This window comes from Anolis carolinensis, chromosome X (assembly GCF_035594765.1).
Source record: "Anolis carolinensis isolate JA03-04 chromosome X, rAnoCar3.1.pri, whole genome shotgun sequence".
NCBI classification, from domain to species: domain Eukaryota; kingdom Metazoa; phylum Chordata; class Lepidosauria; order Squamata; family Dactyloidae; genus Anolis; species Anolis carolinensis.
Genome location: NC_085847.1, coordinates 1,369,701 through 1,441,789, shown reverse-complemented (window position 1 = coordinate 1,441,789; position 72,089 = coordinate 1,369,701). Strand labels below are relative to the sequence as shown.

The 72,089-nt window shown below is 42.5% G+C and overlaps 1 protein-coding gene and 1 long non-coding RNA gene across 3 annotated transcripts in view; both read left to right on the top strand.

The window, feature by feature from the left end:
• Positions 1-2,987, top strand: part of LOC103280532 (uncharacterized) — a 7,582-nt gene extending 4,595 nt beyond the window's left edge. Inside the window, exon 2 of one of the 2 annotated variants that reach the window (XR_010000025.1) lies at positions 1-2,987. This exon is cut by the window's left edge and continues 226 nt beyond it. This is a non-coding gene — a long non-coding RNA (uncharacterized LOC103280532). The other variant, XR_507398.3, reaches the window with a different exon arrangement.
• Positions 2,988-19,689: 16,702 nt separating this feature from the next.
• On the top strand, positions 19,690-34,234 carry myl2 (myosin light chain 2). The gene is made up of 7 exons (XM_008119874.3): positions 19,690-19,795; positions 22,498-22,587; positions 25,074-25,149; positions 27,229-27,333; positions 27,679-27,754; positions 31,521-31,569; positions 33,939-34,234. The coding sequence occupies exons 1-7, from the start codon at positions 19,793-19,795 to the stop codon at positions 34,035-34,037; spliced, it is 498 nt and encodes a 165-aa protein (XP_008118081.1). The 5' UTR covers positions 19,690-19,792; the 3' UTR covers positions 34,038-34,234.
• The last annotated feature ends 37,855 nt before the right edge of the window (positions 34,235-72,089 follow it).

Sequence of the window (72,089 nt, the reverse complement as noted above, 5' to 3'; positions counted from 1 at the left end):
TGATACACTTATCTTTAACTAAATGGAGGAGGGATGCCAAATAGAAGCACATCAAGCTTGTTTTCTGCTATTTTGGAAATTAGATCCCAACCCACTGTCATCCCATCCTTTGGCTGACACAGACAGGCCCTCTTGGACTCAATGAGAGCCATTATCTCCACCAGCTTTGAAATCCCTCCCTCCAATGGTTATTAAATGATTTAACCGGGTGTTGTTGGGTTGTTGGTTTTTTTCCCATCTCTATGAATAATTGAAGGGGTTGCTTGTTAATGTCTAAACCGATTACAGCAGGTGATTTACTCCGCATCTTCTTCCGGCTCAGCTCACCTCCACAAGATTCGTCTCCCCACCCCAAGACATCTGTATCACACAGAAATAATTCAACGGTAATGTGTTGTTGAAGGCTTTCATGGCCGGAATCACTGGGTTGTTGTGAGTATTCTGGGCTGCTTGGCCATGTTACAGAAGCATTCTCTCCTGATGTTTTGGCAGGCATTCTCAGAGGTGAGGTCTGTTGGAAACTAGGCAAGGGAGGTTTGTGTATTTGTGGAATGATGGCCAGGGTGGGAGAAAGAATTCCACAGATATATAAACCTCACTTGCCTAGTTTCCAACAAATCTCACAACCTCTGAGGATGCCTGCCATAGATATGGGTGGAATGTCAGGAGAGAATGCTTCTGGAACATGGCCAGACGGCCTGGAAAACTCACAGCAACCCTAATTCAATGGTAGTTTGCCTTGACTATGACCAAACTGAGCATGCTGGGTAAAAGCGCCCCCTGGTGGCACCAGTGGAGGATTGCAGGGGCCGTGTAATATGGGGCATGGCACAAATCCGACAATCAACCCACCTCATGTGCTGAGATTAGGAGGAGTACAGAATTCCCATTAAAGTGAAAAGACACAAATAAAGAAATCGCTTTTTTTTTTTTTTGCTTGGCTAGACATTTCTAGGTCTTCCAGCACAACTCTTATGGTCAGCTTCTGCTGGAAGCTGACCACAGAATCACATTGGAGGATGCAGAGATCCCTAGAGAGGCATTTTCTGCAGAAATCTCTAGGTCCTCTAGTACAACCAGAGGAATCTGAGCAGAGGTTCCCCAAAAAATCCCAAAGAACCTAAAAATTCAAATCAGAACAATCAAATCACAAAAGTCAATAATCAGGAAGAACTACTGCATTCAAAAAGAGGGAAAGGATTGGACTTGCCTCTGGTCTGCCTTGGGTCCCGTGCTGGACAATTCTACACATAATAAAAGTGAAAATATGTATGTGTGTATGTGGCTGGGGTTTCCACTTATACAGAAAAGCTCCCACTTTCATAAATGGCTTTAGTTCCCACTACTCAGGAGACAGCAATGGCCCTCCCTCCAATGACATTGCAGGATATAGTGAGCGCCGTGAACATGTCTAAGAACCCTGCCAATGTCCACAAACACCCCATGACTTACTCAATCTACTGGAGGGGTTGGAGGGGACTGACTCACCATAGTGGGAGTTGTAGTTCACCCTACATCCAGAGAGCACACTGAACCTCACCCATGATGCATCCAGAGCAAACTTGCCCAACATCACAAACTTAAGTACTGATGGAGTTTCTCGGGGTTAACCTGGCATGATGTCAGTTGTAGTTAAACCACAACCTTGCACATTTTGTACAATCAAAACTTTTTCAAACAACCCAGGCAATGCTGGGCAGCCAAGCTAGTAGAGCATATAACTTAAATAAGTAGATATGCAATGTTGAACTGGGAGGGCTGGAGAGTTGGTAGCAATGCCACTGAGTTGGTAAGCATGATGGGAGCATCCCATTACTCCTCTCAGATCTGGGGAGTATATCATCTTGGCTTTGTGGGCCCCTCCGTTCCCCCACAATCCTTGCATCGCTTCCATTTTTGTCATCGGCATCCAGCAGATGCTAAATGTCTTTTCCCCCAGCTGTCTCTCCTTCTTTCCGCAACACCCTTCTAAACAACAATTAGCGAGTGATCTTTAATTAGTTTTGCTATTTGGCGCCTTTGATGCGCTGATCTTCTGCAGGGATTGGGTTGATGGCAACCTGTTTTAGAAAGGCTCAAGTCCAAAATCTCACTGGGGTCAGTTTCACTTAGAAACACTGGCTGCTGGAGAGATCTTTGCCAATGGGACAGGGACAAATGCATTCTCCTCATCCGCATCCTGCTTTTTGCTCTTGATCGAGACCCAAAGCATCCAATGAGCAAGCACCTATGATAAATTCCATTCTTCCTAGGCCTAGAGATGCATTTCCATTTCTCGGCGGGTCACAAAGGAAGATATGCAAATAACTCCACTCTCTTTATTTATTGCAGGAGGCGATCTATTCCTTTGCATGAAAATGAAATTCAATCAGGCATGGCTGTTAAATTAAGTCTGCCTCGACCCCTCAGGTACAAACACTCGTCTACCTCTACACACGCTCACACAAATATTCACCTAGGAATCCCAATGGTAGTCATGGAGGAAAAGGCAAGATGGTGGCGGGAGAAGGGGCCTTTGTGAATGGGGCTTGCTGACACTCTTATGGGCCACAGTAATGCAATAGGTTAAACCCTTGCACTGCTGACCTGAAGGTTGGCAGTTCAAATCCGCGAGACAGGGTGAGCTCCCATCTGTCAGCCCTAGCTCCTGCCAACCTAACAGTTCAAAAACATACAAATGTGAGTAGCTAAATAGGTACCGCTTCAGCAGGAAAAGGCAAAGAGACACTCCAAGCAGTCTTGCCGGCCACATGACCAGGAGGTGACAGCACAGGCTCCTTGGCTTGAAAATGGAGATGAGCCAGAGATGAGCACTGCCTCCAGAAGCCAGAAATGAAAGGAGAAGCCTTGCCTTTGTTTGTGTTTGTGTGTCGCATGTGATTGTAAAAGCATTAAATGTTTGCCTATGTATGTAAAATGCTATAATCCACTCTGAGTCCCCTAGGGGAGGAGGGCGGAATATAAATAAAGTGTATTATTAATTATTATTATAAAGTGTATTTGTGCGTGGTCAGAGAGCAGGTGTGGCCTAGGAATAGCTCCAGGCACCTTTGCTTAGTTTTTCATTATTCTTCCTAAACCTACTCAGAGCTTTGAAATATTGCTTTATTTATGCTACAGCTAGAATGGGATTCTGGGAGTAGTAGCTCAAGATCCGAATCCTATTGGATCCATCGACTCACTTGCTGTGTAGAGCAAGTCAAAATCCAGGGCTTCTTGGGTGAAGTCGATTATCTTGATCCCTCACAGTCTGGTTTTAGGCCTGGTCACGGAACGGGGACAGCTTTGGTCGCCTTGGTGGATGACCTGTGGGGTTCTGCAAGGTTCCATTCTTTCTCCCATGCTTTTCAATATCTGCATGAAACCGCTGGGTGAGGTCATCCGGAGTTTAGGAGTTGGGTGCCATCTTTACGCAAATGACACACAACTCTACAACTCCTTTCCACCTAATTCCAAGGAAGCTCCCCAGATTCTGGACCAGTGTCTGACAGCTTGGATGAGGGCCAACAAGCTGAGACTAAATCCAGACAAAACACAGGCCTTCCTGATCAGTTGGGAGGGGTCAGGGTATAGGGTGGCAACCTGTGCTCGACAGGATCACACTTCCCCTGAGGAATTATTATTATTATAGGGTTCAAAAGAGGGGAAAATCTCCAAGCACACGTCTCTCCTGACACACAGGCAGAAAGAGATCTCAATACACACAGCACACACCAAGATGTAAAAGTAGAAGTCAACAGCAAACCATTCTACGTAACCAATCAGAGTGACAGCAGTAACAGAGGAGAGAAAAAATAAATCTATATATATATATATATAAGGGTAATGAAATTTCGGCCTAGGACAAAACAACAAAACTACACATCCCAGAAACATTAAACTTGGCAGCACAATCCCTCACCCATGCCTCTACGTTCATACAACAAAAAGAAAAGAAAAATAAAGTCCTAATTAGAGGGAGAGGAATAATTGTTTTTATCCCATTGCTGCCAGTTAGAAGGCTAAGCTCCGCCCACTTGGTCTCCTAGCAACCCACTCAGCCCAGGGAACAGGCAGAGTTAGGCCTCAGGCCTCTTCCACACTGCCTATAAAATACAGATGATCTGATTTTAACTGGATTATATGGCAGTGTAGACTCAAGGTCCTTCCACAACCCATTTATAATGGACTTAATGTCAGGGGAAAACCTTTACCCTTTACCTTAACTACCACCAATTCCTCAAGACTTTATTTCCCATACCACCATACTTCACCACAGCAATGCGTGGCCAGGCACAGCTAGTACATTCTAATTGTCATTCAGAAGACGGGGGAAAGGATTTCCCTCCGCCTATTCTAAGCTAACTACTCCTCATTGAGGACTGCAGACTTGGGCGGTGTGGGGTTGAATCCCAACACTACTAAAGATGCATCTCTACACTATAAGATTGATGCAATTTGACCCCACTTTAGCTGCCATGGCGTAATGCTATGGGATCCTAGGAGTTGTAGTTTGATGAGACACCAACATTATTCAACAGAGAAAACTATGATTCCCAGGATTCTGCAGCACTGAGCAAGGCAGTTGAAGTGGTCTCAAACTACATGAATTATAGTATTGGTGCACCCAATTTGGACTCTTCCAAGCCCTAGAAAGAGGATACTTATTGTATCCATTTCATTTTTTTGCTAATGAGAAGAGATTTGAACAGAAGACAGAGTCTATTTTTGGCAATCCTTGGGTCCCACAGAAGCAAGATTTCCAGACCAAATAGAGCTTTCTCCACAGAAATTTGAATTCCTAGCTGCTGTGCCAGAGGAGAGCCCGCCCTTTTGTGTCCCAATACCTTTTTAAAAGAGGAATAATCATTACCAATAAACAAACCTACCAGCTAATGTACATAAGCAAGCAGATTAAGGCGCTGCATGAATTTGTCATCTCCCCCTCAGCCAGGCTCGGCGCGGCGTTTGCGTAACGATCGATTCCTGCAAACATATATTATTTTACACTGTAAGTACGAGCGGTCTGTCGTCGTGAATATATGATAGTTAAATTTAAAACGCGTTAGTTTAATAAAAATGCATAAAGTCGAACAGGCCTGCATTAGTTTCCGCGCAAAAATTCAATTTCATAAATATTAGCTCATGTTAAAATGCATTGATTTCCTCGGAGATTGGATTGGTCAGAGGGAATTTATACTTGGCTGGAACGGGAAGGTATCCGTTTCCTATGCAGAAATGCATCGGGAGGGGAAAAAAAACCACCATTAACTTAGTAGAAGACATTCACCCACGGTTCTCATGCATTCATCCATTACGTATGCAAAATGGGAGTTGTAGTTAAGGTCTTGAGTGCAGGTGCCTCTCCAAATGACAGGTCCTAGGATCCCGTAGCTTTGAGCCATGGCAGCTCAAGTGCAGTCAAACTGCATTCATTTGACAGTGTAGACGCCCTCAAGGAGGAGAAATCTCGGAGTGAGAGCACTGCCATAAAAAACAACAACAATTGGACAGAATGAGATCCCAGGGCAGTGTGCAAGTAAAAGACATACAAAGTGATTCAAGTGAAAAAGACTTTTGAACGTGTTTGATATCCTTTAGGAGCCTCCCAGAAATCCGAGGTCCGTTGGTCCCATTCCCGGCTCCATCCTTTTCGATTCCGTGAGATTTCCGCAGATGAAGATCCAGATGGAGACAGCAGCCGTGTTCCAACATGGTGCGGCAGGCCAAAAGCAGTTCACTATATAATGGTTGGCCACGAAGGATCTGGGATGTGTCGTTTTTCAGGGCAAGGCAACTCTGTCTGTTCCAAAGAAGGACACTGCAAGAATATAAGCCAAGACCTTCTTTGCTACGGGCATTCCAATGCAGTACTTTTGTCAAGGTCTGGGCCATGGTGGTTTCCCTGTGAGCAGAGCAATGAATGCATCTACACTAGAATCAATGCAGTCTGACACCACAGTAACAGCCATGGCTCAATGGGAGTTGGAATTTTGCAAAGTTCAGGGAGACGGGAGGGTGGGGAAAAGGACAGGGACAGTTGAAATTGGCACGGGTAATCGGGACAAAGGTGAATGCAGAAGAAATGGGGCAAAGGTTAGGTTTGGGTCCCTAGATGTTTTGGCCTTCAACTCCAAAAAATCCTAACAGCTGGTAAAATGGCTGGGATTTCTGGGAGTTGTCGGCCAAAACACCTGGGGACCCACAGGTTGAGAACCACTGGGTTAGGTGAATGCAGGGAAATGGAAAGGAGAGTTCTGCTCCCTGGGCCGCGAGGACCATGTGGCTCAAGAGGAAGAAAAGCTGAAGGAAAAAACTCAAAAAACAAAAGGAGATACAAAGAAACAAATATAGAAGGTAACACACTAAGGTGCACGTTTATATAGGGCTTGGGCAACAATATAACTAATAAAAAGGTAAGATTGTATCGGAAAGCATCGCAGGCACCAGTAGCTGCTACAAAGCTTCTCCAGACCTTTGAACATCTGCAAAATCTGAATTTAAAAATAAAAAATGAAAAGGTTCCCGCTATATGTGGAACTTTCCGCCGCAGTACCAAGCTTATTAACCCTTGCAGACCGAAAGGTCCCAGGTTCAAATCCCGGGAGTGGAATGAGCGCCCACTGTTAGCCCCAGCTCCTGCCAACCTAACAGTTCGAAAACATGCCAATGTGAGTAGATCAATAGGTACCGCTCCGGTGGGAAGGTAACAGCACTCCATGCAGTCATGCCTATGGCCACATGACCTGGAGATGTCTATGGACAACGCTGGCTCTTCGGCTTAGAAATGGAGATGAGCACCAACCCCCAGAGTCGGTCACGACTGGACTTAACATCAGGGGAAACCTTTACCTTTTTACCAAGCTTATCAAATTAATATTTAGACCCGGGGATGGGGTCTGTCTTTGACAACACTTGGAGGCAGAGAACTTTTAATGGGACAGTCTTGGAGGCCATGATCAAGCATGCCTGTGACTCAAAATCACCCATGGCATTTCCAAACCAGGCAGGCCACCCACCCTGCAGGAGTGGCCTATAACCGAGCGGCTGTAACAGCAGGCACATCAAGTATCGCCTGGCCTTATCGGCAACGGAGGCCGTGTTTTACATGAAAAAAGGCTTTCTAATTAATAGGCCGGGCCCTCTCACATTGGAGAAAAATCAGAGAGAAGAAAAGATGTGATTAACCCACATTCTTCTTCTTCTTCTCTCTGTCTCTCCCCCCCTTTCAATTTGCTTGTTCCGCCAGAGCAAGGCACAGAAGGGAAGGTTTGTTCTTCCAGGTGAGAGCTGATAACATTATTCCCCATTGCAAAAAACAAAACAGAAAATAGAAAAAATTAAAAAGGGGGGGAAAGGTGCGATTCATCCTCTCCGCTGTAAAGGAGTGGGAATTCAGCAGCGGAATCGCACACCAGCAAGGTTAATGAGCTCGCTTGATGGCATGTTAATTGACTCGCATGAAACGCACCACACCGAGAGGACAAGGAGGCCTGGGTTTCCCTTTTCTTTAAAGCAAAGAGGAGGCGGCACCCTAATATTTACCCCCAGCATCTCTCTTCTGAAGTCCCTCACTCCTTGGGAGATTTAGTTTGGAAGATTTAGTTTGCGAGGAGTGTTGTAAATGTGTCCCCTGGACTAGATGGCCTTGGCAAGAATTTCCACTTCTTAAGACGGAGGATTCTCTGTTGGGAAGATGGGATTTGTCTGTCCCTGGCTCACAGTAAAGTACACATTCTTCAATACACAAGACGTCCTGCTTTCTATATCGGATCTTTTATTTTCGACATCCATTCTTTAATGTGTCATCGAAGGCTTTCATAGCCAGAATCACTGGGTTGCTGTGACGATTCCAGCCTATATGGCCATGTTCCAGAAGCATTCTCTCCTGACTTTTTGCCCACATCTATGGCAGGCACCCTCAGAGATTGTGAGGTCAGTTAGAAACTGGGCAAGTGGGTTTTATATATCTGTGGAATGTCCAGGGTGGGAGAAAAAACTCTTGTCTGTTGGAGGCCTTTGGCCTTCAGTGATTAGCACTGAATGGCCTTGCAGCTTCAAAGCCTGGCTGCTTCCTGCCTGGGGGAACCCTTTGTTGGGAGGTGTCAGCATGTGGACAATTTCAACAGAAAGGAGGAAACCATGAAAAGGAACAAAATCTGGTTCTCAGTACAGTAGAGTCTCACTTATCCAAGATAAATGGGCCGGCAGAACGTTGGATAAGCAAATATGTTGGGGGTTTTTTTCAGTGTCAGGAGCAACCGGAGTTGCTTCTGGAGTGAGAGAATTGGCCATCTGCAAGGACGTTGCCCAGGGGACGCCTGGATGTTTTTGGGTTTTTTTATGTTTTACCATAATAATAATAATAATAATTATTATTATTATTATTATTATTATTATTATTATTATTATTATTTTATTTTTATTCCCTGCCTCCATCTCCCAAGAGGGACTTGGGGCGGCTTACAGATATAAAACAAGCATACAATGTTATCAAACACAGAAAAACACACAAATAAAATTAAAAGGCATAAAATAAAATCACAATCATTGTGATGAAATCACAGTGATGAAATCATAAGATGAACCATCCTTGTGGGAGGCTTCTCTCATGTTACCACGTGGTGCTGGAGCTGATAGAGGGAGCTCATCCGCACTCTCCCCGGGTGGGATTCGAACCTGGCAGTTTTCAGGTCAGCAACCCAACCTTCAAATCACGAGGCTTTTATCCCCTAGGCCACCGGAGGCTCCTATATGTTGGATGATAAGGAGGGATTAAGGAATAGCCTATTACACATCAAATTAGGTTATGATTTTATAAATTAAGCACCAAAACATCATGTTATACAACAAATTTGACTGAAAAAGTAGTTCAACACACAGTAATGCTATGTAGTAATTACTGTATTTACGAATTTAGCACCAAAATATCACAATGTATTGAAAACATTGACTACAAAAACATTGACTACTAAAAGACAGACTCCGTTGGATAATCCAGAACGTTGGATAAGCGAGTGTTGGATAAGTGAGACTCTACTGTATTTAAAAACTCTAAAATCAGGACAGTAAATAAGTAGCAACATTCAGAAAACAAGGGAATTCCAGACAGGAAACTATCAGGGCCAGCTAACACCTCCCAACAAAGGATTCCCCCAGGCAGGAAGCAGCCAGGCTTTGAAGCAGTAAGGCTATTTCTGTTGAAAGTGGGTCTGGCCTTGCGGTTTTTGCCCCATGATAAGGTAGGCACCTTTTGTGGCAGAAGAGGCAGTGGCAAAGACCTGGGCTGGCCTTCTGCAAGCCTTCCATTCCTCCGCTCCCTGGAAAAATTTCTTGCCTCTGCTGCCCTGTGTCCGCCAGACTCGAGATGCTTTGGATTGTGCCTGACAACCATGAAATGAGCAAGGGAGCAGATGCAGTGTCGGCCAAATTACCCAGGAATTATCCCTCGCCATCTGGATCCCAATGCCAGCCAGAATGTATTTTTAGGGATGGCGGGGAAGTACCCTGTGTCTCAGCTCTCCATATGCTATCATACGGCAGCAGCACGCCTGCCATCCCATCCCAAAAGCAGAAAAGAAGTGCATCCCAAAGGGCTCTTTAATTTAATTATTAGATGTATTATTTTACTCTATTATTATTAAAAGGATACATAAGCACATTTACATTGAAGAAGATGAGAATAATGATTTAATCAGAGTTAGACAGTCTTATATTCGGGTCGGCTTATACTCGAGTATATACGGTAGTTCTCTGGGGATCTCCTCAAGCCTCACTGCTTGCCATGCTGTTCTCTTGGCATTTCACTACTAGTGTTGTCAAACACGGACCCACCCCCCCAAACCGGTCAAAATATTAAATTGATACACTTGGTACCTCAGCAGCGAGTTCCACAGGTAGTGGGAACCTGGAATTCCGTGAATTGGCTTGCAGATGCATGAAGAAGCCCAGCAGCAGCTACCAGTGCACAGGAAACTATCCGACCATAGCCTTCCCCTTTTTAAAGGGAGAGAAAAGACAATGTAATCCAATCATAAAATGATGTTTTCTTTGTCTAAAGGTTCCATCCGCATTGGAAGTGAGGGACATTCTGTAATTGGGCGGCAGGTGCCGCAATCCCGCCTTTGCAGGGAATTCTCCCTCAGCTGTTCATGACATCAACAAGGCTCAGCCAATCATGTGAAGCTGGCTCCAGCTGGGACGGGAGCGGGAATTTCAAAGGAATGTACTGTAAAAAAAATGTCTGTTTTTCACTGTTATGGCATCTCAGCTTATTTTGGTGGATTACCGCGAGCTGGCATCACTTCAGCTGACTTGAATAAAATATCTTGGTGACTTCTTCTTCAACTTGGTGAGATGTATTGATTGGGAAATATCAGGCTATAGCTTCTTCATCTTTCCAGGCCCACGGATCCATGGGCCTGGAAGATCTGCTTATCTGTGCTTCAGGTTTTGCTATCTGCGGCCCAGATCTCACTATCCGCAGCCGTTTTAAACTGCTCTATTTCACTGGCACCCAGTTCAAAAGTAGAGCAGAGGGGACCCAGTGGTAGCTTATATGACAACTCACATTAAGCAGCGGCCTGTAACTTGCTGACTTTTATAGATTTTTGCCTAATGCTGGAAATTAAGGTAATTACACCCGGGGCCAATTAATTCCTCTGAACTTTGGAGGGGCGAAGAAGAGAGGAGGAGTCGCCGATGCTTGATTGCAAGTGAAGGCTTGGGCGCTGATGGTCTCTGGATGTTTTGCTGATTTCCTCCCACTTTATCCCAATGATCCAGGAAAGAGGCAGGAAGCCAAACCATCCCCTAGCCTTGCTCTTTGCCTAGATTCACCAAGACCACACTATGCCATGACGCATTGCAACAACTTCCCAAAATGATGCAAACGAGGCATATTTGAAACTGCTGTCTTGAGTTTTATAATTCAGAGAAGTCAGATGGGGATCTGGACTACTCAAGTCTAGATGTAGTTACACATATAATAGTTAGATTGAGGGAATCCTTTCCCTGTTTCCAAAGTATGCCTAGACAGGCTTTACTGTGTTTTCACTCTATCTTGTTTACGTCACATCTCTTACTTTAAAGTTAGTAGAAATGTGAATCTCTAGGGACACCAACTTCTCATTGGTCAGAATGTTTTATGGCCCCAATAAACTGGACCATGAGGTTGGAACCATTTTGGTTCACTCTTCTCCCTTTGTTCTTCTAGCTAACAAGAAGCATCTTGCTGTCTCTCCTGGCAAGATGTAACTATTTAGACGTTTGTTATTTTTCCTTTCTTATTTTTCCTTAGAAACCAGTCTAGAGTAGACTAGACAGCTCCCAAGCCTTTCTATATACAATGGAGTTCTTTTTACCTGAATAAATACTTTTTGAACTTTTACTGAGACTCTGCACTCCATTGCCATCCTAAGTTGAAAGGCTTCTCCAAAGGCCTTTGGAGAGACAGCTATTGGATGACCAGCCTCATTATAATTCTATTCTGAATGTTATTAGAATATTTTAATCTAATGATTTTATCTTATTTTGCTGCTATAGTCCCCCCCCCCCCCCACCTTTGAAGTTGACAGATTTGCGTTGGTGGTTGTTTGATAATATTACTGTTGTATAAACCTTTGTTTTAACTTCTGTTTTATCATCTTCTTGTGTTTTAAACTGTGTATATTGTTTAATGTATTTGCGCTGTTACTTTTGTAACGTTGTGAGCCGCCCCGAGTCCCCATGGGGAGATGGTGGTGGGGTATAAATAAAGTTTTATTATTATTATTATTATTATTACACAGCAAACAAGATAGATATGCTGGATTTCATATCACAAAATCACAAGTCGAACATTTCCCAAGTGTCTAGGACTGTGTGTTGTATTATTATTATTATTATTATTATTATTATTATTATTATTTCTCTTGTTCGCCCGTGTGTAAGTAACTGTTGCATTTGAAAGCTTTGCTTTTGCTACTCTGCTGATTTTGGTGGAATCTCCCCCCCAGAGAGGGTTAAATTGAGTCTAACCGCTCAGAGATTACCACAACAAGATCATGCTGGGGACCCATGAGGTCTAGGAACATGTCTACACCTCACCAAGGTAATATTGTTAGCTAATTGATACTGTTCGATTCACACTTTTTTTTGGATAACAAACATAGAGGTGTGCTGTAGATTTTTCACAGTCTGAAGTCAACAGAAAGAGGAAATGATGTGAGGGTGAAAGGAAGCCATCCCCTGGATTTGGGAATGTTCACCATATCCTTAACGCAAAACTCCATGGGACCTCAAAGCTTCTTGTCAGACTGCAGGAACACCCAGTTCCCCAGTTCACAGCTCAGAAAACGCTGACCCTGTTCGATAAATGGGGACAGTCGAGCCACCTGCCTGGTTTGGCATGAACAGCCCATCCAGGAGTTTATTCTTATCCCTCTTTGTCTTCCATGCCTGGCCAACCATCTATTTAAATCCCTTTTTAAATGCCTTGGCGCTTGCTCTCAAATGTCTGACATAGTCTCCCACCCCTTTTGTTCATGCTCTCTCTCTTCCTGGGAAGGTGACACTATCTGTAGCAGACTCCAGCCCTCTGAATTTCCCAGAAGAAGGAGTGACAATTATTTGGGTCTCTTTTTCAGGGGACTCTTACCTCTGCAAATCCAGAGCCATCCCGTCTTTTCCTCCTTGACAGATTTGTGATTGGCTTGGACATTCGAGATGGAAAACCTCTCTCTTGGCTCGCTGTGCCAGTGGTTGCGCTTTTCTCCAGGTCCGCAGAAGAATGGCTGTGGGGAAAAGCAGACAAAATATGCCAGGTTAAATTAAAAGCGCTGAATAACACAAGAGTTTGTCCCTGAACCCCCAACCAAACTGTCAAAAATTAAAACAAAAGTGATATCACTTCTGGTCACGATGGCAGCACTGGTTTATTTATTTCATGCCAAAAGCATTGCATGAATAAATAAATTTAAAGGGAGCACAAGCAGTTAAATAGGTCTAGACCAGTGGCTCTCAACCTGTGGGTCCCCAGATGTTTTGGCCGGGCTGTGGTGCAGGCTGGTGAGCAGCCAGCTGCAATAAATCACTGACCATGAGGTCATGAGTTTGAGGTGAGCACCCGACAATTAAAAAAAAAATAGCCCCTGCTTGTTGCTGACCTAGCAACCAGAAAGATAGTTGCATCTATCATGTAGGATATTAAGGTACCACTTATAAAGTGGGGAGGCTAATTTAACTAATTTACGACTCCATAAAAAAAATTATCCAGCCAAAGTTGGAATGAGGAAGTGCCGTCGCGGTGGATGATGAAGCAGCTGCTCCCCCCTGTGGCCGGAATTGAGCCGGGCTGTGGTGCAGGCTGGAAAGCAAGCCAGCTGCAACAAATCAATCTGACCAAGAGGTCATGAGTTCGAGGCCAGCCCGTGCCTGAGTCTTGTCTCTGTCTCTATTCCATGTTATGACATTGAATGTTTGCCTTTATGTGTGCAATGTGATCCACCCTGAGTCCCCTTCGGGGTGAGAAGGGCGGAATATAAATGCTGTAAATAAATAAAATAAAAAAAAATACCCTCAGGAGAAGGTTAAATTGCCTCTGCGTCTGTCTCTGTCTCGGTTCTATGTGTATATGGGCATTGAATGTTTGCATTATATGTATACAATGTGATCTACCCTGAGAACCCTTCGGGGTGAGAAAGAAGGGCGGAATATAAATGCTGTAAATAAATAAATAAATAACTCCCAGAAATCCTAACAGCTGGTAAACTGGCTGGGATATATGGGAGTTGTAGGCCAAAACATCTGGGGATCCACAGATTGAAAACCACTCTTCTAGACCAAAACCGGACAACAGCGACTGCATTGTTTGTAGCTTTAAACAGTTCTTCCTCTGTGCACAAGGCAGGGCACGGTGGGCAAGTAGACAGATGCTGAGTTGTTTGTTCTGCTCCGCAATCGCACAATGTGGAGGATTCTTCTAGGTTGTCCTTTGATCAGCCCACTCCGCTTCTGAGTCTGTTCAGGAACTTCCAAGTTGCCCATTCTTGCTTTGCCCCTGGAGAAAGACCCTCGTGGGGGGACATCCAGTTGGAATTGCCTGATTTTGCTGCCCACAGGGATATTCTTGCTGTTGCTGGAGGAACATTAAGAGAAGTGGTGGTTCTCATGAAACATTTCCTTGATTTGCGTCTACGTGGAGGAGGCTGGTAGCCATACAATGGGTGGCTTTCACAACCTTATTTCCAACTTCCAATGTGGACCAATCTTTCAGGCTGAACCCTGGGACAGAGAGAGTTTTCAGCTGAGCAGGGCAAGCAACCTTCTCTTGCTTTGTCTTTGTATTTTTAGCTTGCTCGCCTTGTCCCTCAGCATCTCCTCCCCCAGGGGCTGGGAGTACAGACATACTTCGAGGCCAGGGAGGGGGCTGAAGGTGACACCCGCGGCACAAACAATACTGTCCCGGTCTTCGCCCTTGGCCGCAGCTGTCTTAGCCACGCATGACGGAAACAAATGAAGTTAACAACAGCTGCTGCGTCGGGGTAAGGTTCTTTCTTCCCCATCGCTCTGCACATGGTCGGGTGAGAGCCTAGTTTTGTCCATCAGTCACCAAGGCCAGGCGATCTCCATGAAGGCACCTCCCTCCTCCACTTGCACATGGCACGGTGTTATCTTCAAAAGGATGAGCTGATCCAAACTGAGAAGACACCCAAATCAGGCACTTGTCTCTTCCAAAGGCCACCGAGAGAAGATGGCAAAAGGGGGTGGTCCTTCAGAGTCAGGCGCTGGGTCATTGGCACCTTGAGCCTTGCACTTGCCTCTAAGGGCTGCTCTGTATCTCTTGAGGAGGAGGTCAAGATGATCTTTGGAGTTCTCACACAACCCAGAAGGCAAAAACTAGGTAGGAGGCTCTTTTGGTCAAGTGCTTCACCCCTTTTGAAGATAGGTAGCCTGTGTTTGGCAGAGTGAAGCATCCCCTAAGGAGAAGACCTGGCTCTGGCTCACGAATGGGACCCTGAAGAAGGAGACAGAAGGCCTGATCCTTGCAGCCCAGGAGCAAGCCATCAGGACAAAGGCAATTCAGGTCAAGATCGAAAAATCAGCTGACCCAAAATGCAGACTCTGCAAGGAAACCAACAAAACCATGGATCATATCCTCAGCTGCTGTAAGAAAATCGCACAGACAGACTACAAACAGAGGCACAACTATGTGGCCCAAATGATTCATTGGAACTTATGCCTCAAGTACCACCTCCCAGCAGCAAAGAACTGGTGGGATCACAAACCTGCAAAAGTATTGGAAAATGCGCACACAAAGAGACTGTGGGACTGACAGAGTTCTGGAACACAACACACCAGACATCACAGTTGTGGAAAAGAACAAGGTTTGTATCATTGATGTTGCCATCCCAGGTGAAAAACAACAGGAAAAATTCAGCCGCTATCAGGACCTCAAGATCCAACTTCAAAGACTGGCAGAAACCAGTGCAGGTGGTCCCGGTGGTGATCGGCGCATTGGGTGCCGTGCCAAAAGATCTCAGCCGGCATTTGGAAACAATAGACATTGACAAAATCACCATCTGCCAACTGCAAAAGGCCACCCTACTGGGATCTGCACGCATCATCCAAAAATACATCACACAGTCCTAGACACTTGGGAAGTGTTCGACTTGTGGTTTTGTGAAACGAAATCCAGCATATCTATCTTGTTTGCTGTGTCATACAACGCCGTTGTGTTGATAATAATAATAATAATAATAATAATAATAATAATAATAATAATAATAATAATAACTTTATTTTTATACCCCGCCCCATCTCCCCGAAGGGACTCGGGGCGGCTTACATGGGGTCTTGCCCAACACAACAATATAACAACAGCAACAAGACAATAAAACAAATATCCCAACAATAAAAACATCAGCATCAATAAAACAGTCATAAAAATCAACATACAGAATAAAATGTTAAAAACAGGAGACTAATACACGGATCTGGACCCAAGTGCAGAGTATTTCAAAATGGGGAGAGGTAGTTTCACAGCTAAAATAGTCAATAAAGTGCAATATAATAATGGCAAAGCATCATCGATGGAGCTATTGTTGAATGGGCAGATAAATCAAACCTACAATGAAAAATCATCAAAGGCCTTTTGGAAGAGCCAGGTTTTTAGGCTCTTCTGGAAGGAGAGGAGGGTAGGGGCCTGCCTGATCTCCCTGGGGAGCGAGTTCCAAAGCCGGGGGGCCACGACGGAGAAGGCCCTCTCTCTCGTCCCCACCAACCGCGACTGCGAAGGTGGTGGAAGCGAGAAGAGGGCCTCCCCCGACATTTCTTTCCCTCTGATGCCTCTTTTTCCGTCTTCCTTCCTCGGACATTCTCACTCTCTCTGAGGACCTTCTCTCTTGCTCTTGCTCTTCTTATTCCATGGGCTACATTTCCTTGGCTCAACTTGACATGCTACAGATGTGTTGGACTACAATTCCTATCAGCCCCAATGAGAGTCGGCTAGTGAGGAGCTGCCTGACTTGACAAAATCAGGCGGCTTTCTTCTTTTTTGCCTCCTCCTTTTTCTCCCAGTTACAACTGTAAATCCTCCCCTTTCTTATTTGGTTAATTTATTCTTTGATGGGGAAATGGATTCAAGAGATAAAAATGTCAAAACTTGTTTCTTTCACACCACAAATTTCTATAATGGCTCTGTGTGCGCCAAAGGCTTATCAAGCTTTTTTTTTTTCCTTCTCCAGAATGATTTCCCAGGCTGTTTTACCAGCAGCTGATCGGCTTTACATGTCTTTCTTCCGTATGTATCCACAAAGTAAAAGAGTGCTTGAGACATTTATTTATTGATATGCTGCAAAAGGAGGGTTTAATCTGCCTTCCGTTGGAATACGGTGTTCAATATCCTGACAGTAGCCGTTCGTTCTCATCTCCGTTGGTCTGGATTCCTCCATGGCCAGATGCTAATTCGCAGCGGCTTTAGAGGCCTAGTGAGCTATTCCTGATATTCTGGGGGGTGAAGCTCAGTTTAAGTTTAAATTGGAGTGGGCGGCAGGTGGCTGCAGGTGAAACCGGCCTTCCTTGCCCTCTGCCAGCAACCAAAAACCTCTCCTAGATTGGGTTTCACATGCGAATCCAGACAATGCTGGATTTATGCGCTGTACCTGGAACTGAACCACAACAACATTTCAAGTTTTATGCAAGCAATTCTTCAAACAGGAAGCACAGAACAGAATCTGAAATATCCTTTATCTTTCAGTTAGGATAAGCATGTATCCAATTTACGTAATTGTGAAGCCAACAGGAAACTAAAGGTCACCTAGGAAGGCCAAGAGCTCAAACACTGTTCCCACCCTAAATATCTCGGCATTGACTTAGATCGAACACTAACATTTAAGAAACACTGTGCGAGCACCAAGCACAAAGTAGCTGCATGCAATAACATCCTGCGGAAACTTACTGATAGTGCATGGAGTGCAGACCCAAAATTCGTAAGAACATCAGTCCTGGCCTTGTCTTACTCAACTGCTGAGTATGCTTGCTCCATCTGGCATAAATCTGTCCACTGTCCACAAATATTCAAAACATTGCCGCTTACCAGATGAAGGGTTAACTGAAACGGGAGTAAACCTGGGAACCAGTAGTAAACGGCTTATATAAACAGCTTACTTCGGCTCACAGCCAGCCACTTTAAAATAACATCTATCTGACCGGGCTTCCTGGCTGGGAACTGTAAATGACTGCAACATTTGTTACAAACTGAAGCTACAGCCAATTGACTGCATCTACATCCTGAGGAGTCCTATAGAACTACTCCAAGACTACAGAGACTTTGATTTGTTTTGACCCCAAGCCAGGTTTGAGCCAATTGATTTGATATATTTAGTTTTACAGCATATTACATGCCATTTTGAAGAGACTGAATGTACACATACTGTGTCGCTAACAAACTTTAGTTGGAGTCTTGTTGACATATGTTTGATATATGTTTTATACTGAAAACTGCTCTGTGTAGTAATTAAATCTGGATGATTGCAGTCTAAAAATCTTTATACTCTGTAAGTTACGACTGTGTGCCACTACAGCTGACAGAATTGGATCATCAGTTGTATTATTATTTGTATTATTGTTTACATTATTATGTATATGATGCTCTAATATACATATTGTGTTCTATGTTTTGAACCTTTACTGTGGTGCATATTTTTCAGATAAACCTGTCCACTCTAAAGATCCCTTGTCACCATGTACCTTGATTTCCCAGGCACAGGTTTACAGCAAAGATCATACGTTCGGGATACTGAGAGCAATATTTTTCAATAACTTTTGCTCACTTGTCCATGCATTAAGATCAGAAATTCACAACATTAAAAGCAGAAAGTCCATACTATAGAGTCAATCTTGACCATGTTCTGCTCCAGTTTTCACCTGTGAAATGTTGGAAGCTATGCGGGTCTATGGTGGTCTTTAGATATCTATTGCTCCTATATGAGACCTGACCTCTCTATAGAAACCTAGAAGACTAACCTGTGGCTATTCCACATATCAGGAGATGACATGACTAACTGGAAAAGACGACAACGCTCAGTAAAGCTGAAAGGAGCCTCCAATGGCCTAGGGGATAAAAGCCTCGTAACTTGAAGGTTGGGTTGCTGACCTGAAAGCTGCCAGGTTCGAATCCCACCCGGGGAGAGCGCGGATGAGCTCCCTCTATCAGCTCCAGCTCCATGCGGGGACATGAGAGAAGCCTTCCACAAGGATGGTAAAACATCAAAAACATCTGGGCGTCCCCTGGGCAACGTCCTTGCAGACGGCCAATTCTCTGACTCCAGAAGCAACTCCGGTTGCTCCTGACACGAAAAAAAGTAAAGTTGAAAGGAATATAAAAGAAAAAGAAGAACACATTGCAGGTGGATAGACTCCACAAAGGAAGTCATGCCTATCTAGAATCTGCAGGTCAATTGGAGGTATCTCATTCATAGGGCCATCATAAATTGAAGTCAACTTGACAGCAAATAATAACCTCAACAACAACAACATGGAAAATATGAATGTAAACATGGGGACTGGGATTTGGAAAGTTGTAATTTTTCCCCAAGTTCATTGTCTAAATCAGTGGTTCTCATTCTGTGGGTCCCCAGGTGTTTTGACCTACAACTCCCAGAAATCCCAGCCAGTTTAGAAGTGGGAGTTGAAGTCCAAAACATCTGGGGACCCAGAGGTTGAGAACCACGGGTCTAAATCCTATTGAGTGAAGACTTGTGGAATCAACACTTGTGCAAATCCTGCTGATTCATTTGGGGCTACCAACAGCAATCTGGTCAGAACTTCCATTCTCTCTGTGTGACAGCGGATCAGAATCGACCTAGGCATGGGGACATTTGTCTCCAAGCAGACACCTCAACTATCTTGGTGAAGTTGTCCCCCTTCCCCATTGCTATCACTCTGAGAGGTACACATTGAAGCCAAACTGACACACACAGGTGCTCTCAGCCAGCCACCCCGCAAAACGTGCATCAACGTCTTAAATAGAGAGGCCGCAGGGTGTGTGTGTGAGAGAGTGTGGGAGGCTTGTGGCTGGTATGTCCCTAACCTTGGAAGCTTCTGTTGTCTCACATGTCACCGCATGACAATGAGCCCTGTCATTTAAGAAGACAGAAGGGAGGTTGGGTCGGGAGGGGGCAAGTGCTCACCTTTTACAGCCAAAAGTGGACATGTGTTTATTTTTAATCTGCGATGGGCTGTATTTATTGTCTCAGCAGCCCAAGTCACAGGGGCACCCGCTGACAGTTTTCTCTGCAGACAACAATACCAGTTGGGCACCTTGGTCTTTGAGATGGTGAGTAAAAGAACCCGGAGGGATTGAAGGGTTGGCAGGTGGGAATGACGGTCACATCTTGAGAAACTATGGTCATCACAGATCTGGATCGACTGCAACTAAGAGGGAACAGAGCTCCTTGGTGAGTGTGTTCCCAAAGAAACAAGAGATGGGCAAGAGTCAATCTGTTAAGAGATGGGAAATGGAGAAGACCAACCAGGCCAAGACCCTATGTGATCAAGCATGACGTAGAAGTCCTGCAGGTGGGATTCTTCCATGGCTGCCCTGTCATCATTGTGCCACGATATCCATCTCCATGGCCATTCTGTGAATGGTGGAAAGCATGGGAGCATGCAAGAAGTAATAATAATAATAATAATAATAATAATAATAATAATAATAATAATAATAATTTATTTATACCCCAAACATGGTATAGTCAGATGTGTCTCCTATCCCTCACTGTGGAGACATTGCACAGGGAGGAAGGAAATACCAGCCTCCGCAAGCATGTGGTGGATTTACGCCAGAAAGAGGGTGCCAGCCGTGTTATTGGCATAAGAACTCGTACAAAGATTTGCTCTGGCACCCTGAGTCCAGTGCATTCCGACCGTCCCCTACAGAAGCAGCTGCAGGTTTTTGTGCATCACAGAATGCTTGCATTTTGCTCACAACTGCAGAAGTGGAGTTGCCAAAATGCTTGCATGGGTGCATGAGCAGAAAAACGGGGACCCATTCAGTCAGGGCGGCATGGAGTTGTGTGTGTTTTGTTTTGTCTTAGCCATCCTTCGTCCATTCCTTTTCTCCTGACGCAAATACAGTTAAGGAGAAAGAGATATAACAGTTCAGAGCCCAGAAATGAGTCTAGTGATTTTGTGGCACTCAATGGCATCTGTGTGATTGAGGTGATCTAGTTGTGGTCAAGAGTGGAGCGCCCAGTAAGTACTTGGTACAACGTTCACTGCCCAATAAAGCCACTTAGCAAGGCAGCCTTGCCAGTAACTGTGGTCTGTGGACCACCAGTGGTCTGCAAGAACTAAAATATGGTCTTCACCGTTACTACTACAGAGGGCAACTAAAATGATCAAGAGTCTGGAGAACAAGCCCTATGAGGAGCGGCTTAAAGAACTGGGCATGTTTAGCCTGCAGAAGAGAAGGCTGAGGGGAGACATGATAGCCATGTACAAATATGCCTTGCCAGTTGAAACTCGAACTACTTGCCTTTCGGAAAGCCTGCAAAACCTTGCTCTTCCAACAAGCTTTCAATGGGTGAAAAACCCAGGGCTATGTCTGTTTTTATTGTTGTTTTTATTGTTATTTTAAAGCTAAGTGTATTGTTTTAATCTATTTCTGTAAACCGCTCCGAGTCAAACTTGGAGTAGCGGTATACAAGTCTAATAAATAAAATAAAATAAATAAATAAACATGTGAGGGGAAGTCATAGGGAGGAGGGAGGGAGCTTGTTTTCTGCTGCCCTGCAGACTAGACGCGGAACAATGGCTTCAAACTACAGGAAAGGAGATTTCACCTGAACATCAGGAAGAACTTCCTCACTGTGAGAGCTGTTCAGTAGTGGAACTCTCTGCCTCAGAGTGTGGTGGAGGCTCCTTCTTTGGGGGCTTTTAAGCAGAGGTTGGATGGCTATCTGTCGGGGGTGCTTTGAATGCAATTTCCTGCTTCTTGGCAGAATGGGGTTGGACTGGATGGCCCCTGAGGTCTCTTCACAAACACAAGATAGTCTATGTACAAGGAAAATATGTCCAAATAACATATAATATTATTAAAGTTCCCCGTACAAAGCTCATACAGGGGTCCCAGGTATTTTTGTACCCTGTTTCAGGGAGAAAATCCCCTTCTTCAGGAGTTGGTATACTCAGCAACAATGAACTTATATATAGTGCCTAATTGCTTACACTGAGTGACTCTGCTTGTGGTCTCTTCCAACTCTACTATTCTATGATTCTACAGATAATAACACAACCCAACCAAAAAAAAATTCTTGGTGTCTTCGTTTTTAGGCCTGTTCCTGGGGTTATTTGGAGTGCTGATTCAGAAAATTGCATTGGATAGACCATATCGTTGTTTGATATTATTACTATTGATATTATTACTATTGTATAAACCTTTGTTTTAACTTCTGTTTTATCATCTTCTTGTGTTTTAAACTGTGTGTATTGTTTATGTATTTGCGCTGTTACTTTTGTAACATTGTGAGCCGCCCCGAGTCCCCACGGGGAGATGCTGGCGGGGTATAAATAAAGTTTTATTATTATTATTATATCAGCTCTAGATTACTAAATATGTTTTTCAGTGGGCGAGCAGATGGTGACTCCTGGATGGCATATGTTCTGTATCAGAAACAAGAGCTGATGTGGTCTATCCAATGCAATTTTCTGAATCAGCATCCCAAATAACCAAACTAAATCTAAAGTTGACCAAAAGCTGATTTGTAACCCTTTTGGTACTAATGTTGGAGAGTGATCCCTGGTGAAAAAAAAAGGTTGGGAACCACTGCCCTAAAGTAAGAAGCTTAGCATCAAAGCAAGGGCTTTTGACTTGAGAGGTGGCAGGACAGGACAGAGGGTTTCTCTGCTCAAAACTCCGGATGAATCATTGGAGACTCGGCTGGATGGACTATCCATTGAACTGACCAAAGGGAGGTTGGCAAGCAAAAGGTTCAAATGCCCTGGAATAACCATGCCATGTCTGGATCCTGTCCCCAGGCACCCAAGAAAGCGAAGAAGAGGGCGGAAGGGGCCAACTCCAACGTCTTTTCCATGTTTGAACAGGCACAGATCCAGGAGTTCAAAGAGGTACGTCCATGGAGTCTGGCATCAAAGCTTAGATTTTTTAAAAATATTAATGTTATTTATTTATTTATTATTGAATTCTGGATAATAAGTAAGTATTGCTCACTCTGTTAAAAAGGATATTAATACCCATGGCATTTCAGTTAAGAACTAGCATTATGATGCTCTTGAGAACTTATAGAGCAGGGGTCCCCAAACTACGGCCCACGGGCCACATGCGGCCCATTGAAGCATTTATCCGGCCCCCACGGCACAAAGGCTGAAGGGGGTTGGGCTAAATGGCCCAAGGGGTCTCTTCCAACTCTCTATTATTATTATTATTATTATTATTAATCACGTTTTATTGATTAGCCCATTGGCCGTATCAAAACAATTCTCAGCTGTGTTGCTTTGAATAGGAAAAGGGCTGTTTTGTATGTTATTTTAGGATTCTGGCCGGGCAACAAAAATGAAGTTTTAATATGTGGGTCCCAGTGTGTTTTGTGAATAATGTTCGGCCCCAGGCATTGGTCTCTCTCTTATACAATTCACAGCTGAACAGTACATGTGCAATGTCCTCCACCTCTGATGCTCCACAAATACAAAATATAATAATAATCATCATCATCATCATCACACGGTCCTGAACACTTGGGAAGAGTTCGACTTATGATTTTGTGATACGAAATCCAGCATATCTATCTTGTTTGCTGTGTCATACAATGTCGTTGTGTCAATAATAATAATAATAATTATTATTATTATTATTATTAACATGGAGGCTGGGAGGCCATCCATCAGGGGTGCTTTGCTTGTGCTTTTGGTCCACAATGGCAGAAAGGAGTTGGGCTAAATATATTATTATTATTATTATTATTATTATTATTATTATTATTATTATTATTATTATTATTGCTCAGTGGCCACCTGGCCAACTATAGTCTAGCCCTCCAATGGTCTGAGGGATCGTGAACTGGCCCCCAGTTTTAAAAGTTTGGAGACCCCTGCTATAGAGTATTGTATGACCAATCATAAAGTTGCTTGTAACTTGTTGCCGTCCTAGCTCTGTCTGAGAAATTGAAGGCAGGCTTATTGCTGTGGCAAGAGGGTGGCAGTCAAAGTGTTGTTAAAATGTGCTATAGTATAGGGTGGATGGGATGTCCTGTTCTCAAATCTCACTTCCATCCTAAATCTCCTCGGCATGGGACAGTTCCTTGAGCCTCAGTTCCACATCCAGAATTATTGAGAGGGTGGACTTGCTACACAGAACTGTCCTTGGAAACAGCTTCATGTAACATTGACATATGACATATGCCAAGGCTTGGGCAACCCAATATTCTAGAAGATTAAGGGCTCTGGAATCCAATTAAAAAGGGGCTTTGCTGGAGCTGAATCTGAAGCCAGGTCTTATCTGTGGAACCGAGTCACAGAGCCTGAGCTTAAAGACTGGAACAGTGGGTTCTTATCAAACGGACACAAGAAACACCACGGTGCTGTGGGTGGATACCCTCCTGAAATATCATCCCCACCTATTTATATAAAGCATTGTTTTTCATTGCCATCAAGTTGTCATGGACATATGGCAACTCAACAAATGAGAGACCTCTACATGACTCTGTTAGGAAGAGGTTTTGCAAATGCAGGTCAGCTGTGACTTCCATTAATATTACAGTACAGTCTCACTTATCCAAGCTAAACGGGCTGGCAGAAGCTTGGATAAGCGAATATCTTGGATAATAAGGAGGGATTAAGGAAAACCTATTAAACATCAAATTAGGTTATGATTTTACAAATTAAGCACTAAAACATCATGTTATACAACAAATTTGACAGAAGAAGTAGTTCAATACGCAGTCATGTTATGTTGTAATTACTGTATTTACGAATTTAGCATCAAAATATCACGATATATTGAAAACATTGACTACAAAAATGCCTTGAAAAATCCAGAGGCTTGGATAAGCAAGGCTTGGATAAGCGAGACTCTACTGTAACTCTCCACCAATACATTTCAGCTGAACTGATCTCTTTCCTGTTATTTTTCTTCACTGCCCATGCTTTACAGCCATACCTAGAAATGCAGTGGCATGGATCACCCTTACTTTGATATTAAAATAGCAAATTCCTATGTCTAACATGTAGTCAGGGGAGCACAGTGAAGCAGTGGGTTAAACCGCTGAGTTGCTGATGGAAGGTCAGCAGTTCAAATCCACATGATGGGGCGAGCTCCCGTTGTTAGCCCCAGCTTCTGCCACTCTAGCAGTTCAAAAACATGCAAACGTGAGTAGATCAATAAGTACGGCTTCAGTGGGAAGGTAACAGTGCTCCATGCAGTCATGCCATCCACATGACCTTGGAGGTGTCTACAGCTTAGAAATGGAGATGAGCACCATCCCACAGAGTTGGACTCAACTAGACTTAATGTCAAGGGGAAACCTTTACCTTTTTAAACATGCAGTCATACTGGACTTGGAGCACTGCCCATCTCCAATCTGTCTGTCCCATTCTAGGCCTTCACCATCATGGATCAGAACCGGGATGGCTTCATCGACAAAGCAGACCTAAGAGATACATTTGCGGCATTAGGTAAGCCAAGAAACATTGTTCATCCACAAGACATCTCTGAAAAGTAGCAAATACAGTTGGAAGAAACATTTAAAAAATTAACGTGATGCAACAGGCCCACTTCAATTATTATTGTGCTCTCCTTTCCACCTCCAAATTTCTGATTAAGACAGAATTAAATTCAGGATTTATTTATTTTGTGTCAAAAGCACTGCGTAAATAAATAAGTATAAAACTGATCAAATAAAAGGGACACAAGCAGTTAAATAATTTTAGACCAAAAATAGGCAACAGTGACTGCATTATCTGTAGCTTTATTTATTATTATTTATTTACAGTATTTATATTCTGCCCTTCTCACCCCGAAGGGGACTCAGGGCGGATCACATTATATACATATAGGGCAAACATTCAATGCCCATATACACATAGAACAGAGACAGACGCAGAGGCAATTTAACCTTCTCCTGAGGGGATGTTTGATTCTGGCCACAGGGGGGAGCAGCTGCTTGATCATCCACTGTGACGGCACTTCCTCATTCCAACATCGTAAATTAGTTAAATTTGCCTCCCCACTTTATAAGTGGTACCTTATTTCCTACTTGATAGATACAACTATCTTTCGGGTTGCTAGGTCAGCAGCAACGAGCAGGGGCTATATTTTTTTTTAATTGGCAGGTGCTCACCCCGCCACGGGCTGGCCTCGAACTCATGACCTCATGGTCAGAGTGATTTATTGCAGCAGGCTGCTCACCAGCCTGCGCCACAGCCCAGATGGGGCAGACATACTCAGCATTTGAATAAGACAAGGCCAGGGCTGATGTTCTTATTAATTTTGGGTCTGCACACCATTAGAAAGTTTCTACAGGATGTTATTGTGTGCAGCTACTTTGTGCTTGGTGTTTACACGGTGTTTCCTAAATGTTAATGTTCGGTGTAAGCCGCCCTGAGTCCCCTCGGGGAGAAGGGCGGGGTAGAAATATCGGAAATAAATGAATAAATAAATAAATCTAAGGTGACGCCAAGATATTTAGGGTGGGAACAGTGTACAAGGATGAACCATAAATGCTATGAAAAATCAGAATTGCAGAGATCTGCAGCATTATTTGCAATGAAAAGGTCGAGAATATCACCAGTTGGAAGCTGGCAGATTGATCTCATCTTGACCAGAGCCTAGACCAATGATGGGCAACCTTTTGCACTTGGTGTGTCAAAATTCACCAAAAAACCTAGCATGACTTGGGTGGTGTGTCACTTTGAGAAAAAAATCCATATTTTCACAATATATATAGTTTAAATAACAAAAAATATATAATTGTAATATATAAGTGTATTTAATAAATCAAAAACTATTTACTACCATTATTTCCATGTACAACAATCTATGGTACCTCTTGCAGTTTCCACGCTGATGTTTCTCTATTGTAGTTTCAATGTAGTCATGAATAATGAATAATATAATAATAATATAATAGTAATAATATAATAACATACTACAATAATAATAGAATAATAATAGAATGATTATATATATATATATATATATATATATATATATATATATATGCGCGCAATGTGCATAATTCCCATGGAGTAAACAACAAAACCACTGGACCAAATCACACCAAATTTGGCCACAAAAGACATAGTCATCCAATCAATCTGCATGCGGCAGCGTGTCAGCAAAAATGGCTAGGCGTGTCAGTGCTGACACGCGTGTCATAGATTGGCCATCACTGGCCTAGACAGTATTTTCTGGTTAACATCTCCCAGATTCCTATAATGAATACTGTTGCTGGCCATGCTGGCTGGAGGAAATCTGGGAGTTGTGGCCCTCTGGAGTAACTTGTCCAAGTTCTGACCTTGAGATGGAAGACACCAATCAGGCGTCCAGTGATGGTCACCGTTTCCCTCGTCCCAGGCACCAAAGCGAGATGTTCTCCAGCTTTCTGGTGGACCACAAACATGCCTGGTGGGTTGCCATTGGCCTGGTGGTAGACCTGTAATTAGAATGGCACAGGTTAATAATGGGAACCTTGTTGTTGATTTTTAGTTAACACCCCTCTGTTTCAAGCATATCGTGTCTTCCTTCTTGCCCAGGACGCCTGAATGTGAAGAACGAAGAACTGGAAGACATGATCAAAGAAGCACCCGGACCAATCAACTTCACTGTGTTCCTGACCATGTTTGGAGAGAAACTCAAAGGTGAGAAAAAAATGGGTTGGGACTTCCCATGCACTGCCGGTCTTCTTTTGCGATGAGGGTTCAGGGCAATGCCAAGAATGAGCAACTTGTTCAAACATCTGCGTTGGATTAGATGTGGCCTGAGTTGTGGCCTAGAACAGAAGCGTGCATGGCAAAGGGGTCTGAACAATGAACTAGATTTTTAGGAGACCAAGTGCCAAATCTGCTATGAAGAACCCCTGGATGACTCTGGGCAAGTCCTTCTCTCTTAACTTCTGCTAAAAAAGTCTGGCCAGAGCTGGCCTGCTTCAGGGAAACTGAGGCAATCTAATGTGTTGTCCTTAAGGTGTTCTCTCTGCCTTACAGGAGCTGATCCAGAGGAGACTATCCTGAATGCCTTCAAAGTGTTTGATCCAGAGGGCAAAGGATTAAAGGCAAACTAGTAAGTGTTCTGGGGAGACTCCTGAGCTTTGCTGCCATTGCATTGAGTCATGGGACCACCCTTGAGTCCCTGAGCTAGCCCTTGAAGCCCTAGAACAGGGGTCCTCAAACTTTTTAAGTGGAGGGCCGGTTCATGGCCCCTCAGACTATTGGCGGGATGGACTGTGATGAAATAGTCCAAAATCAGGTTTGTTGTTGTTGTGTGCCTTCAAATCATTTCAGAGTTAGGTCAACCCTAAGTCTAAAGTTTAGGACAGAGGCCAGGTCCATGGGTCTTAGTTTGGGGACCCCTGATATAAACGATCTCATAAGACCACAGGTAAGCAAAGAGATCTCCAAAGACCATCTAGGTCAGGGGTCCCCAAACTTTTAAAGTAGAGGGCAGGTTCATGATCCCTGAGACTATTGAGGGGCCGAATTACCATTTGAAAAAAAATACGAGCAAATTCCTATGCACACTGCACATGTCTTATTTGAAGTGCAAAAAAACCCCTCCCAACAACAATTATTTATTGATTTATTTACTACATTTATACCCTGCCCTCTCTCGCCCCAAAGGGGACTCAAGAGCGGCTTACAAGTTGTATATACATACAATATATTATATTAATGGCATAGCACAATATTAGCATTATATATATTACTACATTGTACTATACCACTATACTGTAATATTATTAGTAATATTACATTTAATATATAATGTATAATTAATATTATTACATTGCATTATTATTAGTATTATATTGTATGACGTTATAATATTAGTATCAATATTATATGTACATACAATATATTATATTATTACCATAGCACAATGTTAGCATTAGATATTACTATATTGTACTATACCACTATACTGTAATATTATTAGTAATATTACATTTAATATATAATGTATAATTAATCTTATTACATTGCATTATTATTAGTATTATATTGTATGACATTATAACATTAGTATCAATATTATATGTATACACAATATATTCTATTATTACCATAGCACAATATTAGTAAACGAAAGAACAATACAATATTTAAAAATAAAAACAGTTTTGACCAACATACAGTAAACCTATCAGGATTTCAATGGGAAGTGTGGGCCTGCTTGTGGCCAATGAGATAATCAAATTAAGTAGGATTGTTGTTGTTGTGTGCCTTCAAGTCATTTCAGACTTTGGGCGAGCCTAAGTCTAAAACTGAGAGCAGGGGCCAGGTAAATGATCTTGAAGGGCCGCATCCGGCCCCCAGGCCTTAGTTTGGGGACCCCTGGAATAGAGCCTTGTGGGACCATACAGGTCAGTGGCCTGAGTCCAAGAAGTCACCCCACAGCACCACCATCTGGGTCCGACCCTCCAGGAACAACCGGAACCACTGCAATGCAGTGTCCCCATCCCAGAGAGCCGATCCAGAAGGATACCATGGTCGATAGTATCGAAAGCCACTGAGAGATCCAAGAGAACCAACAGGGACACACTCCCCCTGTTTAGCTCTCTGTGGAAGTCATCCACCAAGGCGACCAAAGCCATCTCAATATAATTGGTTTCATCCAAAAATCCCTGGAACTGAGTGGCCACCACCATTAATTAAGCACCGTGCATCAAGCGGTCACCACTGTTGCTCATAGCTTATCAGTCAAACGCACTCATTTATTTTCCTCGCTGGAAATGAAGCGTCTTTACACATTGCAGCACTTGATTTCAATCAATTAACCTTTGCAAAGAGCAGCTAGTGAGAAAGCGCTCTGCTCAACTGGTGCTCTGCATGCAGCCTTTATTATTATTATTATGTTTATTTATACCTCGCTTTATCTCTCCTGAAGGAGACTCAAAGCGGCTTACATTCAAATTGAGCACTGAGCCATGGCAGTTCAAGGGGTGTCAAACAATTCCACAGTGTAGATTCATCCCAAAGAGGGCAAACTCACCAAACCACCTCTGGCAGAGGTGGCCTTGGAAAACGACAACTCCCAGGAACCCATAGCATTTAAAGTACCATATATACTCAAGTATAAGCCGACCCGAATATAAGCTGACGCGCCTAATTTTACCGGAGCCTCCGATGGCCTAGGGGATAAAAGCCTCGTGACTTGAAGGTTGGGCTGCTGACCTGAAAGCTGCCAGGTTCGAATCCCACCCAGGGAGAGCACAGATGAGCTCCCTCTATCAGCTCCAGCTCCATGCGGGGACATGAGCGAAGCCTCCCACAAGGATGGTAAAACATCAAAACATCCGGGCGTCCCCTGGGCAACGTCCTTGCAGACGGCCAATTCTCTCACTCCAGAAGCAACTCCGGTTGCTCCTGACACAAAAAAACAACAACAACATAATTTTACCACAAAACAACTGGGAAAGCATTGACTCCAGTATAAGCCGAGGGTGGTAAATTTCAGAAATAAAAATAGACACCAATAAAATTACATTAATTGAGGCATCAGTAGGTTAAATGTTTTTGAATATTTACATCAAGCTCAAATTTAAGATAAGACTGTCCAACTCTGATCAAATCATGATTCTCATCTTCTTCAATGTAAATGTGCTTATGCATCCTTTTAATAATAATAGAGTAAAATAATACATGTAATAATAATAATAGAGTAAAATAATACAAGTAATAATAAATAGAGTAAAATAATAACTCCAATAATAATAATATCAGAGTGAAATAATAAATGTATGAATAATAATATTAATAATAATATTAATAATAATATTATTATTAATAATAATAATAATAATAATAATAGAGTCATACAATAAAATTATTATTATTATTATCCTACTGGGATCTGTGCGCATCATCTGAAAATACATCACACAGTCCTAGACACTTGGGAAATGTTCGACTTGTGATTTTGTGAAACAAAATCCAGCATATCTATCTTGTTTGCTGTGTCATACAATAATAATAAAATAATAGAGTAAAATAAATGTAATAGTAGCAACAGTAATATAGAAAAATAATAAATGTAATAATACCAATAATAATAGAGAAAAATAATAAATGTACCATATATTCTCGCGTATAAGCTGACCCAAATATAAGCCAACCAGGACCCTCACCTGAGTATAAGCCGAGGGGGGCTTTTTCAGTCTTAAAAAAGAGGCTGAAAAACTAGGCTTATACTTGAGTATATACAGTATCATAAAACTGCATTCATTCTACATGCACAAAAAGGCGGGCAAACTCACCAAATCACAGGGTTGTTGTATGTTTTCCGGGCTGTTTGGCCAAGTTCCAGACAGCCCGGAAAACATACAACAACCCTGTGATCCCGGCCATGAAAGCCTTCGACAACTCTCCAAATCACATTGGGAAACTACAGCTCCCAGGATTCACTAGCACTGAACCATGGTAATTAAAAGCAAGGTCAAACTGCATTGATTTTAGACCTGCAAAGGGGAAAAAATAGTTATCTTTCTGGAAAGGGAAACTATCATCAAGCAAGAAACCACTCCTTTGGAGGCCTGGGGAAGAAAGAATAAAACCAGAACCAGAAACTGCGAATCATCAGGCATTCCAATCTAACTCCATTCCCACATCTCAAGGCTTCCCATTAGATTCTTGCAGAAGTGCCGGCTTCTCATTGGCTCAAAGTGATACGATTTCTTCAGTCTTAGTAGTACAGCAGAGGGAATGGGGACAAAGAGCTCACCGCATGCGGGGAAAGGCCACAATGGTTTCTTAGCACCGAGGGAGACAAGGCTAACACTTCTCCGAATGTTTCCTTTTGGACCTCATGTATCCCAAACTTCCTTTTCCAGCATTAAAGAGATGCTCATGACGCAAGGAGAACGGTTTTCAAAGGAGGAGGTAAGAGCACATGTTAAGCAAGATCGACGAAGCATTAACCACAAGTATATTGTTTGTATCGTCTCGCTTCGTTCCCCATTAGAACTAAAATATGTATGATGAGGATGAGTTTGATGAGGTTGGAACAAGCATGTCCTTAATGATCATTCCCACCGATTGATCAACTAACATTTGGGGACTCAGGGCGGATCACATTGTACACATATAAGGCAAACATTCAATGCCATATAACATAGAACAGAGACAGAGACAGACGCAGAGGCAATTTAAACCTTTTCCAGCTTCCAGCTTCCTGAGGGTATGCTTGATTCACAGAATCATAGAATTGTAGAGTTGAAAGAGACCTCACGGGCCATCCAGTCCAACCCCCTGTAAGAAGCAGGAAAATCTCATTCAAAGCACCCCCGAAAGATGGCCATCCAGATTCTGCTTAAAAGCCTCCAAAGAAGGAGCCTCTACCACAGGCCGGGGCAGAGAGTTCCACTGTCAAACAGCTCTCACAGTCAGGAAGTTCTTCCTGATGTTCAGGTGGAATCTCCTTCTTTTCCTGTAGTTTGAAGCCATTGTTCCGTGTCCTAGTCTCCAGGGCAGCAGAAAACAAGTTTGCTCCCTCCTGCCTATGACTTCCCCTCGAATATTTGTATATGCCACAGGGGGAGCAGCTGCTTTATCATCCACTGCAATGACAACTTCCTCATTCCAACGGCGGCTGGATGATTGTTATGGTGCCGTAAATTAGCCTCCCCACATATAAGTGGTACCTAAATTTCCTACTTGATAGATGCAACTATCTTTCAGGTTGCTTAGGTCAGCAACGAGCAGGGGCTATATTTTATTTTTAATTGTCAGGGGCTCACCCCAACGGGCTGGCCTCGAACTCATGACCTCTTGGTCAGAGTGATTTATTGCAGCTGGCTGCTAACCAGCCTGCACCACAGCCCGGCCCCAATTATACAGTTATAATGTATAGAAAAACCACAAAACAAAGTTTAAAACTTGGCATTGTATGAAATTTCCTTTGACCAGAAGCTGGCCACTTGGAGTGCCTCTGGTGTCGCTGTGAGAAGGTCCTCCATTGTGCATGTGGCAGAGCTCAGGTTGCATTGTAGTCAGTGGTCAGCTTTCGTGTGATATTATTTCTAGCACCCACTTTTTGCTTGATATTCAAGCAATGCTTCTTGTAAGTCAGAGCACAGTCCAGAGTAATTTCCAGGTATTTTGGTGAGTGCAGTGCTCCAGTGGGATTCCTTCCCAGGTCATCTTCAGAGCTCGAGATGCTTGTCTGTTTTTAAGATGAAAAGCACACGTCTGTGTTTTAGATGGATTAGGAATCAGATGGTTTTCCCTGTAATAGGCAGTAAGAGCACCTCAAGCTTCAGAGAGCTTCTGTTCAACCATTTCAAAGCTCCCTGCTTGAGCGGTGATAATAATAATAATAACAAACTTTATTTTTATATCCTGCCCCATCTCCCCGAAGGGACTCGAGTTGGCTCACAACAGGGACAAGCTCGAAACAACAACACAACATATTTGACAAAAACTTAAAACCTTCCAACGACACACAAAATAAAATAATGGACAATACATTAAAATCCAAGCAGATAAAATCAGAATAATTAAAAGCAAACCAGCGGGGACAGGTTTCATAAAGTGCTGTATCATGGAAATAAGTAACAGTGATAAAGTGCCATACGCTTTTAAAACAGAAAGAAGTACTCAACTCATGTTTTTAACACCTTATTAATATGTTGACCTTTTTATGATTGTTTTTATCAATTACTGTTGTTTTATTGTTGATTGATTTGTTTTATTGCTTTGTTTGCTTTTATACTGTTGTGTCTGGGCCTGGCCCCATGTAAGCTGCCCCGAGTCCCTTTGGGGAGATGGGGCGGGGTATAAGAATAAAGTTATTATTATTATTATTATTATTATTATTATTATTATTATTATTATTATTATTATTCTAATGACAGCTCTATTGGGCCTATTCATTTCAAATCCCGGTGGAAAATGGGCAGGGAAGGAGCTAACCTGATCTCCTTAGGGAAAGAGTTCCAGATCGTCAGCATAGATGAAACTCTCTGTCCCTTGGTCATTTGTGTAAATGTTAAACATTGATGGAGTAAGTATGCTCCCCTAAGGCAGGCTGTTCTTCTGTTTCCGCCATCTGCTTCTCTGACCCTGGAACTCAACAAAAAAAACTCCTCTTTTGTAGCAGATTTCCTATGAAGCGGGTGAGGTGATAATCCTTTGTGATATTATATATTTTTCAGGATACTGTCGCTTATTATACTGAAAAAAACTATGGCAATACAAAGTTGGCAAAACAGCAAAGAGCTCCCCTCCTCTCTGTTCCTTCCTCCCAACAGGTTGACCAAATGTTTGCCGCTTTCCCACCAGACGTGACTGGCAACCTGGATTATAAAAACTTGGTCCACATCATCACACACGGAGAAGAAAAGGATTAAAGCATTTGCCAAGATGCTCCTTAGCAGAGAGCTTTTCTCGACAGCCTTTTCTGGTTGTTCCTATCCAGGCTAGCTGGGATGTTGTTGTGTGCTTCCCAACCGTTGTACACCTTCCTGGTGTCCCAATCCCCTCATCCATCCTCTTTGTAAAAAAATAATCCAACCATTATTTGAAGAAACATATTTTTAAAACTTGATCTGTGTTGAATGATTATTCAGAAAAATCCCAGTACACCTTTGTGAATGAGATTCGACTGTGGAAGACTGAAAATGAAGGAGACCAAAGTCTTCCTCAACCCGCCACTTCATCACATTTATTTATTATTTATTTCTCACATTTATATCCCGCCCTTCTCATCCGAAGGGACTCAGGGCGGCTTACAACAGTGGCAACAATTAGATGCCCATACAAACCAATATAAAACAACACATAAAACAGTTAAAACTATTAAAATACATTATGAATTTAAAATATACATTTGCTAAATTCCACTGAGTCCTCCACTTTAAAAGTGGTAACCCACTGTGTTCATCACATTAGGTTGGGTTCAAGTGAAAGGTAGAGCATTCTTTCCGTGTCTAAAGTGTTGGGAACAGATTTCTTTTCCTATGTTTCAGGAGCTGGTTGGGAAGTGGATTTTTGAGGAATGCTCCAGATGTAAATGCAGGGGTTTGAGGGCAATTGACCTTGATTTTGGGGAGTTATAGTTCACCTGCAAGGAGCCTCCGGTGGCGCAGTGTGTTAAAGCACTGAGCTGCTGAACTTGCGGACCAAAAGGTCCCAGGTTCAAACCCGGGGAGCGGAGTGAGCGCCCGCTGTTAGCTCCAGCTTCTGCCAACCTAGCAGTCCGAAAACATGCAAATGTGAGTAGATGAATAGGTACCGCTCCAGCGGGAAGGTAACGGCGCTCCATGCAGTCATGCCTATGCCCACATGACCTTGGAGGTGTCTACGGACAATGCCGGCTCTTTGGCTTAGAAATGGAGATGAGCACCAACCCCCAGAGTCAGACATGACTGGACTTAACGTCAGGGGAAAACCTTTACTTTTTAGTTCACCTGCATCCAGAGAAACCATGACCCCCACTGACAATGGACCGGGACCAAACTAGGCACAGAGAAGCCACATGACCAACTGAATATATTGCAAGGGTTTTGGGGAAATTGACCTTAATTTTGGGGAATTATAGTTCGCCTGCATGCAGAGAGCACTGAACCCAGCTGACGTTGGGTCTGGATTAAACTTGGGTCACAGACCCAACATGACCAACTATGAATTCCTCCATACCTCACAACCTCTGAGGATGCCTGCCATAGATGTGGGCGAAACGTCAGGAGAGAATACTTCTGGAACATGGCCACACAGCCCGAAAGACATACAACAACCCCAATACAGGCACGGTTTGGGGGTGATTGACTTTGGAATATGGAAGTTATAGTTCACACTTATCCAGAGAGCCCTCTGAACCCCACCAATGACGGATCTGGACTACACTTGGCACACAGACCCAATGCGGCCAACTTTGACACCCAGTGAGGCCCCCAATTTCTCCAAAAGAAGGGATCTCATCAATACTAGCCAAACTATGTTCTACTTTGCCTAACACATAAAAAGAAACAGTGGAGAGTGCTGCCCTCTTGTGGCTTCCTCCTCACATAACCAAAGCGCAGTGGACCTCAAGAAAAACAAAAGATAGACACACTGATGATGGTGAAAGTATTCCACCACACTTCAAACAAGTCTGTCTTGAATCCTGGAAGGATGCAGAGAATCCCTTGAAACTTTAATGCTTCCACTTTACACTACGAACAAACTATTATTCCCAAAAACACACAGTATAATTACAAAGAACCAAATACTAAAGCTAAGAAACATATACAGCTGAATACCAGATAGCATAATATCAAGGAGTCAAATATTAAATCTGAATATCATACAGTATACTATACAGTTGGCCTCCATATCCACGAATTCTGTATTGGGCACCAATGTGGCCCACTATGTAATGAAATACTAAAGTAGTATCATACCAAATGGCGAAATATTCTCATCTAGCAAAGTAGCAAATGGCAAAACAACAAAGCAGAATACAATAAAGTATCAAAGCAAACAGCAAAATCCTAAATAACATATAGCATATTATCATATAGATAGATCAATATATCGTATATACTCGAGTATAAGCCGACCCGAATATAAGCTGACGCACCTAATTTTACCACAAAAAAAATGGGAAAACATTGACTCCAGTATAAGCCAAGAGTGGGAAATTTCAGAAATAAAAATAGATACCAATAAAATTATATTAATTGAGGCATCAGCAGGTTAAATGTTTTTGAATATTTACATAAAGCTCTAATTTAAGATAAGACTGTCCAACTCTGATCAAATCATTATTCTCATCTTCTTCAATGTAAATGTACTTATGTATCTTTTTAATAATAATAGAGTAATAATAATAATAATAAATACAGGAAAGTAATACATGTAACAATAGAGTAAAATAATAAATGTAATAATAATAAGATCAGAGTGAAATAATAAATATATTAATAATAATAATAAAAATAGAGTAAAATAAATGTAATACAGTAGAGTCTCACTTATCCAACACTGGCTTATCCAACGTTCTGGATTATCCAACGCATTTTTGTAGCATTTCCAAGCTAAACGGGCCAGCAGAAGCTTGGATAAGCAAATATCTTGGATAATAAGGAGGGATTAAAGAAAAGCCTATTAAACATCAAATTAGGTTATGATTTTACAAATTAATCACCAAAACATCATGTTATACAACAAATTTGACAGAAAAATTAGTTCAATACGCAGTAATGTTATGTTGTAATTACTGTATTTACGAATTTAGCTCCAAAATATCACGATATATTGAAAACATTGACTACAAAAATGCGTTGGATAATCCACAAGCTTGGATAAGCGAGGCTTGGATAAGTGAGACTCTACTGTATTTTTGTTTTGATAGCTAGCTAGAGGATGAAGGGGTGTGTGAGAAAGAGAACAAGATCACACTGTTGCATGACATAAACCTCCCAAGAGCACGGCGGTGTTTAGAAACAAGCCAAAATATCACAGACTCGTGATGAAATCCAAGTTTCTTTCTCATGTTATTATCTTTTGGCTCAGGCAAAAGCAAATTGCTGCAGCCTCTCTTTGCATGTGTGTTCCTCCTCATGGATTCATGCCTTCTTGAATTCTTGACTGTTGCTGGGTCACACGCACCCCTCTTTTCATGTACAAACCATTGTATGTTTGCCTTCCCCGGTGAATGGGGAAGATGCGAGAGGCATTAACTTTTTCAAAGAAATCAATACCTGTTCCAGGCACTTCAAGATCAAGGTGGATCTCTGCATTCGGGCATCATTTCAGGGGAAGGCTCTGTCTCTCCTGCAGCACTTTTGCTCACTCAGCAATCTTCCTGCGTCTTGGTCGGACAAGAACGGTGTCAAGAGGTACGTTTGAAATGCCTCCAAGACAAATCCCACTGCAGCGGATTCTGAAAGAGGAAAACAGGCCGCTTTGCTCTCCACTGGTGTGAGGAACCAGCATGGCATTAAAAGAGCTTCCACAAACATGGCTATTTCAAAATGCTTTTGATTGAATAGTCCGTTAGAGATGTAGCTGTCACAGCCTTCGCACCTTATCGATGTTCCTCTCTTGTTGATTTTATTTTTAAATGAGATTACTCTTCCTGATAGCCCTATATTTTATCCTGAGCCTTATGTTGGCCTGAATTGCCTTTGTTCTGATGTCTTGCTCCTGGGCTGCAAGGATCAGGCCTTCTGTCTCCTTCTTCAGGGTCCCATTTGTGAGCCAGAGCCAGGTCTTCTCCTTATCAGCTTTTCCTTCAATTTTGTCAAGGAACTTTCCATGCAATGATTTGTTGTGCCAGCTGTCAGCTCTAGTTTGTAGTGTGGTTTTCTTGTACTGGTTTTTATTATTACTATTATTATTATTATTATTATTATTATTATTATCATCATCATCATCATTATTATTATCCTCTCATTTGAAATGCCTTCCAAACGTCAGTTCCAAATTCACCAGGATTATTTTAGCACTATTATTCAGGATTCCATGCTATGTAATCCAAGGATCAATGGTTTAAGGAGAAGCATTGAGAATTCTCAGCCAGAGTGGTCCAGTGACCCACCAAATTATAAATCCATAGAACAGTTGTGTGGCAATTAAAGGAGAATAATAATGCTATAGTTCTGTAGTGTGGATGGGCCCATCAACTGGAGATTGAAAGGGAAAGAATTCTGTCCACTGCAAGCTTCCCAACTCTTCAGGCTTGACCACACTTTTGCAATAATTCAGGAGGAATCTCAAGGAAAGCACTTCCTTGAAAAGTGTGTGTATAAACTCACACTTCCTTTGCTGGTCCTTATTGTTAGGATTTTGTGTTAAGGTAAAATGCAGGATACTTATAGTTGAGCATTTAGCTCACAGCAAGCAGAGCGTGAAGTGCCATGTGGCTGTAAAGAATTTGAAGCTTTGGAGGCAACGATCCGGAGTTCAATCTTTAAGATGACAAAAGGTTTATTTACAAAAATAATAACGCCATTTCTTAATAGTTAAAAATTTGGTTCTAGATACTCTAAACTCCAACGCTTCTTCTTTTAATCTTTGTTTTAACTTGTTTTATCATCTTCTTGTGTTTTAAACTGTGTATATTGTTAATGTATTTGCGCTGTTACTTTTGTAACATTGTGAGCCGCCCCGAGTCCCCACGGGGAGATGGTGGCGGGGGATAAATAAAGTATTATTATTATTATTATTATTATTATTATTATTATTATTATTATTATTGGGTTCAAAACAGAGGGGAAAATCTCCAAGCACACTACATCTCTCCTGAAACACAAGCAGAGAGAGATCTCAATACACACAGCACACACCAAGATGTAAGAAGCAGAAGTCAAAGACAAAAGGCATTCTACATAACCAATCAGAATGAGAGCTGAAACAGAGAGAAGAAATATATAAATTCCAACTGTCAATACAAGAGTCAGAGGCAAGGGATTTCCTTCAGCCTATTCTAAGCTAACTAACTACTCCTCATTGAGGACTGCAGACTTGGGCAGTGTGGGGTTGAATCCCAACACTTATATCATCCCACTTGGGACATGTAATATGGCTAGGTCTCTCCCCTCCCGGCATCACAAGGACCCATTCCTTCATCTCTTTACTCAAAGCACTGAAAGGGACTTATTCCTGACTGCAGTTTCGCTGTTGACTGCATGGTGGCAGCCGTTCGGCAAAAATGACATCCCAGCACTTTGGCGAAGTTGGTGATTCTTTTGAAAGCAGGGCTGTTCTTATAACCATTTAAAAACTAAAAGAACACAAAACTTACCAATACCCAAGTTGAAACAATGAAACCACTCTTCTATTTACAAGAGAAAACCTTGAGTTATAAATACCAGTATACAAAAGGCACACGGATACAAGATACAAGAACACATTGGAAACATCGTAAAATAGAAACACAACAACCCCATGAAAAGCTCCAGTATTTTAAACAAAGTTATGGAGAAAACGCTCTCCTGTGATGGTGGTGGGACCAAAAGAAACACTTCCCCTAAATATCTTAAAGCTCTGCAGATTTATATAGGGCAGTGATGGCCAACCTATGACACGCGTGTCAGTACTGACACGCCTAGCCATTTTTGCTGACACGCTGCTGCATGCAGATTGATTGGATTACCATGTCTTTTGTGGCCAAATTTGGTGTGATTTGGTCCAGTGGTTTTGTTGTTTACTCCATGGGAATTATGCGCGCGCACACACACACACACATATATATCTATATATATAAAAGGGTAATGGAATCACGGCACCAGACAAAACAACTAAACTAAACGCCCCACAACCTCGAAAATTGACAGCACAACCTCTCATCCACGCCTCTACGTTCATACAACAAAAAGAAAAGAAAAATTAAGTCCTAGCCACAGCAACGCGTGGCCGGGCACAGCTAGTAATTTATATTATTCTATTATTATTGTAGTATATTATCATATTATTACTATTATATTATTATTATATTATTCATTATTCATGACTACATTGAAACTAGAATAAAGAGAAATCAGTGTGGAAACTGCAAGAAGTACCATATATTGTTGTACATGGAAATAATAGTAGTAAATAGTTTTTGATTCTTCTGTCTTCACCATCTGCTTCTCTGACTTGGAAACTCAACAAAAAAGCTCCTGCTTTGTAGCAGATTTCCTATGAAGCAGATGAGGTGGTAATTCTTTGTGATTTTATATTTTTTAAGGCTAGCATGCCAATGCCTTAAATCAAGAAACAGCTTTCTAAGATCCACGGAGATACTTGCAAGAACACCTCAGCAAGCGAGAGTCCAAAAGTGGCAGGCTAAAACCCGGAACCTCAATCGGTGACTGAGATTGGATGAGAGACTCCCTCCTGGGCACACAGAAGAATGGGTGACTTGGATGGTGCTGAACAGACTGCACTCTGGCACCACGAAATGCAGAGCCAACCTTAAAAAATGGGGCTATAAAGGGGAGCTGTCGGGTTCTCTTCTCCCAGTTGTGCTGTGGGTCAGTCTTCCACCAGAAAAAGCACCAAGACACATGCTGGTAGATTCCAACAGGTTTTATTGTACAGAATACCAGAACCTTCTCTTTGGCCCATTTATATAGGGGCTCTCACATACCAGAGGGTAATTGGGGTTTTATGGCTGGCCCGTTTTATGGCTGGCATCTGTTCTTTGTCAGCCAACCGGAGATGTCAAAGATTGGAGATCATGACAGGAGTCCACGACATGCGAGTGTGGAGAAGAGCAAACCACAGACCACTGACTACAATGAAACCTGAGCCCTGCCACATGCACAACGGAGGACCTCACAGCAACACCAGAGGCACTCTAAGTGGCCAACTTATGGTCAAAGGAAATCTAGTATAATGCCAAGTTTTAAACTTTGCGTTTTTGAATACATTATAACTTTGTCCTCAATTTGCTTTTGACACGATAAATAAATAAGGACACAGAGGAAGAATCTCAAGGTGAGAGCCTTGCCTTGAAAGAAGTATGCACATGTCTTCTCCTCATTTACCAGCCTTACTGTTTGTCATTTGTATAGGGAACTCTGTGCAACTATGATGGGTGCTTAAGGAATCATATGAATGAAATTGCAAACACCCTCCTTGGAAGCTCAGCAGGGCCCAGCAATCCTAACTGGGAGGCAAAGACTGGAAATGTGAGGTTTGGGGACCATTATTTATTTATTTATTTATTTATTTACAGTATTTATATTCCGCCCTTCTTTCTCACCCCGAAGGGGACTCAGGGCGGATCACATTATATACATATAGGGCAAACATTCAATGCCCATATACACATAGAACCGAGACAGAGACAGACGCAGAGGCAATTTAACCTTCTCCTGAGGGGATGTTTGATTCTGGCCACAGGGGGGAGCAGCTGCTTCATCATCCACTGAGATTACACTTCCTCATTCCAACATTGTAAATTAGTTAAATTTGCCTCCCCACTTTATAAGTGGTACCTTATTTCCTACTTGATAGATAATAATAATAATAATAATTTTATTTTTATACCCCGCCTCTATCTCCCCAAAGGGAACTCAGGGCAGCTTACATGGGGCCAAGCCCGAATAAAAACAATAGCAATATAAAACACAACAATAGACAAAAGACATGCACAATTAGAAAAATGTAAACATTAGCCAATAAAAACAAATGACAAGAACTAATAAAAACATGGATAAACTATCTTTTGGGTTGCTAGGTCAGCAACGAGCAGGGGCTATTTTTTTTTAATTGACGGGTGCTCACCCTGCCACGGGCTGGCCTCGAACTCATGACCTCATGGTCAGAGTGATTCATTGCAGCAGGCTGCTCACCAGCCTGCGCCACAGCCTGGCCCCTATGTTTTTGCTTCCACTATTTTCCCTCCTCCGAGTCTCTTACTGACACATTGGATTGTTTTTCTCCAACGCACCGCCTCCAGAAGGAGACAGACATGAAATTGCCAGGAAAAGGAAGGTGAGAGGCTATAAAGAGCGCATGCAGTGATGCAGATGGCTCATGCAAGAGATGAGACGATCTAGCACCCTATTGAAGTTTGCCTTTCCTATCTTCTCCTCCATTTCCTTTTCTAGCGCCCTATATTGCAGTTATGGATATATAACCCCGTATTTTTGTCCCAGTTCACTGATCAGGGGGTTGTGTGGTGGTTGTCAGGTAAACTCAACTCCATTGTAGTTCAGAGCTGCACTTGATCAGAGCCAAACAAAGCAGTCTGTGAAAACTGCCAGGAAAGAACGGAGTCTCCTTTCTCTTCTCTGTGCAGCAGCCCTACAGAAACATGTGCCTTGACCAAAAGAGACCTCTCTCCCCGTTGCCCATCTTTCTTTCTTCCTTCTTGTTTCATCGCAGACAGAGCAGAACTGTTCAACATTTGCTGAGAAGTGGCGAGACTTCATTACTTCTACGGTCCTTGAATCGCTACTCAGCAGAACAGTGAATGAGCTGGCGACAATGAAAAATCGGAGCGAAGCAGAGCTGCTGGCAGGGAGAGTGACTGTGTTTGCTTCGCCTTTCAACAAGCCATAAAGAGAAGATTCCTTCCATTCAGCCAGACCACTAGCCCGTCTAGACATTAGAGAAAGGAACTCGTATTTGTCTATCTGAGATTTGCCATAATCCCTGTTAACTGCGAGGGACCAGACTGGGAGCTGTGGTGTGCATTCAAGCATTGAACTGCCTTGTCCAAACTGCACCTGAGGCTATAAAAGAAGAGATCCCACAGAAAAGTTTATAAAAGAGTTGTCATGTGTTGGGATTCAACCCCACACTGCCCAAGTCTCTAGTCCTGAATGAGGAATATGTTAGTTAGCTTAGAATAGGCTGAGAGTTTCCCTTACCCCATGTCTCCTGTATGGCAGTTGGAATATATCTACTGTATATACTCGAGTATAAGCCGACCCGAATATAAGCCGAGGCACCTAAATTTACCACAAAAAACATTGACGCCAGTATAAGCCGAGGGTGGGAAATTTCAGAAATAAAAATAGATACAGTAGAGTCTCACTTATCCAACATAAACGGGCCGGTAGAATGTTGGATAAGCGAATATGTTGGATAATAAGGAGAGATTAAGAAAAAGCCTATTAAACATCAAATTAGGTTATGATTTTACAAATTAAGCACCAAAACATCATGTTATACAACAAATTTGACAGAAAAAGTAGTTCATTACACATTAATGCTATGTAGTAATTACTGTATTTACGAATTTAGCACCAAAATATCATGATATATTGAAAACATTGACTACAAAAATGCATTGGATAATCCACAATGTTGGATAAGTGAGACTCTACTGTACCAATAAAATTACATTAATTGAGGCATCAGTAGGTTAAATGTTTTTGAATATTTACATAAAGCTCAAATTTAAGATAAGACTGTCCAACTCTGATCCAATCATGATTCTCATCTTCTTCGATGTAAATGTGCTTATGTATCCTTTTAATAATAATAGAGTAAAATAATACATGTAATAATAATAATAAATGCAGGAAAATAATCAATGTAATCTATATATATAAAAGGGTAATGAAATTTCGGCCTAGGACAAAACAACAAAACTACACATCCCAGAAACACTAAACTTGGCAGCACAACCCCTCATCCATGCCTCTACGTTCATACAACAAAAAGAAAAGAAAAATAAAGTCCTAATTAGAGGGAGAGGAAGAATTGCTGCCAGTTAGAAGGCTAAGCTCCGCCCACTTGGTCTCCTAGCAACCCACTCAGCCCAGGGGACAGGCAGAGTTAGACCTCACTTAGGCCTCTTCCACACTGCCTATAAAATACAGATGATCTGATTTTAACTGGATTATATGGCAGTGTAGACTCAAGGTCCTTCCACACAGCTATATAACCCATTTATAATGGACTTAATGTCAGAGGGAAACCTTTACCCTTTACCTTAACTACCACCAATTCCTCAATACTTTATTTCCCATACCACCATACTTCGCCACAGCAATGCGTGGCTGGGCACAGCTAGTAATAAAAAGAGTAAAATAATACATGCAATAGTAATAATAACAATAATAATAATAATAATAATAATAATAAGATCTGAGTGAAATAGTAAATGTATTAATAATAATAAAATAGAGTAAAATAAATGTAATAGTAGCAACAATAATAGAGAAAAATAATAAATGTAATCATAATAATAATAATAATAGAGAAAAATAATAAATGTACCATATATTCTCGAGTATAAGCTGACCCAGATATAAGCCAACCAGGACCCTTACCCGAGTATAAGCTGAGGGGGGCTTTTTCAGTCTTAAAAAGAGGGCTGAAAAACTAGGGCTGAAAATTATATTTGAGTATATACAGTATTTGCTCTCTCAGTATGTAGTGAATATGCTATGAGATCTCTCTCTGTATGTGTGTCAGAGAGATGTAGTGCTTGGATATTTTTTCCCTCTCTTTGAAACCTTAGAAGAGATGGGTGTTATAGTAGCTCAGACTTAGACCGGGCTGTGGCGCAGCTGGCTAGTAACCAGCTGCAATAAATCACTACTGACCGAGAGGTCATGAGTTCGAAGCCCGGGTCGGATTATGCCCCCGACCATTAAATAGCCCGGCTTGCTGTTGACCTATGCAGCCCCAAAAGACAGTTGCATCTGTCAAGTAGGGAAATTTAGGTACGCTTTATGCGGGAGGCTAATTTAACTAATTTACAACACCATAAAACTGCCAGCAAAACACGAGGAAAGAAATAAGGAAGTACAGCCACTAGTGGACAGTGAAGCAACAGCTCCCCCTGTGGCCAGAATCGTGAAGCTGGAAAAATGTTAAATGCCTCTGTGTCTGTCTATACTGTATGTTGTTTGTCTGTTGGCATTGAATGTTTGCCATATATGTGTTCATTGTAATCCGCCCTGAGTCCCCTTCGGGGTGAGAAGGGCGGAATATAAATACTGTAAATAAATAAATAAATTTAACCGTTAAGAAATGCAGTTCTTATTTTTATTGTATATAAACCATTTGTCATTTTTAAAGACAAGACTCTGCATCTTTGCTTCCTATTCTCTAAATTCTTTACAGCCACATGGCACTTCACGCTCTGCTTGCTGTGAGCTGAATGCTCAACTATAAGTATCCTGCTTTTGTAATTTTGGAAAATCCCTAACATCATGACCTTCTTCTCTGGTCCGTCCTGGGACTGAGTGCACATCTTGGGACAGAAGCATTGCCTCAAAGTTTGCTGCCAGAATCTTGCTGAGAACATACATCTTCCTAAGTCCTTATATTTACAGAAATCAGAATGTGTGCAATTTCATAACATCTGACATAATGCCATATGAGTGATTGTGAAACATTAAAGCCTGCTTCCCTCTTGCGAAGCACACTGCCTTCTTGATATGGTGGACTACAAAGTGTATTATCCCCAGTCAGGATACATGCAACTGGCTGATAGGAATTGTAGTCTAAAACATCTGCAGGGAACTCGGTTGGGGAAGGCCAGCCTCCTTTTTTCTCCTGAAAAGGAACCAGATGCAAATCTGTAGAGCTCAGCCAAAGCAGCTCCCTGCATTGAAATGCTGACTCGTTTTTGTGTTTAGTAAATTCCGGGAGAAAGACATCTCCGCCAGAACATACTTGGAGCATTTCAGAGACGAGCGAACAGAGCTTGGAAGAGGAAAGATATTAATGCAGTGTGGCGGGAAGATTGACAGAAAAGCTGCTTAGGATGCATTATGTGAATAAAATTTGAAACCCCGAACTCTTGCTGCAGAAGAAAATAACCTATCTGCTGCTGATAACAGAAGGAAGGCAGGGTGCAACAGCCGCTCTTGTGGGCTGTCTATTTGGGGGCACGGAGGGGAAGTCAGGCAGTTTGAAATGTCTGGCCCACTTGCAGATTCTTGCACGTGTTTTTGGTCTGCTGTGGAATTCTTATTTAAAGGGGATGTCTAAAGTTTCTAGGGGTATTTGTAATACCAAGCTTTTGAAATGAGAACGATCAAAGGAATTAGTTACTCCAGATACCTTAGACCAGGGGTCCCCAAACTAAGGCCCGGGGGCCGGATGCGGCCCTCCGAGGTCATTTACCTGGCCTCCGCCCTCAGTTTTATAATATAATATATTGTATCTATATATATATAAAAGAGTGATGGAATCCTGGCGACCGCCAAAACAACAAAACTAAACACCCCACAACCTCAAAAATTGACAACACAACCCATCATCCATGCCTCTAGGTTGATACAACAAAAAAAAGAAAAGAAAAATAAAGTCCTAATTAGAGGGAGGGGAATAATTGTTTTTATCCAATTGCTGCCAGTTAGAAGGCTAAGCTCCGCCCACTTGGTCTCCTAGCAACCCACTCACCCAGGGGACAAGCAGAGTTAGGCCTCACTTAGGCCTCTTCCACACTGCTTATAAAATACAGATTATCAGATTTTAACTGGATTAGATGGCAGTGAAGACTCAAGGCCCTTCCACACAGCTATATAACCCATTTATAATGGACTTAATGTAAGGTAAAACCTTTACCTTAACTACCACCAGTTCCTCAATACTTTATTTCCCATACCACCAGACTTCGCCACAGCAACGCGTGGCCGGGCACAGCTAGTATACATATAATATTGATAATAATATTATAATGTAATACAATATAACACTAATAATATTACCATATAATAATATTAATTATATATTCCATATTTCATATAATATTACTAATAATATTACAATATAGTGGTATAGTTCAATATAGTAATATATAATGCTAATATTGTGCTATGCTAATAATATAATATATTGTATGTACATATAATTTGTAAGCCACTCTGAGTCCCCATTGGGGTGAGAAGGGTGTGATACAAATGTAGTAAATTAATAGAGTAAATAAATAAATAAATACATACATTTTAGACTTAGGCTCGCCCAAAGTCTGAAATGACTTGAAGGCACACAACAACAACAACAATAACAACAACAATCCTAATTAACTTGACTATCTCATTGGCCAGAAGCAGGAGCACACTTCCCATTGAAATCCTGATAAATGTATGTTGGTTAAAATTGTTTTTATTTTTAAATATTGCATTGTTCTTTCATTGTTGTTGTTGTTGTTGTTGTTTTTGCACTACAAATAAGACATGTGCAGTGTGCATCGGAATTTGTTTTTTGTTTTTTTTCAAATGATAATCCGGCCCCTCAACAGTCCGAAGGATTGTGGACTGGCCCTCGGCTTAAAAAGTTTGAGGACCCATGATTTAGACTAATTCCATTCTCTGGGTTCAACCATCATCACAGGCTTGGAAGAAGGGCCTTCTTGGGGATGGCTTTGAGGTCTCCCGCAAGACACTATAAACATGCACCTTTCTGCTCCCCATCCACCAGCATCCTAAGAGCTTTCCATTTAGACTGGTTTTGAGCTCTAACTGGGGGACCTTTGAATGGAGGGGCTTGTTGTAGCTCAGCCATCATGGCCTGTATTCCATCAAGAGATGGAGTTGGAAACAGATGATACGGCAGATTTTGCAGACCTTTCTGCCCCAGACCGAGGCCCCATGGCCTTGCAGCTGCCTGATACGGCTGTTCCAGAAGAACCACTAATTGGCGAACATTCTGAAGTCTCCTCATTGTTACCCACACCAGATGGTGTTGACCTGGGTGAAGATGAGACTTTTAATCGGAAGGAATTTGTTACAAAAGATAGGAGCAGGAGACAGGGAGTGAGAAGGAGTCAAAGATTAGCTCTCAAGTTGAATGGCTAACTTTCCCATGGGAAGTTTTGTGGGTCCTGTACTCCTTAATTTTGCAGACTTGGGATTCCTTAAAAGTGCCCCTCACTGTATTCTTGTTGCGGTGTCAACTTTGCCTTTCCTCGGAAGAGGTTCCAGTTTCCAGCTCCTTGCCTTGTTTCCTGAATCCGTGCCGAGCTTCCAGTTCCATGCGAGCCGCGCCGTGCCGCGACTCCCGAGTAGACCTTGCCTTGTTACCACATCTTCCTTGTTCCTGAATCGAAATTGACTCTGCCTTGTTTACCTTGCTTTCTTGTTCCTGCTACGGGACTCTTCAAGTGGATTTGGAGTTTACAGATTTGCAGCGCCTTGATCCTGCTATTGTTTCATGGACAAACTTTGATTTCTTGGAGAAAACTAACGAGTTTTCACTTGTGGATTACAATTTGGACATTACTGAACTCTTTCAGAACTTTAATTGACTATATATTAAGGACTATATTTTACGCTGATTTTAAATGCGCATAGATATATATATATATATATACTCTGCTTCAATAAACAGCTTGTGTGTCATATTGGCTCCTGTCTGGTTTTTGGGTGCTCGCGCTGCCTTGGGGTGCAACAGGGCTGTACTTTTGTCCACGTTGTTACACTATAAATGCTTGAAAAGCTATTTTAGATTGGTGATGTTTCCAAGAAGCTAATTCTTTAGAATCATAGAATAATAGAGTTGGAAGAGACCACATGAGCCACCTAGTCCAAGCCTCTGCAATGCAGGAAAAGCACAATCCAAGTTCCACTGCTGAACAGCTCTTCTTACAGTCAGGACGTTCTTCCTAATGTTCAGGTGGAATCTCCTTTCCTGCCATTTGATCCCATGGCTCCATTGAGTCCTAGTTTCTAGGGCAGCAGAACGGAAGCCTGCTCCCTCTTCCTTAGGACATCCTTTCACATATGGCTCTCATGTATCCTCTCAAACTTCTTTGAGGGATTTATTTTATTTATTTACAGTATTTATATTCCGCCCTTATCACCCCGAAGGGGACTCAGGGCGGATCACATCTATATATATAAAAGAGTGATGGCATCACGGCAACCCACAAAACACCAAAACTACAGGCCTCCCAACCTCGAAATTTGACAACACAACCCATCATCCAGGTCTCTACGTTGATACAACAAAAAGAAAAGAAAAATAAAGTCCTAATTAGAGAGAGAGGAATAATTGCTTTTATCCAATTGCTGCCAGTTAGAAGGCTAAGCTCCTCCAACTTAGTCTACTAGCAACCCAATAAAAAATAATAAAAAACACTAAAAATTAATACAATAAAATACTATAATAACAGAAAATAACTAAAAATAATACAAGAACATAATAAAATATAATAAATAAAAATATAACTTACAATAAAATTAAAAAAATGCAAATAACGTCAAATAAAAATTACACAACAATTTTTAACCAATACCACCACCACTTTGCCACAGCAATGCGTGGCCGGGCACAGCTAGTTACACATATAAGGCAAACATTCAATGCCTTAACATAGAACAAAGACAGAGACAAACGCTGTTTGTTTGCAGCTGGCTGCTCACCAGCCTACGCCACAGCCCGGGCCTTCATGGTCTCCAGATCTTTGATAATTTAGGTCACTTCCAGCTTAGAGTCTTTAATTGTTTTGCCCAGAATTGCCCAGGGTCATTCCAGGTGAGGTCTGACCAAAGCAGAATAGACGGGCACCATGACTTCCCTTGATCTAAATACTATGTTCCCCTTGATGCAGCCCAATTTTATTTAATTGTGATTTATTCCGTACGCTTGCCATCGGCATTTAGCCCTATTTTGTTCTGAGTGGCATTATGAGTCATGCATGGGACCCACCCGGGCAGAAAGGAAGAATGCTTTCAAGGCAATTTCACATGATCCTGGAGCATCCCACGCACAGAAACCCCTTAGAGGAGCATGGTTCAGCACCATGGATACCTCCTTCAAAGGCGGAGCGGAAACCTGGGCTGAAGGCACCGCTCCCCTGACCTGAGAGAGAACAAGAGGCAACTCGGGGAAGCCTCCACTTGGGTTTACAAGATGTTGCCCAGCATGGAGGGAAGTGGCTAGAAATATGTTTTTCTCTGCCTGGCTCATCATCTCAGTACTCGGAGTCATCCGGTGGTGCTCTTGGAAGCGATGTTGCCTTTTGCAACCTTTCCGCACACAGCACATGGCTTCCCTTTGAGAGCTGCTTGCATTTCACTCCCCCTCACTTTATTATTTTTTTCCCTTTGCCACCAGATTTTCTGCTTTTCAGAATTATGATTATTCCAAGATTATTCCAAGTGGGGAAGCTGGCCTTTTCCTCCGCCCCAGCCCTAAAAGACGGCAAACAGATTGTTCAGAACATTCTGGTCTGTTTGCCATGTACACCGGCGGATGGAGTCGGAGCTCCCGCTCTATCGTTCTCTCTCTGTGGACGGTTGATCTTTATACAACAAGTAGCCACTAGCGTCCCCTTCTTCCCAGAATCCTTTGCCCTTGGCCTCTAGTCTTTTACAGACCCAAGGATTTCTTCCAAGAACATGCCTGCCAGACTGGTCCCAGTCCCGCAAGGTCATCTATGGAGCACAAAGCAGGGTTTTCATTCTTTTTGTAACATTGTGCTGGGAGAAATTTGGGCTGTACCCATCACTCCATGCTGTAGTTTGCCCTAAGCAGAATGAAAAAGATACTAACTCATGATAGGAATCAAATGTTGCAAAGTGCTGCTAGAACATAGAGCAGACAACAAAAATGAAAAATGCCCTCTGGATACACACACACAAGCTTGGGTACCCGGCGTTGGCCAGGTTATTTGAAAAAGTCAATTTTCTAATCTATATATATATAAGAGTGATGGCATCAGGGCAGCGGACAAAACAACAAAACTACAGGCCCCCCAACCTCGAAATTTGACAAAACAACCCATCATTCACAGCTCTAGGTTGATACAACAAAAAGAAAAGAAAAATAAAGTCCTAATTACAGGGAGAGGAATAATAGTTTTTATCCAATTGCTGCCAGTTTGAAGGCTAAGCTCCGCCCACTTGGTCTCCAAGCCACCTACTCAGCCCAGGGGACAGGCACAGTTAGGCCTCACTTAGGCCTCTTCCACAGATTATCAGATTTTAACTGGATTATATGGCAGTGTAGACTCAAGGCCCTTCCACACAGCTATATAACCCATTTATAATCTTGTATTATCTGCTTTGAACTGGATTTTCTTAACTCCACACTGCCATATAATCCACTTCAGTGTGCATACTAAACATAAAGACTACCATACAACAGACATTCAATACCACCACTACCTCAACAATTTCTCACCAACACCACCACACAACGCCGCAGCAACGCGTGGCCGGGCACATCTAGTTGTATACAATGCATAAGGTAGTGGGTGAACTACAACTCATATCATGCCAGGTGAACCTCAAAAAACTCCATCAGTACTTAAAGTTTGTTACATTGGGCACATTTGTTCTAGATGCATCGTGGGTGGGATTCAGTGTGCTGTAAACTACAGCCCCTGTTTAGCTCTCATTTTCCTGTTCCCCTCTTTGTCCTCAGTTGCAAACTGAGTTCAAACGAAACTGGTAGTACTCTATTTATCCAAGCACAGAACTGCTGCACTGCCAGTTAGTTTGTTTTTCCTCAGTAATATCTTTTGCTGTCTTGACCACACTGCGATACTGCCTTGCTTGTCCCAGTTTCCATCTGTGAAACCTTGGAAGATATGACAGCCTCTTGACACATTTCCACTATCAAAAGCAACCTAAAAGTATCGTTTAGAATGCCATTTAGCTATTTAATGAAGATAAAATTTCCATCTGTACTCCTCTTCTGGGTATGTCATCCTTTTTAGAGCTAAAATTGGCCTGGGCTAATTGTTGGCATTAGTAAGGTAAAGGTAAAGGTTTTCCCCTGACGTTAAGTCCAGTCATGTCCAACTCTGGGGGTTGGTGCTCATCTCCATTTCTAAGCCGAAGAGCCGGTGTGGTCTGTAGACACCTCCAAGGTCATGTGGCCATTGGCATGACTGCATGGAAAGCTGTTACATTCCCGCCGGAGCTGTACCTATTGATCTACTCACATTGGCATGTTTTCAAACTGCTAGGTTGGCAGGAGCTGGAGCAACAGCGGGCGCTCATTTCGCTCCCGGGATTTGAACCAGGGACCTTTTGGTCTGCAAGTTCAGCAGCTCAGCACTTTAACACACTGCACCACCGAAGGCTCCGTTGGCATTAGCAGATATCACTAAATAATAAATTAAAATGGTTATGGCTTAAATACTTATATAAAAAAGGTAAAGGTTTCCCCTGACGTTAAGTCCAGTCGTGTCCGACTCTGTGGGTTGGTGCTCATCTCCATTTCTAAGCCAAAGAGCCGGCGGTGTCTGTAGACACCTCTAAGGTCATGTGGCCATTGGCATGACTGCATGGAGCGCCGTTACCTTCCCGCCGGAGCGGTACCTATTGATCTAATCACATTTACATATTTTTTGAACTGCTAGGTTGGCAGGAGCTGGAGCAACAGCGGGCGCTGATTCTGCTCCCGGGATTTGAACCTGGGACCTTTTGGTCTGCAAGTTCAGCAGCTCAGTGCTTTAACACACTGAGCCACCGGAGGCTCCTTGCAGGTGAACTATAACTCCCCAAAATCAAGGTCAATTGCCCTCAAACCCCTGCATTTGCATCTGGATCATTCCCCAAAAATCCACTTCCCAACCAGCTCCTGAAACATAGGAAAAGAAATCTGTTCCCAACACTTTAGACACGGAAAGAATGCTCTACCTTTCACTTGAACCCAACCTAATGTGATAAACTCCACTTTTAAAGTGGAGGACTCCGTGGAATTTAGTAAATGTGATGAAGTGGCGGGTTGCGAAAGCTGGGCACACACTTTGGTCTCCTTCATTTTCAGATTCACCCCAAGGTCTTCCACAGTCAACTCTCATTCACAAAGGTGTACTGGGATTTTTCTGAATAATCTGCAAGTTCAGCAGCTCAGCGTTTTAACACACTGCGCCACCAGGGACCCCAACCCTAGTTTAAATGGCTTAAATCAAAGCATTTCAAAGCCAAGGGTTAAAAAGTATAGACCAAAAGCATCTGGAAAGCCATGGCTTCCAACTCCTAGGGAAAAGTATTTGAGCTCCTGCACAGTTCCTCCATATGTGCCTGGTTTAGGAGCTCACACATCCCATGTGTTCAGGGAGCCCAGCCTGCAACCGTGGACCTCTGGGCTTGCTTCAAGTCTTTAATCCCAATGCTAGCTCAGGCTGCCATGCTGTGGAACTCCCTTTGTACTCAACAGAGCTTACTTCGGAGTACACACACAGAGAGGAATGCATGGCAAAACAGTGCTTCTCCCCTGCTCCTGCTCCGGAAATTATAACCTGCCGGCCTGTGATGGATGGTGGCATCTGGCCAGAGAAAGTGTGTTTCCTCATCGCCTGGCTCCATGCGGAAGGCTGCAGAACCATTATCAGTTGCCTAGCAACCCGGATGCAAATTCCTGTCCCATCCCAAAGTATCCCCCCTTTCCCCCTTTCCAGCAAACACTTGGACAAGGCATCTCAGAGGGGAGGGTGGGCCAAGCTAATGAGGTTGCTTTTCAAAGCCATCGCCTACACAGCCTTTGGAAAGCTATGTAGGTTGCACGGCAGAAAGTTGTGCAGAGTTTGGGGTTTGCAGTTGAGGGAAACGGACTTGGAATCTCGGCCGCAGAGCTCCCTCACACTCTCTCAGCCTCAGAGTAAGTCAAGAGCAGGGCAACTCCTCTAAGGAAACCTGGGAGATTTGACCTGAAGGCCGTAACACCTCCCCATCAACATTTCACTGCTTTGAATTACTAAGCCCAAAAAGGTGGGGTATAACAGATCATAACCATCGTCTTGAAAAGACCGAGACACTCAAATGCATGTTATCCTCCTGACGCTTCAGCCCAAAGCCCAGAGACCGCAGACGTGTGCTGGAACAAAATGCCAGCCATGTCACTCCGTTCACTGACCTATATCAACTTTGGAGCAATGGCAAGGGAAATGGGATCCGGATGTCTGCTCTGCCAGAGTTCAGATTGTAAGTACCTTGCAGCAAAGACCTGTCCAGTTTTATTTATCTACTAGCTTGGGTACCAGGCGTTGCCCGGGTTATTTGAAAAAGTCAATTTTTTAATTGTACAAATGTCATAAGGTTGTGGATTAACTACGCCTGATATAATTCCAGGTTAACCCCAAGAAACTCCATCAGTACTTAAAGAGTGTAATATTGGGCAGGTTTGCTCTGGATGCATCTTGGGTGGGGTCCAGTGTGCTCTCTGGCTGTACGGCAAACTACAACTCTTTTGAAAAAGTCAATTTTAATTGTACAAAATGTATAAGGTTGTGGGCAAACTACAACTCACATCATGCCAGGTTAACCCCAAGAAACTCCATCAGTCCTTAAAGTTTGTTATGTTGAGCAAGTTTGCATCATCGGTAGGGTTCAGTGTGCTCTCTGGCTGTAGGGTAAACTACAACTCCCACTATGGTGAGCCAATCCCCTCAAATAATAATCTATATATATAAAAGAGTGATGGCATCAGGGCAGCGGACAAAACAACAAAACTACAGGCCCCCCAACCTCAAAATTTGACAACACAACCCATCATTCACAGCTCTAGGTTGATACAACAAAAAGAAAAGAAAAATATGGTCCTAATTACAGGGAGAGGAATAATAGTTTTTATCCAATTGCTGCCAGTTTGAAGGCTAAGCTCCGCCCACTTGGTCTCCTAGCAACCTCCTCAGCCCAGGGGACAGGCACAGATAGGCCTCACTTAGGCCTCTTCCACAGATTATCAGATTTTAACTGGTTTATATGGCAGTGTAGACTCAAGGCCCTTCCACACAGCTATATATCCCATTTAGAATCTTATATTATATGCTTTGAACTGGATTATCTTGACTCCACACTGCCATATAATCCACTTCAGTGTGCATACTAAACATAAAGACTACCATACAACAGACATTCAATACCACCACTACCTCAACAATTTCTCACCAACACCACCAGAAAATGCCACAGCAACACGTGGCTGGGCACAGCTAGTAATAATAATAATAATAATAATAATAATAATAATAATAATAATAATAAGTTTATTTGTATCCCGCCTCCATCTCCCCCGAAGGGGACTCGGGGCGGCTTACAGCAAAATCAAAATACAGGCGATGATAAAATATGAAACATCAAAGGACAACAACAAAAACCAAAAATAAAATATACACAGTAGGCGAAAAAACACAACACAGAATTAAAACATCAAATTAAAAACAATGAGGTTGCAATAGTGGATAAGCAAGGTGCACATTATGAGTAACACATTCGTAAATAGATAAAGTGCAAACCCCTTCAATAGGTTGAATTAGTCATGTGGGTTCTTTGTGCCAAGTTTAGACCAGGTCCATCATTGGTGGAGCTCACATTTTCTCTGGTTGTGGGTGAACTACAACTCCCAGAAAGGAAGGTCAGTTTCCGCCAAACCCTCCAGTAATCACATTTCGGCATATCAGGTCTGTGTGCCCAGTTTGATCCAGATCCATTGGTGTTAGTGTTCACAGTGCTCTCTGGATGTAGGTGAACTACAACTCCCACAAATGAAGGTGAATTTTCCGCAAATACCTCCAGTATTTTTTTCTGGTCATGGAGGCTCTGTGTGCCAAGTTTAGTCCAATTTCATCTTTGGTGGAGTTCAGACTGCTCACTGGTAGCAGGTGAACTATACATCCCAATCCTATAAATCATGGTGAATTCTCCCCAAACCTCTCTAGTATGTTCATTTGCTGATAAATTCCTCTGTCTGCTGTGTGCCATAGAAAAGAACAGGAAAGGATTATGGGAGAGGCAGTGGGCGGGGTCAGGCAATTTAATACAATTTTCAATTTGATATGAAGGGGTATGCTTTTAGTTACAAGTGCTTTGACTCGTATGTTTTTTCAACTCCAAGACATCTTTAGTCCCTGTCTTGGGAGTCTATAAATAAAATCCCTGATTGGTTGATTGATAGATTGATAGATTGTCGGGATGACACTCCAGCTATGCCTCTGTTAACAAAGTCACTGTGTTCCTGGGCATTGCTTCTTGAAGAGAAAAATTGGTGACAGGAATAAAAATAACAAGGAAAGACAAGATAGAAGTTTTCACACCATTACAAAAAAAATACGAGGAGGTCAGACTGCTCCACGAAGAATCTTTTCTCCGAAATGAACACAATGCACATGTGAAATGAAACTACCAGGTCAGCTAAGCCTGGGACAAGTGATCAAAAACACATCAGATCTTCTAAAGACCTCATGAAAACTTCCTCAAACATCCAAACTGGAATGACATATGAAACAGTCGACATAAACAAAATGGATTGGAACATGGCCATGGCTGCTACTCTGGTTATAAATCTTTTGAAATTTTAATGTTTTAAAATTTTATTAATCTTAATTTTTCCAAGTCCATTTATAATAGCGCAGTTAAAATGTAATCTTTAGTTGTGTGCTGTCTCATTCGCTGTAATATTTTATTATTGTCTGATGTCAATGTGTAATGTGTTATTATTTAATTTATGGTAGTCGTATTATTTGTTGATTCTACCTTACGGCATTGAATGTTTGCTGTTGTTAACCGCCCTGAGTCCCGACTGGGGAGATAGGGCGGGATACAAATAAAGTTGTTAATATTATTATTACTATTATTATTATTGATTTGTTGTTTTTCTTTCTTTTCATTAGCCTCCACTTTTCTTTTGGTTTTTATTTTGTTGACCAGGTCTATATGCCCTGAAGATTTATTTATTTATTTATTTATTTGCATTACAGTAGAGTCTAACTTATCCAACATTCGCTTATCCAAGGTTCTGGATTATCCAAGGCATTTTTGTAGTCAATGTTTTCAATATATCGTGATATTTTGGTGCTAAATTCGTACATACAGTAATTACAACATAACATGACTGAGTATTGAACTGCTTTTTCTGTCCAATTTGTTGTATAACATGATGTTTTGGTGCTTAATTTGTAAAATCATAACCTAATTTGATGTTTAATAGGCTTTTCCTTAATCCCTCCTTATTATCCAAGATATTCGCTTATCCAAGCTTCTGCCGGCCCATTTAGCTTGGATGAGTGAGACTCTACTGTATTTATATTCCGCCCTTCTCACCCTGAAGAGGACTCAGGGTGGACCACAGAACATACGGTACATATGCGGCAAACATTCAATGCTGTTTATACACAGATAAGACAGACAATTGAACATAGAGGTATATGGGCTTTTTCCATCTTCGGTTTCTTGGAGGCTTGTGCTTAGGTCCGGCCATGGCGGTGTGTGTGTGTGTGCGTGCGTGTGCTGTTGCGCGATCTCTCTGACAAAGAGCTTTGTTCGTAACTTCCTCCTTTTGATCACATCACTGGCATTTCCTTATGGGTGCCTTAATACCACCCCGCTTTTAAGCGGTCTCTATTTATCTACTCACATTTTGCTTTCGAACCACTAGGTAGGTAGAAGCTGGGCTAAATGTCAGGAGCTCACCCTGACCAGGGCTTCTAACTGTCAACCTCTTGATGGACAAGATTTATTGCAGCTGGTAGTTTAGCCTAGAAGCCCCGGTAGCGAAGTGTGTTAAAGCACTGAGCTACTGAACTTGCAGACCGAAAGGTCCCAGGTTCAAATCCTGGGAGCGGAATGAACGCCCGCTGTTAGCTCCAGCTTCTGCCAACCTAGCAGTTCGAAAACATGCCAATGTGAGTAGATCAATAGGTACCGCTCCGGTGGGAAGGTAACCACGCTCCATGTAGTCATGCCGGCCACATGACCTTGGAAGTGTCTACAGACAATGCCGGCTCTTCGGCTTAGAAATGGAGATGAGCACCAACCCCCAGAGTCAGACATGACTGGACTTAACGTCAGGGGAAACTTTTACCTTTACCTGGTTTAGCCTGCTGTGCTTAAACCCAGCCAGACAGCTGAGGAGGCAGGCCTATCTGTTTTCCTCTTTTCTCCCTACATTGCTGGCCACCCATTCCGTTTTCCTTGACTGTTTTGGGCAACCACACACAGCTTCTGTAGAGCAGAATCCCACTCTTTCTCAGGGCTGTACTGCCCTGTTTACTGCTGCAACCAAAACTGTTTCTCCTGCCCTCCTTCCCCTCTCTTAATGCTGATGCTGCTAAAGGATCTCCAGCTAGACAAAGGATGAGGCAAGTATAAAAAAGAGCTTCTTTAACAGCGAGGATGAGGGATGCCAGAAGACTTCTCAGACTCCGTTTTGGGGTGTGGGATACCCCCTTTCATTCCCTTTGGAAGAATGATTTCTTTGTGGAGGAAAAGAGCAGGAAAGCGGTTGGCCATGACTCACTCCTTTGCATCGGAGCCCACAGAAGCCTGGTAGCGTCGCCTTCATATTTCCGCTTGGCCAGCTTGATTTCACTCTGTGTTTTCGGAGCAGATGATGTGCCCCGAAATTATCTCCTTGGCCTCCGCCGCATTCCCAAACCCTCTCCGTGGGTTCTTGCTGTTCCAGGAAGATTCTGCAACTGTCTCCATCCATCAGCTTCACAGAGGTGCAAGCATTGCTGGAAGGAGAGGCGGCCCAGCGAGTCAATGGTCCACCCGCGGCAAATAATCCCTCCTAATGTAACAACACATTTGTTTGGCAATTTGCTGGTTTCTTCTCATGGAGGCTGCCAAAAATTAGAACAGGTCCAGAACTGCAGCCCTTCTGTTAATATTTGTTTGGGACTGATATGGTTTATCTTATAGTAACTTAAAAACAGAATAGACCATTTATTTGGAAAAGAGTATTTTTCACTCAGTCGGTCCCAGGAACACCTGCCATGTTTGAAAATTATCTTTTGATGTCCCTTTTGGGAGAAGTGGAGATTTGTGATGGACAAATCTCCAGCTTGCCCAATGTGCAACAAAATACTGCCCATCATCCCCAGACAGCATGAAGAATCGGAGCCCCCAGATGGCGTAGTGGACTAAGTGACTTGAAGGTTGGGTTGCTGACCTGAAAGCTGCCAGGTTCGAATCCCACCTGGGGAGAGTGCGGATGAGCTCCCTCTATCAGCTCCAGCTCCATGCGGGGACATGAGAGAAGCCTCCCACAAGGATGGTAAAAACATCAAAACATCCGGGCGTCCCCTGGGCAATGTCCTTGCAGACAGCCAATTCTCTCACTCCAGAAGCAACTCAAGTTGCTCCTGACACGAAAAAAAAAAAAAAGCATGAAGAATCTATTCCATCTGGGAGTTGATGCGGGTAACTAGTCACAAACAACGAATTATTGGTTCAGAAATTCCTTTCCCTGCAATAATGCTATTCTACATTACATTGCCCTAGCAGCTTGAGATCCCTTGAAGACTCAGCTCTCTTTCTCTATCACATCCGCCTCTGCCCCATTCCCACTCCCCCCATACACATCCCTCCCATTTGAAGGGAAGGAAAACCTTGAGGTTTATTGTGTGGCTTATTAAAGAGAACAAAAATAGACAAAGGAGACATGCAGTCTATCTGAGAAAGGCACCAGTTCCTATTTTCTGGTTCCAACGCACCCTTGCTCAAGCAAAAGCAGCCCTCATCCCCCCCCCCAAAAAGGAGCCCTCTGTTATATTTAGCTCCCAAGGACTTATGTAACATCTCTGACGCAAAGTGCTTTAAAATTCACAAGCTGTATTCGCTCTGCTCTCTACCCAGGACTGAAATGTGCAACTGGAAATTCACTCGGAATCGGCCGAATGCCCACCCAGGCCTTTAGCTACCAAGGTTTCTTGAACAGTGGTCTCACTGTCCTCTGGGGATATTTGCCATGCTCTGCTTTTTCAGAGGGAAATGATCTTAAATATATCACTAACATTAAAAAAACACCCCCAGCTCTTTCCCACTATTGGCTGAACTTCTGTGATGTCACGGAGTGCTGAGCAACATTCAAATGGAAGGGTGGGCAACGTGCAGACCTGGGGCTACTGGGCACCTGGCTGCTTTTGTGGGTTGGAGACACAGACGTTTACCACCTCTGTTATAACAGCTCGGTATTGTCCTATTGCTATAATTAGAGCAACAAAGGTCATCTACAGTCCAAGAAATCATGGCGTACACTATCTACACTCATCAGATGGTACCAAACTTCTGAAGGATAAAAAATCAATATCACTACATTGGAAAGAGAACTACCACAACCTCCTGAATTGCAGTTCCAACATGGCCAAAGAGGTCTTTTGGCACGGCACCCAATGTGCCGATCACCACCGGGACCACCTGCACTGGTTTCTGCCAGAGTCTTTGAAGTTCAATCTTAAGGTCCTGATAGCAGCTGAGTTTTTCCTGTTGTTTTTCGTCAATGCGACTGTCACCTGGGATGGCGACATCAATGATCCAAACCTTTTTCTTTTCCACAACTGTGATGTCTGGTGTGTTGTGTTCCAGAACTTTGTCAGTCTGGATTCGGAAGTCCCACAGTATCTTTGTGTGCTCATTTTCCAATACTTTTGCAGGTTTGTGATCCCACCAGTTCTTTGCTGCTGGGAGGTGGTACTTGAGGCATAAGTTCCAATGAATCATTTGGGCCACATAGTTGTGCCTCTGTTTGTCGTCTGTCTGTGCAATTTTCTTACAGCAGCTGAGGATAGGATCAATGGTTTCATCAGTTTCCTTGCACAGTCTGCATTTTGGGTCATCAGCTGATTTTTCGATCTTGGCCTTAATTGCCTTTGTCCTGATGGCTTGCTCCTGGGCTGCAAGGAACAGGCCTTCTGTCTCCTTCTTCAGGGTCCCATTCGTGAGCCAGGTCTTCTCCTTATCCGCTTTTCCTTCAGTTTTGTCAAGGAACTTTCCATGCAATGTTTTGTTGTGCCAGCTCTCAGCTCTAGTTTGTAGTGCAGTTTTCTTGTACTGGTTTTTTGTCTGCTGTGCTTTGAGGAGTTTCTGATTTTTGACTTCAATCAAAGCAAGTTCTTCACTTTGCTTTACTTATTATTATTATTATTATTATTATTATTATTATTATTATTGCTTCCAGAGGGCTGAAATCCCAAGTTTTGATCAGATGCGGCCATGGCACTGTGTAAGATGAAAGAGAGTGAGACTAGCCCGAGGGCATTCAGTGACCTTGTACCTACCAAGAGGCACAATCATGGAAGGGTTCGTTCTCCTGTGGGCAGCTCAGAGCGTCAAGTAGAAATCTCTGTTGTTCTTTCTAGCAAGTGTCCAATCTGTCTCCCACCTCCATCTGATCCCCCTTGGCTTTAGATGTACAGATCTTTGGACAGAGCATCTGGACACCCCCTCTGAACCTTCCATTAAGGCTAAGTACCAGATCACAATCTTGGCTCTGAAGAGCATGTGCCAGGCTTGCAGGCGGCAGCTTTCGCCAAAATGTTTGGGGTTCCTGCCCCTCAGGCCTCCCTTCAATATTCCCCCTTCCATCCCCTCCCTGCCCATTTTTCACATTCTCTCCCTATCTCTGGATTCAACGTGCTCACCTTAGAGCAGGTTCACTCTGTTATTCAGGTTACACACACCCACACCTTCCTCTACCTGGTGATCAACAACCTGCAATTAAATCCAGGTACACCTGTTTGCAAATGTATGACCTTCGTGAGGCTACTTGCGTCACAAACCAAAGCTCTTGTTTGAGCATCTTCTATGTTCAAGGCAAGTTTGGCATTTCCAAATGTACAGCCCATACCCACATTTCCCAAATGAGAACAGGAACCCATGTGGTCAAGCAATTTCAGAGTGTGGTCAAGATGTCCCGAGTTATTAAGAAAGAAGAATGTGTAAGCGTAAGAGGGGATGCTGCTACTGGATTGTAATAATAAAAATCCAAGCAACAACATCGAGAACCTTCAAGCTAAGGCACTTGATGTAATGAGAAATGTATTTGGGAAATAGATTTTGCTTTTCCAAGAACATCCTAAAAGCAGTACTCCAGCCTCCGGTAAACAACATATGAATATTTCTCATTACACATTCTAGAAATAACTGCAGGCATCCTGTACCGTAGTTACAATAGCGGATGATAGATTCATAAAATTGTAATGTCCGGAATGTCACACTGACCATCATAAACTAAACATAATGCAAAACAGCCAAATGCACAGGTATAACATGGAAGATACGTGGCTTATCAGTATTACATGTGAAACAGGGATTGGGAACAATGTTGAGCATAAGTTGAGCACAGGCCAGCCATGTAGTACTGCAGCAAAGAAGGCAAGTGCTATCTCATAGTTAAAGAGCACATTCTAAGGATTATTTCTGTGTTTGGTTTATTAAAATATTCACATCCAAATCCAAGTAACGAAGGTGGATGCATTACTTTTCATTCAGCCTTCGTATTATTGGAGAACACAGAAATGCTGAACCACTCTGACAACCACCATGTCAGACTACACAGAGAAGCCATTGAAATCCACAAGCATGTGGACAATTTCAACAGAAAGGGGAAAACCATGAAAATGAACAAAATTTGACTCCCAGCATTAAAATAAAACTCTAGAATCAGGACAATAAATAAAGAACAACACTCAGAAAACAGGGGAATTCCAGACATGAAACAATCAGGGCCAGCTAACATCTCCCAACAAAGGATTCCCTCAAGCAGGAAGCAGCCAGGCTTTGAAGCTGCAAGGCCATTCAAAGCTAATCAAGATGATTAATTACAACATACACACCTGCCTCCTTTCTCCCACCCTGGACATTATTCCACAGATATATAAACCCCACTTGCTTTTTTTTACAACAGACCTCACAACCCCTGAGGATGCCTGCCATAGATATGGCCAAAACGTAGGAGAGAATGCTTCTGGAACATGGCCATACAGCCCGGAAAACTCACAGCAACCCAGTGATTCCGGCCATGAAAGTCTTCAACAACAAGTACCATCGTTTCCAAATCTATTCTGCCCTGATGAGCTCTCATCTGGAGTGAATTCATAGAAGGGCAAGGAGGATGAGAAGAAACATGGAGAAGAAAACATAGGAGGAAAAGTTGAAGGAAGTGGGCATGTTCAGGTTCGGGAAGAGAAGACGGAGGGGTGTCATGACTCTCCTTTTTAAATACCTCAAGGGCTGTATGATTTTTTAAAAATATATTTTTTTTATTGAAGTTTTACCTTATAATTAACATCAAAAGAGTGAGAACATTTGATTGTATAGAAAATAGGAAAACTGCGAATAAAAAAGGATCAAAAAGGGAGAGAGAGAGAAAAAAACCAAAAACCAAAAACAAAGCTAAAGTGTCTATATATATATATATAAAATAAATCTGAACAAATGGCGATATAAAAATGCAAAAGTACTTGGCAAGGAAACACACCAAAAAGCAAAAGCAAAAAAGCATTAAACACTTCGAGTAAAATCGCTAGGTTAGAAGCAGCTGACATTGGTAATGTTCTAACAAGGAACTGCTAAAACTGTTAGAGTTAAATTAAACAATCATTGTTGTTCCAGTACAACAGTTGGAAAATATAATAATAATAATAATAATAATAATAATAATAATAATAATAATAATAACAACAACAACAACATACTGCTTGGAAATCCTGACTATTAATATTACTATTATTATATGATACGAAATCCAGCGTGTCATATAATAATAGTACAGTAGAGTCTCACTTATCCAAGCCTCGCTTATCCAAGCTTCTGGATTATCCAAGCCATTTTTGGAGTCAATGTTTTCAATATATCGTGATATTTTGGTGCTAAATTCATAAATGCAGTAATTACAACATAACATTACTGAGTATTGAACTACTTTTTCTGTCAAATTTGTTGTATAACATGATGTTTTGGTGCTTAATTTGTAAAATCATAACCTAATTTGATGTTTAATAGGCTTTTCCTTAATCCCTCCTTATTATCCAAGATATTTGTTTATCCAAGCTTCTGCCGGCCCGTTTAGCTTGGATAAGTGAGACTCTACTGTAATACTAATAGTCAGGATTTCCAAGCAGTTTGTCATCATTTGGTTAATAGAGAGATATAGAAGAATAATATAACGTGCATTTATGATAAGTCTATATTTCATTAAGGCTAGTAATAAATCATGTTCTTACTCCTAGAATAGTATATTTTTGCTTTTTAGTACATGTATCATGATTCCTTCTGGTTCCCAAAGGGAGGAACCAGTCTAAGAGTTCAAAGTTACAGGAGGGTGGATTTAATTTGAATGTTAGACGAGGATGTTTCAACAATAAGACCAGTTGCCTAGAGAAATACTGGGGCCTCCTTCTTTGGATGTCTTCAGAAAGAGTCTGGACAGCTCCCTAGTGCTGAAGATCTTGCATTGGGCAGAATGAGGTTGGACTCCATGGTACAGTACATAGGGTCCCTTCTAACTCTATGATTTTGTGAAACAATTGATACAATTAGACAAATTGATACAATTAGACAAATTATTAATGTACCTGCTGCTAGCCCCTTTTAATAGTGGATACTTTAATACGTCTTTGGTCTTTGTATTAATGGGTTCTCAAATGCATGTTCGCCTTTTCTAAAAAGAGATTAATATGAATATGTTGTTTGGAAGTCGTGGGATTATTGGTTTTAAAGGCCTCTCAGAGGAGGAATCGTATTTCCAAAACAGGTTGAGTCATAATGAATGCATGCAGGTACTTTTGTGAATCTCACAGCTCCTTTATTCCTCTCGCCTGTTTTTTTTTCCTGCCCATATGAGGCCTAACAGTTCTAGGCCTTTTGCATTGGTTTTAAAGCAGGGGAAATAATGAATAAATCATTATTCGTTCCATAATTTGCCTTTGATCTCGCCACCCTGCCCCAGTTATCTATCGCCTTTCTCATGCAAATTTCATAATTGGCTCCCCGTATGTTGCAGAATCCCAGGATACAATACAATTGGTCTCGACTGTGCCGAGCAAACCCATTCCTGGTGCATCTTTAAACAATCAAATGGGGCAGGTTGGGATGCCTTCCGTATAGCAGATTTAGCAAAAAGATAATAAAAAGGAACTGATTTAGTCCGTGCTTGGCAAACGCAGTGAGTTGGCGGAGAGGGGTGCTAATGTTCTAACCCAGGGACTCTCCAGGAATCCTGTTTCCGGACCCAATTCAAAGTGTTGAATGAGTGTAGTCAAGCTCTACAATCTTCAGAGAGACCTTTCTCTCAGCCTCCCTGATTTCCCAGGCTTGTTGATTGAAGAAAAAGAGACAGGGCCTTCTTGGTGGCTGCTCCCAGATATTTCAACTCCCTTCCTAAGGAAGGTGCCTTCAGCTGACAAGTCAACATTTGCCTATTCTGACACGCTTTTAGGTACTGACAGCAATTGGCTACACATGATGCGCTGTTATGTTGATTGTGTACACTCCAATGAATTTTACGTAGATTTTTAATCTATATATATAAAAGGGTAATGAAATTTCAGCCTAGGACAAAACAACAAAACTACACATCCCTTAAACACTAAACTTGGCAGCACAACCCCTCATCCATGCCTCTACGTTCATACAACAAAAAGAAAAGAAAAACAAAGTCCTAATTAGAGGGAGAGGAATAATTGTTTTTATCCAATTGCTGCCAGTTAGAAGGCTACGCTCCGTCAGGGAAAAACCTTTACCCTTTACCTTAACTACCACCAATACCTCAATACTTTATTTCCCATACCACCAGACTTAGCCACAGCAACGCGTGGCCGGGCACAGCTAGTATATATATATATTTTTTTAAATGATGTTTTTGTATATTTATCTATATAATAAAAGTCAGTGTTTGCATGTGTGTATGTGGCAGCTTTATGATTGGCTGTCACCTCCACAAGCCACTGCGACCCCCACGAATGACGGACCTGGACCAAACTTGGGACACAGACCCCCCATGACCCACTTTACGTCCTGGTGCAGTTTGAGGGAGGATCGACCATGGATGATGGGACTTGCAGTACCTTCACTCACTTCTTGAGACCACTGCGACTCCCACCAATGATGGATCAGGAACACACATGCCACACAGAGCCCCCATGACCCACTTTATGTCCTGGTGCAGTTTGGGGGAGGATCTACCATGGATGATGGGACTTGCAGTACCTTCACTCACTTCTTGAGACCACTGCGACTCCCACCAATGATGGATCAGGACCACGCTTGGCATACAGAGCCCCCATGACCCATAAGCATTGCCGGATCACCAAGCTAGTAACTTAACAATTTGACAGCTGTCTCGGAGGAAGGTCAGGATATAAATGAACAGAATAGTAGACAGTATTATTTTAGCTACCTGATACTGGTTTTGAAAAAGCTACCATCCTGTTGAGAAGTCATGTCATTATAAACTGCCTTATAGCCATTTAATCTGAACTGTGACTTTGTGCAAAGTGTGTCTTCCCAGGAGGGGAGCAGAGATGTAACTCTGCCGCTGGGACCTCTGGGCCAGCCAAACCAGCAGCATGTAAAGCAGGAGGAAAAATCGCATGCAAGAGCAATGAAAAGAGCTTTGGATTCGTGGGGGCTTCTGGGAGTTGTTATTATCCAAACAAGTGACTTCCCCGGGCTCTGGTGGGCACCCACGCTGGGACCGTGCCTCTGTGTCTGGTTTCCTGCCAATGTTCTGTTGGCGAGAGAAGATGTTTTTTTCCTTTCAGAATAGGTTCTCAAAGTCCTACTTCCCCAACCCGAATCCGCTTCTCCCCCAGTCAGTTGCTCTACCTGCTGCCGTTTTTTGCCCTTTCCTTCAATAAGGTTTGGAAACCAACATAACAATTTCTGGCTACCTCTGTCATTGGGAATATGGTGGCTCATCTGTTTGCATCAATCCTGTCGCTGTATGTTTTCACTCTCTCTCTGTTTTCCTAGTGCCAGATCTCTCTCTCTCTCTCCCAGAAACTAAGATGAAACTCAAGTAATCCAATACCGACAACACAACGCTACCACCGATCCATACTGCTGTCCACAAACTGGAGAAAGACATTGTTCCCAGTCTATCTGAAGTTCTTTAAGGATGGGCCTTTCCCAAAAAGCAGCTTAAAAGGTGCTATGAAATAGCAATAGTTCAAAAATACAAAGATCAATAGTCCAAGCTAGCAAGGTACATGAAATCCATGAAGTCAGGAACATAGGCATACATCCATAGACATGAAAACAGGAATTTTTCCAAGACAAAACTACTCCGGGAACAAAGACCAACTTGAGCTAAACATTATCCTTAGAAAAACTTGATCATGAATATAACCACAGGAACATAGAAACTTCGAATTTACTTGAATCCCAAAACCAAAGGCTTAACTTGGAATATGGAACACAGGCCTAGCTTCTTACTCCAAACACTATGTTGCTTGAACTAACTTAAAAGTAAATACCTTGCCAATTAAAAACCGCCCATGAAAGCAGTTTGTCTTCCCTGAAATCTCTCCCCAGCTTTCCCATGCAAATGTCCTGCCCTGCAGTGTCTAATGTCTGCTCTGCTCTGTAAATGAAGGCCTGTGTTGATGTCCGTATCTTCAGGTGTTTCGGTATCGCTTAATTCCTCGCTTGACTCTTCCTAATGTCTCTGGCTGCTCGGCCTGACCTTGAAGGTCTGCACTTTCACAGTCAGCTTTCTCAAAGAAAGAAACACCATTACCTTGACTTAAATCTTCATCACTTCTTTCCCCCATAAATCCCACAGGCAATCCCACAATCCTCTCTAAAACATCAGTGAACCCATCAGTTTCAGGCTGATCTAGTACAACAGCAAAGCCTGTTGAGACAAAAAGCTCTCCACCTGCCCATGGAAGGATCACAAGAAACGCAACCACCAAGAAGGCCCTGCCTCACATAATCAGTCCTCTCCAGTAGTACCTTTGAGGTTGGTGGGACAAAAAGAAGGGTATCCTGAGCTGTCAATGGGAGAATGGAGTCCATCGCATATTCATTTATGTTTCTTTCTTTTATTTATATCCCAGGATGGGGCCTGAAATGTTTACCTCACTTGCACAAGGAATTATGACAACCCCCCTGAAACCAGCTGAACCAGAAAGAAGATCCCATCGGGACCAGGCTAATTTTTCTTCTTTTCATTCAAAAAATGCATTATATGTCTTTGTTTAACGAAGCTGACAGCAACAGCATTCTGGAAAAGACTTTTTTCACTGCAGCCCTGCAAAAAGCTTACCACTGTGTTCCTGTTGCCCCAAGTCAGCCCAATGCACAAACAGATTTTTTTCCCCAAAAATAAAGAGATAAATGTCAGCTGGTGCGTCCCTACGGCTGTCTGGTGACCTACATGCTACTGAGCGGGAAAAACAGCACAACGGTTGCTTAAAGGGAGGAGGGAGAGTGGAATACAAAGGATCAGTCTTGGCTGAGGCCAGAACGACCGGAGGGAGACTGAGCTTGGTATGCGCAGCAGACACATGGTCCAAGCCAGGTGGCCACTGCATTACAAATGCCACCCGCTAATCAGGATGTGGGTGCCCAATCAACACCTGAATATGGCCATAGAGACCAAATGGATAAATGAGGAAGAAAACGGCAGCTAGGAGAGACTGCAGCAGTTTGCTTTTCCCTAAGCTCACTGGGAAAGACAAATTTCCACTTGCTTCTCTTCCTCTGCAGAGTGAAACAAATTTAAAACGTTGAACTCGGGTTGCTGCAACTGAAGTAAGCCCAAGAAAAGGGCGAAGGAGCAAATAATATGTTTTAAAAGAGGGCCTGTGAAGACAGTACCTTTATCCCAGGAGTTCCCGCTTCAAAATGAAGGGTGACCAAACAACGTCCCTTGAAAACACAGGAGCAACCGCTACAAAGGCCAAAAAATATGAGATTTTCAGGTGTGGGGATATCCCAGTTCTGGTCGGAAAATGTGGATATTCAAATCTCTGTATAGTGTTCCCTCACTACTTCGTGGTTCACTTTTCGCAGATTCGCTATTTCGCGGTTTTTCAATAAACTCTAAAAGACTATTATAAATCATAAAAATTACAATTTACAGCCTAAGGAAGGGAGGAATGAGAAGCCAAAGGGAGAGAAAAGGAGCTCAAGCAGCTACAGGAGGGGGAGGAGGTGATTTATCAACACACGATTGGTTGATAAAGACTTAAAATAGTGTATCTATATATATAAAAGGGTGATGAAATTTCGGCCTAGGACAAAACAACAAAACTACACATCCCAGAAACACTAAACTTGGCAGCACAACCCCTCATCCATGCCTCTACGTTCATACAACAAAAAGAAAAGAAAAATAAAGTCCTAATTAGAGGGAGAGGAATTGTTTTTATCGAATTGTTGCAAATTAGAAGGCTAAGCTCCGCCCACTTGGTCTCCTAGCAACCCACTCAGCCCAGGGGACAAGCAGAGTTAGGCCTCACTTAGGCCTCTTCCACACTGCCTATAAAATACAAATTATCTGATTTTAACTGGATTATATGGCAGTGTAGACTCAAGGCCCTTCCACACAACTATATAACCCATTTATAATGGACTTAATGTCAGGGGAAAACCTTTACCCTTTACCTTAACTACCACCAATTCCTCAATACTTTATTTCCCATACCACCATACTTCGCCACAGCAACGCGTGGCCGGGCACAGCTAGTAACTACTAAAATGATGTATAAATATTAAAATAAATATAGTGTCCCTACTTTGCAGATTTTCACTTATTGCGATGGTCCTGGAACCTAACCCCAGCGATAAGTGAGGGAACACTGTATGTCCGTACATTCAGAAAATATGGGGGTTTTATGTTGGTTTGTTCCTAGGTTATATATGTTGGTTCCTGATTGGTTGTATCCTAAAAACATGCCAACATTGACTACAGGGTGACAACTTAGTCCTGACAAGAAAAACTTTGCCATCCACATGTTTGGTGAGATGTCAGAGGATTAATCGGCAAACTAAGGCCTCTTCCACACAGCTGAATAAAATCCCACATGATCTGCTTTGAACTGGAATATATGGCAGTGTGGACTCAGATAACCCAGTTCAAAGCAGATCTTGTGGGATTTTCTGACCTGATATTCTGGGATATAGGACTGTGTGGAAGGGCCCTAGGGCAGTTGAAGGGCATGGAAAGGGCATGGGTGGGAGAGGAAAATAGACAGAGTCATTTTTACAAATATTACTTGGAGAGAGCCAGCTTGGGGTAGTGGTTTGAGCATTGGACCACAGCTCTGGAGAGCAGGGTTCAAACCTCCATTCGGCCATGAAAACAAAATGGGTGACCTCAAGCAAGTAACTCTTTCTCTGAACAAATATTTCCAAGAAAAACCTGCCATAATACAGAAACAACTTGGAGGCATACAACAAGTGAGGGGAACAAACAATAGATGAGATAGGGCTGCCCATGAACATGCTCTTCTGTCCCACATGGGTTGGTGAATTCTGCAAGGCTTCTGGGGCCATTGCTATAGAAACCTTCATGTCAGGCAACCCGTGTCACCGAAAATGTGAGATTAATCCTCCTTGATGCATCTTCTATTCTTCCTTCTTCTAGGCACTCTGTAAACACTGTCCCAAGAAAACCTTGTTCTCAGTGTAATTGTATTCTTATTTTGAAAAAAAGGCTTTTAAAAAGCATCTGATATTTTTTCCCCTCCTGTCTCTCTCATCAGAAGCACCAAACAACATTTAATCTTGGCCATCCTTTGTACTTGTCACTGGACTTTAACCTAAACAGTTCTTGTTTTATCACTGCAGAAACTTGGCTGAAGACTCCCGAATTAAACCGATCAGTCAATGTCACTTAAATGATAACCTATCTCAGCGTGAAGGCCAAAGTGTATTTATGGAAGACGGAGGGAAGTTGTGCTGTTTTGCACATGTCCTCAGCCCATGTAGCTCTCTGCATTGCTGATTTTAACACAAACTCAAACTTCACGCTCCAAATGTATTGAATTACAGCACCCATCATCCCCTCCACCGCAGTCTTTGTGATAGTGTGGTGGTTCAGCCCTAGTTGAGGGGTAGTCAAAGCCGTCTGGAGAGGGTCAATGGGGGTGGGGGTGGAAAACACTACATTCACAGAAATTTAAATTCAGGTTTTTAGCACTGGACAGGCTTTCAACCAACCCACCACAAATTCTCTGATGACTAAGTGCACCTAGATCTTACATTTTATTAAGTTTAGGATTATATCAAGCAATGTATAATAGTTTAAATGCATGCAGAACACATCCCAGTGTTCCTTACTCTCTCCATTGGTGTGGAATTTGCATGACCCCGCCCACTGCCTCTCCCATAACCCTTTCCTATTCTTTTCTATGGCACACAGCAAACAGAGGAATTGATCAGCAACTGAACATGCTAGACAGGACTGGGGAGAATTTACCATAATTTATAAAGGTTGTAGGTACTGGGATGTATAGTTCACCTGTAATCTAAGAGCACTCTGGACTCCACCAAAGATGGGACCAAACTTGGCACACAGAACCCCCATAACCAGCAAAAAAAATTAGATGTCTATGGGGAAAATTCACCTTGATTTGGGGGAGTTGTAGTTCACCTACATCCCAAACACTGATGGACCAGACTTGGCACATAGATATATCCAAATTTGATTATTGGAGGGGTTTGGGGGGGAATTGATCTTCCTTTCTGGGAGTTCTAGTTCACCCACAAACAGAGAAACTGTGACCTCCACCAATGATGGATCTGGACCAAACATGCCACACAAAACCCCCATCACTAACTCAACCTACTGGAGGGGTTTGAGGGGACGGAATCACCATAGTGGGAGTTGTAGTTTACCCTACAGCCAGAGAGCGCACTGAACCCCACCGATGATGCAAACTTGCCCAACATAACAAACTTTAAGGACTGATGGAGTTTCTGGGGGTTAACTTGGCATGATGTGAGTTGTAGTTCACCCACAACCTTATACATTTTGTACAATTAAAATTGACTTTTTCAAAAGACCTGGGCAAACACCGGGTACCCAAGCTAGTTGTGTATAAAAGAAGCGACCCCTCTTCAACAGACAGATTTAGTAGATTTACTTAATGGCTCAAGTATTTTATATTGTTTTAAATCTGTATTTTAATTGCTTATGTTTTTATTCTTTTGTATTGTTGTGTATTGGCATCGAATTCTGCCAGTTTTGTAAGCCGCCCTGAGTCCCTTCGAGTGAGAAGGACGGGATAGAAATGATAGAAATAATAATAAATAATAATAATAATAACAGCATCCAAAAAAATTGAGCATGTGTCCACACTACACATTCATAGCAGTTCCACTTTTAACAAC

Bases quoted from the DNA above. Each gene is read 5' to 3' on its own strand.
- myl2 (XM_008119874.3), top strand. The intron at 22,588-25,073 runs GTACGTCCATGG...GTCCCATTCTAG, and splicing joins AGATCCAGGAGTTCAAAGAG to GCCTTCACCATCATGGATCA. The intron at 27,755-31,520 runs GTAAGTGTTCTG...TTCCTTTTCCAG, and splicing joins AAAGGATTAAAGGCAAACTA to CATTAAAGAGATGCTCATGA.